Source organism: Artibeus jamaicensis, unplaced genomic scaffold (assembly GCF_021234435.1).
Source record: "Artibeus jamaicensis isolate MK-2021 breed Jamaican fruit bat unplaced genomic scaffold, CSHL_Jam_final contig_685, whole genome shotgun sequence".
Taxonomy (NCBI): domain Eukaryota; kingdom Metazoa; phylum Chordata; class Mammalia; order Chiroptera; family Phyllostomidae; genus Artibeus; species Artibeus jamaicensis.
Genome location: NW_026521924.1, coordinates 28991840 through 29046021, shown reverse-complemented (window position 1 = coordinate 29046021; position 54182 = coordinate 28991840). Strand labels below are relative to the sequence as shown.

Below are 54182 nucleotides of genomic sequence, written 5' to 3'. Positions count from 1 at the left end.
CACAACTGTGAAGCGCGGCAAGTCCTAACCTCGTTCCGCACCTGCTGGGACCTGAAAGGTGGCAGGTGCACCCCCTGGAAGGCGCGGGCCAGGAGCTGGATCAGGAGATTTGGGGGGCAGGTTTGCCCAGGTGGCGGAGCAGCCTCAGAGGAAACGCTCACGCAGGGTAAAAAGGGACGAGTCACCCCCCAAACCTGTCCCCACACCCAGACCACACATGAGCTCTTGACACCTTTATTAATGTGATTCACATACCAGTGGCCACTGAGGCTCATGACAAGGCAACCAACAGGGAGGGACCTGGTGCCACACAGCCAGGTGGCACCGAGTGAGGGGTGAGTCCCCCGTGGCTCCGCACAAAGCCCTTCAAATAGAAAGCCCCCACTGTCCCTCGGGCATGGGGGTTCCTCAGACCTGACCGCCAAACGCTGGCAGACAGTGAGGTGCTGCCTGCCGCACGCAGGTTCCAACACTTCTCCGAACCCCGCGGCCTTCCGTGAAGCAAGGGAGGAATCTCAGCAAAGAAATCGGTAACAATGGTAACAGAAGAAACCCAAGCTGCCCACACAGGGGCTCACTTCTCAACGTCCCCGAGGGCAGGACCGCGAGGCTCACAGCTGGTGACCGCAGCTGGCAGTCAGGGGCGCCGCCTCCCGGGCGTCCACTGGAAAGTAGTCCTCAGTCCTGTACAACGTGGGCAGCTGGAAGGTTGGGGGCGCCGGCGTAGACAGCTTCTGGAATGACAGAAGACGGGGCACCGAATCAGCCGGGGCTCAGCAGGAACAGGCAGCGCCGGCTCTCACAGGTCCCGCTGGGAAAGCTGGCACCACACCAGGGCTCGGACGGCTGGGCAGGGTCCCAGAAGCTTGGGCACAGGGCTTGCCTGCCGCTGGGGGACCAGGGGACGGGCTGGCTGTTCTCTCCCGAAGGAGCCATTTCTGCTGCCCGCAGTGTGCGCCATAGACAGGTCTTAGTTCTTTTGTTTTTGTTTCTTAATCGAACCATTTTAAGAAGTGCTTACTTATTTCTGCTGTGGCTTTTGTTGCCGGGAGCCTGTGAAGGGGGGATCCTCCATCAGGCACCCCACCTAGTGGGCGGGGGCCCTCCAGGCTGCGCACGCACCTCGAAGAAAAGCCAGTTTTACAGAGGACCACCTCAAACCTGGCTCCACCTGGGGGTCCCCTGGGAGAGTTCCAAACGACTACGCTCAGGCCCCACCCTGAGTCTGATGTCACTGGCCGGCAGTGTGGCCTGGGCACCTTCAAAGCTCCCAGGGAGTTTCCATAAAGAGCCAGGGCTGATCCCAGTGGCTGCAATAGTCCCAAGGACAGAGGGTCTGCCAGGCTGTGGAGATGCTGCTCCCACTAGGGAGATGGGCAGAGGGCAGACAGGCCTTAGGGTGGGAGTAGGCGGATTCTAATTACTGTCTGAGCCCCAGCGCCCTAAACTCTGCCCACACCGAGACCTCTCAATTGCAGAAGAAAAGCATCAGAGGACTTCAAATAAGGCAGGACACGGTCAGGTGTCTAAGGAGCACATGTGGTCGCCCCACATCTGGAAAACCAGGACCAGCTATTCAGCTCGGCCAAGGGCCAGCCTCATACAAGGACAAAGAGAATGCTACGTCCACTCAGGCCCGGTCAGCCCACCTTGGCCCAGCCCACTTGCAGGACACCTGGGACATAGGCCTTTGCCCCCTGTCCCCCGTCTCCTGGCACCTTTCTGGGCCACATCCCACTCCCACAGATTAGATGCAAGTCTTCCAAGAGCCCCGCAGCCAGAAGGCAACTGGGAAATAGCCATCTCGCCCCTGGGGACACAACGTTGGGGGTGAGTGACCCGGACCTTCAGAGTGTCTTCACTTGTTCCTCCCGAGACCTGGCCCATGGGCCAGTGTCATCTAGAAACACAACAGTCAAGTGAACAATGGCCATTCAAAGACAAGCTCCCTCCTCCCAACACATGGTTTGGGGGCTGAAGAGCATTTTGTGAAAAGACAGGCTTTGGGTCCAGGCATGGGGAGGGGCCCATGAGGGTCCCTAAAGGCCAGTGACCAGGCCACACAGACAGGGCTTCAGCCTCCTCCCTCAAGGGGACAGACTTCCAGAAAAGGAGGAAAATCAGTCTAATGATGAAGGAACCGAGAGGAAGGGGTCAGAAGAGACTTAGAGCAGCTTTAGGTGTAATGGAGTCTTCAGCTCCAGCGAGATCTGATGCAAGACATGGGGACCTCTTTGCTCATGCTGGGCGGAAACATTACTCCTGCATTCAGAAAGTAGGAGAAAGCAATGCAGGGAGGCAGACCCGGCCAGAGGGCCCCGGGGGCTTTTCAGGAGCTGCTGTATGTGCGCTCAGAAAAGGAAATTCTCACAAGGAATCCACAGGCTCTGAGAACGAGCCACTGCAAATAGGCTCGCCTCCCCCCTTCCCAAGGGCCCCCAGCCTGGATGGCGGGGAGAAAGGGGGCAGAGCCTGAGCACCATCTCGGCCCCGGAGCAAGCCCCTGACAACACCTTGGGGTGAGTGGAGAAACATGGGAAAGTGACCACAGCTGGTGGGAGGACTGGACTGCAGTCCACCAGGAACAGGTGGCCTGGGATGAGCCAGGGGGCTCAGAGTGTGGCCTCTTCAGCTCCCAATGCTGAGCAGGTGGGCGTGTGCCATTGTTGCCTGCTCAACCTTCACTTCCCACTCTGGGAAGGGCATCTTGACCTTCTGACAGAATCATTTGTGCCAGCCCCTCAACCCCCCGTACATTGGAAGGAGGCCTGACCTCCCACTAATGATTGATCCAGGGGTAAGCATGTGACCCAAGCTGGGCCAATGAGAAGCAGCCTTGGGACTTTTGCTATTGGGACAGGGATGTCCCTATTCCCACCCAGGCTCCCGTGAGAATGGGTCACAAGCCTGAGATCCACTTCTGCCACCACACTGGGGGGTCTGCCTGAGGATGCCAACACAGGGGAGCAGAGTTGGGAGACAGAGCAGGACAGGGACCTGACAATTTCCTTGGAGTACCTGGGCCCGATTTTGCCAGATGCTGGCGTTCCCCTGGCATTTTCCTGTTCTGGAGCTGCGGAACTCTCCTTGCTGAAGCTGAGCTGACCTGGGTGGCCGGCTCATGCAACCAAGTATCCTGCTTAAAACAAACACCAAAGCCACAGTGGTGTCAGCGAGCGCTTGGAAACCGGATCTTGAATCAGCAGGTGAAAGCCCATCTGTGAGGCAGGAAATAGCCTGGCACCCCAGATGCTGTCGAGAGAATGGGAGCACCCCCTCCCCCGAGGCCTGGCCCCAGCGCAGGTGCCCCATGTGCTGTGGAAAACAGCCCTGCCACACCCACTTTCTCTTGGCTTCTCAGGGCTACCTGCAATGAAGGGGGTTGGCCCCATCTCAGAGGTCACAGGAACCAGGGGCCAGCCAGGCCTGTCCAGCTCCAAGCCCAGGCCCCACTCATTACCCCAGAAGGCTTCTGCCACTGCCTCGACTTCTCAAGGACAGAGCAGCAAACCCAAACCCTTGGGAATCACTCAGGGGACTTCAGAGATCTCCGCCTCCCCTGCCCCCTCACCCCACAGCTGCTCCTGAAAGTCCCCTCTAGGGGCAGGCAGTGTGCAAGCCTAGGTGTCTGACTTGGGGCTCGGGCCCAAGCCTGTAGGCAGGAGCCTTCCATCAGCCCAGGACAGGATGGGAACCTGGAAACCTGACACCCCAGGTCCAGGGCTCTGCCTCACCCCCTACATCCCAGTTACTTAGTCGCCTCCCCCAGCTCAGAGCCCGCCTGCCATCCTCTGCAAGAGGGACCTCCTGGGCACGGGGCGTGGCATGCTCCCAGGTCTCCCCACGCTCCCTGTCTTCCTCACTTCCACCTCGGACACCCGAGTTCCCCAGCCTGCAGCCCACACCCCGCAGGCGCATGTGCCCAATGGAATCAACTGCAAAGGTTTCCCGTGGAAACCAGCCCCCTGACTTCTCTTGGAAAATGAGCCCCTTGTGGCCCCCGGCAGGCCAGCTGAGCAGTGCTGTCCCTGTGGGCCACAGGCCCCCCTTTTCCACAGCCTGCTGCTTCTGGCAGGTGCCTCAGAGTTGGCCCCCAGCACCCTGCACCCCCAAGCAGCTCCTTTTCTGACAAAGACCCTAAACGGCTATCGCAGAAGGCGTTTTCAGAAAACCCCCAAGTCCCGAGTAAGTCCCGGCCCACCTGTATCTCTCTCTTAGAGCCCCAACTGTACTGCCCTGATCCCGACCACCTTCTGTTCAAGCCAAGGTCAGAAACTAGTCCTGCGAAGAGCCACACGGTAAGTAGTTCAAGCTTTGCAAGCCCCCCGGTCTCTGATCCCACCGCTCAACCCTGCCCATTTGGCACAAAGCGGCCACAGACAACACGCACGAACGGCAGGGCCAAGTGCCAAGAAAACTTTACTTGCAAAGATGGTGGCTGCCGGCTTTGGCCTCAGGCCACAGTGTGCCCCGGAATTAATTCTGTCTTCCGAAACAGAACAAGAATAAACCTGTCCCTGTATCTCCCACACAAGCAGGCACTGAGTAACAGGTCAGTGACACAGGCTGCTGGATTCAGGGCCGGGCCTCCCTGGCCAACTGTCCCCAGGCCTGAGGGTTACTTGGCCATCACTGCAGCTCTGGCCTGTGCTTACAGCACCAGCCTCCTCCACCCCCAAAGAAGGCTGTTCCACTGGTGGGCCAGTTCTGAGGCCCCACAGGTTCAGCCCCAGGGGCTCTGAGTCCCTGGGCTGACCATGGCAGGAGCTCTAGTGCCCAGAGGCCTATCCTCATCACCCAGGCCACCAGGCCCCTCTCACTGAGAAAACAACAGCCACACCTACCGAGCCCCAGGTTCCCTACCAGTCTCAGCCCTCACAGCACTCACTCCCTTAAGAAAGGAGTTTCTCGGACTTCTGCCAAGATGGAGGCGTAGGTGGAAACATTGTGCCTTCTCGCACAACCAAGTTTAAAGACAACAAAGTTTTAGCAACAAAAACGCAGCCAAACCACAGAAAACTGAACTACACGGAAGTCTGACAACAACAAACTTTCAGCCAAACCAGTAACAGGGGCGAAGCCAGCAGCAGAACAGGGTCAGGCAGAAAAGATCCACTGGACTGACCCAGTTGGTGACCCAGGCGCACAACCTAGGTGCACAAGCAGCTGTGGGCAGATCCCAGGTGTGGAGTAGCAGAGGGTGGACCCACTGAGGGCACAAGGCAGCAGCAGATCCACTGAGGGCTGACCGTGGTCACACATTTGCGTGCGGATAAACCGGCAAAGGAGCAAGCAGTGAGATGGACCCCGCAGGCCCCAGCGGCGGGAAGCAACAGAGAGGACCACCATTGTCCCTCTCTGACCCCACACCCACATACAGCGTTACAACCCAGTGACTTGGGTGGCCCCGCCCTGGTGAACACCTAAGGCTCTGCTCCTCATACCTAACAGGCAAGAACAGAGCAAAACATTATGGCTCAAGAAGAACTCAAAGCACCAGAGCCCATAACTCTAAGAGACGAAGAAATGGCCAAACTTTAAGATGCACAGTTCAAAACACTGGTGATCAGGATGCTCACAGAACTGGTTGGTTTTAGTCACAAATTAGAGAAACATATGAAGGCTAAACTAATTGAAATGAAGGGAAATGCACAGGAAACCAATAGTAATGGAAAAGAAACTGGCACTCAAATCAAGGGAGTGGACCAGAAGGAAGAAAAAAATGACCAAACAGAAAAGGATGAAGAAACAAGAATTCAAAAAAATGAGGAGAGGCTTAGGAACCTCCAGGACATCTTTAAACGTTCCAACATCCGAATTATAGGGGTACCAGAAGGGGGAAAGGAACAGCCACCAGTGGAAAACTTATTTGAACAAATAATAAAGGACAACTTCCCCAATCTGGCAAAGGAAATAGACTTCCAGGAAATCCAGGAAGCTCAGAGAATCCCTAAGAAGTTGGACCCAAGAAGGAACAAACCAAAGCACATCATAATTATATTAGCCAAAATTAAAACAAAAGAGAGAATCCCAGAAGCAGCAAGAGATAAGGGGACAGTCACCTACAAAGGAGTTCCCATCAGACTGTCAGCAGATTTCTCAAAAGAGACCTTACAGGCAAGAAGGGGCTGGAAAGAGGTATTCCAAGTCATGAAATCCAAAGACCTACAACCAAGATTGCTCTGTCCAGCAAGGCTTTCATTTAGAATGGAAGGGCAGATAAAGTGCTTCTCAGATAAGATCAAATTCAAGGAGTTCATCATCACCAAGCCCTTATTATATGAAATGTTAAAGGGACTTATCTAAGAATAAGAAGATAAAAAAGATGAACAGTGAAAGGACAGCAAACTCACAGTTACTAACAACCACACCTAAAACAAAAGCAAACTAAGAGGACAGCTAGATCAGGAGGGGAACCATAGAAATGAAGATCACATGGAGGGTTAGCAACAGGGGAGTGGGAGGAGAAGGGGGGAGAAGGTACAGAAAATAAGTAGCATAGACAGTAGATAGAAAATAGGGGGGAGGGTAAGAATAGTATGGGAAATATAGAACCTAAAGAACTTGAGACACACGGTCATAAACTAAAGGGGGGAATGGTGGGGGAGGGAGTGTGCAGGGTAGAGGGGAATGAAGGGGGGAATAGAACTGTAATGGCATAATCAATAAAATATATTTTTTTTAAAAAAAGAGAAGAGTTTCCCATCCTCTTGAGCTTCACTGCCCTCTCTGTAAAATGGGATAATACCATCAGTTTCACGGAGTCCTGCCTGGAACGCAGCAGTGATGCTGTAGGTACTGCAGCCACTTTGGGACCATGAGAACAAGAGCCACATGCTGAGAAAGGCAGAGCAGCTGCCAAGAGAAGCCCGAGTCCCTGGCCACCTCCTGGAGAAGATCCACTGGCCACCTCAGGACTTCTTGTCACGTGAAAAAAAACACAAAGCCTATTTGGTTAAACCAGTTTAGTCTGTTTCTGTCACCCAAATAGACAGACTGACTGACACTTGCTGCTGGTGTCACCATCATCACTCCAGTCACACAGTGGTCTCCCTGCGTGACCACTGTGAGTTCCGTCACACAGACAGCAGACGGGCACAGCCAGGACTCAGACTCAGGTCGTTTGGGGAAGGAGAGGGAATGGTGCCAGATGAAAACTGCTGGATGTAAGAGCACGAGGACAGGAGGAAGATACAAATCTCAAAATAATTCCAAATGATGTGTGTGTGCACTACCCCGTCCAGGAGCTGAAGTTTAACTGCACCCCCAACCCTTGAATGGGGGGCTGCACTTGGCGACTTGCTTCCAAGTATAGAGAATAAAAGGGCGGTCAGGGGAGTCACTGGCTGGCACCCCCTCTGCCAGGTAGTCAGGGCTTCACCCATGCAATGTCCTGGTGACAGCATGTCCCCTGCATGTGATGTAGTGAGAGGGGCACTCCACCTCGGCAGTGTCCCCCCCCCCCCGGAAAACCTACAGCCCCAGGCTAACCATGAGAAAAACATCAGACCGGCCCTCACTGAGGGCTACTGCAGTGACCCATACCCCTGTTGAGAGCAACAAGGACAAGGGGGGTCGGAGAAGCTGCCACAGACCAGAGGTGCTAGGAGACCAAATACATAATGTGGTTGGTATCCCGGATGTGGTCCCAAAGCAGGAAAGGATACTAGGGAAGTGCTAGTGAAGTATGAATAAACTGTGGAGTTCATTCATAGCCGCGTACAGTATTTACAATGGATGACAGAAAAGCAGGGTGAGGGGTGTGTGGGAACCCTCTGCATTATCACAACTACCTGTCTCTAATTCTAAAATAAAACCCTGTGCTTGGCGGGGAGGGGAGCAAACAGAAGCAGCAGCTCTGGCTGTCTGCACAGTCCAAGCTGCAGGCCTCTCTCAGTTCAACCCCAGTGACGGTGAGTAGTGAGCGCCTCCTGAGCGCCCAGCCCACAGCGGACCCATCCTCACGGAGGATGTGAGTGGCCACAGTCTCATTTTGCAGAAGAGGAAGCTGAGGCTGAGAGAGGCACTTGCCTAAGATCGCCCAGCTGATAACTGGCAGAGCTGAATTCGAACCCAGGCCCACCCTGCTCCAGGCTCTGCCTCAGCACTGAGCTGGGACAAGGCAGCCCCAGGGCTGAGCTCTTTCTTGTCCAGGACCCGGGATGTCCCTTCAGTGTCTGCTTTCCAGCCGAGGACCCTCAGGGGTCCCGGCTTCCAACATCTTCAGAGAGCACAGACCGGGGGGCCTTTCATTAGCCTCTGGCCCACAGACTCGGGGCTTCAGCTCATGCAAATTTAAAAATGAGTTTGCTGCCAGCATGGAAGAGCCAGGATGTTTCAAATACATATCGAGTTCCTATTTCTCCTGAATAACCGCGTTGTCCGGCCACCCAGGGCCCATATTCCTGCGGGTGCAAGGTGCTGGCCCCTCCAGACAGGGCACGTGCTGTCCGGTTTGCCACCGTCCTGCCTGGCCTGACTCACTTGTCCACACGACCTGCAGACATCTGAGCTGGCAGCGGCTCCGAGCTCATGTCACATGGCTCAGAAACGTCCCTGTGGGCTGCTGAGGAGCTGGACGGAGAAGGTTTGCTCCCAGTCCCGTGCCCTGGGCCTCACGGGGTAGACACTGGGGTCACTGCCAGACCAGTGGCTGCTGCCTTTTACCCACAGATGGTCCCCTCTGGTGCTCACAAGAGCCTGAAAGGCAGGTTCTGTGACAGTGCCTATTTTATGGAGGAAAAAGCAGGCTCAGAGAGGCCAGGGTAGGCTGTGCCCAGGGCTACACAGCTGGTAAAAGCCAGGGCTCGGAGTCAAACCAGCTCCTCTGAGCCCCTGGTGTGACCTTTCCCCTTGCTCCCCACCTCCCTTCTCAGTCCTGCCCTGGGCTTTCAGCCTCTCAGGCCATGCAGGGCTGCCCTGCCTGTATCTGCCCAGGGTGGGGGTGGGGGTGGGGGTGGGGCTGGTCTTCCAGAATGCGGACAGCTGTGAGCAGAGCCCCTCCCATTTCTGTAAGCAGCCCCTGCAGGTCCTGTCCTGCCCGAAGGACCGGCTGGCCAGCCTTCTGGAGCCTGCACAAGTCACACAGATGAATCCCCTTTGTCTAGAGCCCTCCTGCCCAGCCTGGACAACCCCACCCCTACCCCCGCCCAGCCTCCCCTGGCCTGGTGACCACAGCAGCTGGGGACCGGGGAGCAGGGCTGCCCGGAGTGGGCCACCCAGCCAAGAGGACCCCAGCAGCAGGAACAAATAGGTGCAATCTCCTTATAGGCGATGCTGATCCTGGGAGCAGCCCTAGAAGGTTCCTGGGTCCTCATAGATTCTGCTTTTAGCCAGAAGCACGGCGTTAACATGGACGCAGGCAGAGGAGGAACCCTCAGAGGTTCTGCCAGGACACTGGCTACTGTGTCCAAACTGACACACCGTCAAGGGGGCAGAGACAGGACTGCCAGGTGGGGAGGGGTCCAGTCACCACCCCCCAGCTAGGCCTCCCTGGGGCCCTAGCCCCTGGCCCACAGCCTCCAGCGGCTGTCCTCCCAGCCCTGCCTTCTGGAGGGGATCTGACTCCCTGCCTCCTGCCTTCCGCCAGAGTTGGCACCAGAGCCCCCTGCTTGACCACCAAGGCCTTGGCTTTGCAACTCAGCACATGGACAGTGATTGCAACTGTCTGATTACAGACAAGACACAAACATACTCATACAATATTTTTATTGAGCACCTACTATATTCCTCACCCCTCCCAGCCTCTGCTCTCATCCTCAACTCAGGTACAGACGACACCCTGAGGGAGTGTCCTGAAAGCCAGATCAATGCTCTGCTAAGTGCCTCACTGCCATGAGATGCAAACCCGGGGCCTGGCCGTCAGGCCCTGTCCCCACAGCCACCGCTGGGCAGGCTGGAGCCACAAAGAACACAGGCGTGTCCCACGTGGCCTCCCCTGGCCTGAATTTCTTTGCTAGTTTTGTTGCTTTTGTTTTTTCGGTTGTTTATGTTCTCACATTTTTTTAATGAAAAATAGATTTCGAGCTTCTCTTTAAAAACCTGTGGTGGGGGAAATGAAGACAACTGTACCTGAACAACAATTTTTTTAAAAAAGTCGGGAGCCCTGGCACATTGGTGGAGATGACAGGCTGACGCTGAGATGCAGACGTCCCAATACAGGGGACACGTGCGCTGGCCCGCATGGTCCCTCAGCTGTGTGACTCATTTCTGCCCCCTGCCTGGCCCCTTACAGTTAAGGGTTTATGACTCCAGAAGCACGTGATCTGACCTGACCTCTACCCTCAGTCCCTCACCTCCGGTCACTCACAACCCTCCAGCAAGGGGCCTGGACCTCACGGGGTCTGTCATGACTCAGGACCTTGCACCTGCTGTCCCCACTCAAGGTATTTCTGCCAGGTCTTCTTGTGCTGGCTCCTTCCTTCCCTCACACCCTCCCAAGGGTCCCCCAATCACGTGTCCCCTTCCCTCCTTCGCTGCAGCTCTGTGGAATGTATCCTGTTAACCTTTTTCTTCACTGCCTAGCTGTCTCCCCACCAGGCTGAGCCCCATGGGGATGGGACAGGGGCCACATTGGTCTTCAGGGCCTAGGCTGCAGCCACAGCAGGAGCCCAAGCCTCATGCACAGGACACACTCAGGTCAAGAGAGTCAATGGATTGGAATCTGTCGACCCCTGAGGCAGACAGGAGAGGCCTGGGCACGGCCTCAGGCCAAGCAAGGCTCCAGAGGAGCCGGGACAAACCAAGATAATTGTGTCTCCAGACGCAGACACCTGCAGTGGCCCTGTTCTGGCGTCCCTGCCCTGGCCAGGTCTGTGACCCACTCCTGGAGACAGGAGGTCACATTGAGGAGGATAAAGCTCTCACTACAAGCAGTGCTCTGCCATGGACGCGGGCCTGGAACAGCGCGTGGGCTTCAAAGAGAACTCTGGTGAAGTCCGAACGGCGTCGGCAGCGAGTGACTCTGCCGGATCAATGCGGGCGACTGGGTTTCGGTGACCCAGCACGGTGACGCGAGAGGACAACCCTGAGGGAAACTGGGCGAGGGGCGCATGGCGGGGGTGTGCTCTGTATTGTCCTCACAAAGGTCCTGCAAATCTAAAATGATCCAAAACGAAGGGATCGTTTGAAAATGAGTATGACATACGCACACAGCACATGCAAAGCACCAAGGGAGCAACACAGCTACTAAGTAATAATGTTGACGTCACCGGTGACAATAACAGCAGTGACATGTCACATGCTGCCTGTCTCCACTCACAACAATCCTGCATGGAAGACAGGGCTGTAAGTCCCATCTTACAGATGTGGGCACGAAGGCGTGGGGACTCACTCAAAGCACAACCCTCGCAAGTGACAGACAGGGCTGGCCCCGGGGCATGCGACCTGCGTGTAGCACACAGGCCCCACGCCTGGTCTGACATCCTGCCGTCACTGTCTGGAAATTCTGTACAAGCTTTGGAGGGGGCCTCACGTTTTCACATTTTCATTTTATTCTTGGCCCCGCTGGTCTGATGACTCAGCCGCATCTCCACTTGGGCCCTGTCTGCTTCCAGGGTGGGCGCCCCATGTGGTGCTTCAGAAATGGCACTGGTGGGGACTTCCGCCAAGATGGAGGCATAGGTGGAAACACTGTACCTTCTCGCACAACCAAGTTTAAAAACAACAAAGTTTTAGCAACAAAAACGCAGCCAAACCACAGAAAATTAAACTATACGGAAGTCTGACAACAACGAACCTTTCAGCCAGATTGGTAAGAGGGGTGAAGCCAGCAGCAGAGCGGGGTCGGCAGGAAAGATCCACCAGACCAACCTGGGCATGCGACCCAGGCTCACATGCAGCCTTGGGTGGATCCCAGGTGTGGAGGAGCAGTGGGCGGACCCACTGAGGGCTGACCGCGGTCACGCATTCGCATGCAGATAAACCAGCGAAGGAGCAAGAGGTGAGACGGACCACGCAGGCCCCAGCAGCGGGAAGCAGCAGAGAGGACCGCTATTGCCGCCCTTTGACCCTGCCCCCACATACAGCGTCACAACCCAGTGACCTGGGTGGCCCCGCCCTGGTGAACACCTAAGGCTCTGCTCCTCATACCTAACAGGCACAAACAGAGCAAAACATGGCTCAAGAAGAACTCAAAGCCCCAGAGCCCATAACTCTAAGAGACGAAGAAATGGCCAAACTTTCACATGCACAGTTCAAAACACTGGTGATCAGGATGCTCACAGAACTGGTTGGTTTTAGTCACAAATTAGAGAAACATATGAAGGCTAAACTAATTGAAATGAAGGGAAATGCACAGGAAACCAATAGTAATGGAAAAGAAACTGGCACTCAAATCAAGGGAGTGGACCAGAAGGAAGAAAAAAATGACCAAACAGAAAAGGATGAAGAAACAAGAATTTAAAAAAATGAGGAGAGGCTTAGGAACCTCCAGGACATCTTTAAACGTTCCAACATCCGAATTATAGGGGTACCAGAAGGGGAAGAGGAACAGCCACGAGTGGAAAACTTATTTGAACAAATAATAAAGGAGAACTTCCCCAATCTGGCAAAGGAAATAGACTTCCAGGAAATCCAGGAAGCTCAGAGAATCCCTAAGAAGTTGGACCCAAGAAGGAACAAACCAAAGCACATCATAATTATATTAGCCAAAATTAAAACAAAAGAGAGAATCCTAGAAGCAGCAAGAGATAAGGAGACAGTCACCTACAAAGGAGTTCCCATCAGATTGTCAGCAGATTTCTCAAAAGAGACCTTACAGGCAAGAAGGGGCTGGAAAGAGGTATCCCAAGTCATGAAATCCAAAGATCTACAACCAAGATTGCTCTATCTAGCAAGGCTTTCATTTAGAAGGGAAGGGCAGATAAAGTGCTTCTCAGATAAGATCAAATTCAAGGAGTTCATCATCACCAAGCCCTTATTATATGAAATGTTAAAGGGACTTATCTAAGAATAAGAAGATAAAAAAGATGAACAGTGAAAGGACAGCAAACTCACAGTTACTAACAACCACACCTAAAACAAAAGCAAACTAAGAGGACAGCTAGATCAGGAGGGGAACCATAGAAATGAAGATCACATGGAGGGTTAGCAACAGGGGAGTGGGAGGAGGAGAAGGGGGGAGAAGGTACAGAAAATAAGTAGCATAGACCACAGATAGAAAATAGATAGGGGGAGGGCAAGAATAGTATGGGAAATATAGAATCTGAAGAATTTGAGACATGTGGTCATAAACTAAAGGGGGGGAATGGTGGGGGAGGGGGTATGCACGGTGGAGGGGAATGAAGGGGGGAAATAGAACAACTGTAATGGCATAATCAATAAAATAAATTTTTTAAAAAAGAAGAAAGGGCACTGGTGGAAGCTCTGGGGACAGAATGGGGTGGGGCTCCTGGCGGGGCAGGGGTAGAGTTTGGGGGCTGTGGCTGCAGCAGACACTCTGGGCACAGAGCAGGGAGGGGACGACCCCTCCTCAGAAGAGGCAGCAAATCAGCCCCCCCCCCACCCCTGCCCAGTGGCCTGCTCAGTTCAGTGACCTGGTCACACCGGGTTCTCCAGCTCCCCGGCCGCCAGCATCCACCTCCAGACGTGGGCACAGCCCGCCGGCAGCGGGCTGAGGCCCAGCAGCCGGCACAGAGCTGCACATTCCTTACCCTGAAGCCGAGTCTCCGTGGACTCCTCGGAGCTGTGGCCGGCTCCACAGCAGGATGTTGAAACCAGCTCCAATTAGCTCTGGGGAGCAGGAGGTACACACAGATGCAATAATCGGCCGTGTTGTCTGGGTCCCTAACCCGCGTGGCTGTTCTTCATTAAATACATAAGCCATTAGGGCAAAAACAGAGGCACGCACCAGAGCACACAGGTCAGAGGGAGCCGTCCACAGGCCCAGCCGGAGTCCCTACCCAGCCTCTGGGGGGACTCTTCCCCAGGGCCGAGCAGCAGAACCGCTTCCCTGCCACTGAAGGAACCTGCTCCGGAGGCAAGGCCCGGCTGTCTCCTGAGCCCCTCCTCCCCCGATCCAGGCACCCAGTCAGCCTTGGGAGCCTCTTCTGATGTCACCCTTTCCTCACACAGGTGAGCACAGGACTGCCGTCCAGGCCCAAGGATCTGCCAGGTCTGTGCTTTACCACGTGACCTGCACGTAGGCCCGTGAGCCTTGGAAGGTCACTGTCACTGCACTGATCCCACTCCGACAGCCTCATTCTTCGCCAGAGGCCGGGCCCTCGTCTGGGAAGCCCCGGCCCACGAGACTCCTGTGCTGCCCGGTGTGAATGGGACGGTTTATCCTCCAGCCCCGGGCGGGGAGCAGGGGTGGCTTTCAGGGCCTGGGAGGTACGGTGGAGGGAGAGAGAGGAAGAGAAGGAGAGGGGTGCAGAGCGCAGTGGGAAGAGAACGGGAGACGGAGAAGAGGCGAGGGGGCGAGAGGGAAAGCAAAACAGGGAAGAGCGAGAGGAAGGGAGAGACACGGAAAAAAGAAGAGGCGGATTTCGAAGGAGAGGAAACCAAGGGAAACAAGAAGAGGGGATGGGGAGAGAGAGGGAAGGTGGAAACAAAGCAGTAAAGAAGGAAAAGAAATGGGGAAGGAGTGAGAAAAGGGGAGGGGAGGGCTGGGGGGCCTGAGAGAAGAGCAAAGTGGGCCACACAGGGATGTCAGGGAATAACAGGAGTGGCAGCGCGGCACAGGCTGGGGACAAGGAGACGGAGGGGAGGAGACTGGTGGGCACAGGGTGAGTCAGCCCATGGGTTCGAGGCCGTCCAAACCCCAGCCGAGTCGCTGTGCCTGACAAGGACACGAGGAAAACACCAACCACACCCCTTGGTCAGGAAGTGATATTCCCCAGGGACCAAGGCCATCTGACAAGGCAGGTCAGTCTTGGTGGAATGGACGCCATCTGGCCTTGGGGGCAACCCTTTGCTCTGTCCTCACTGACTCAGGCCTCCTGGAAACGCCTGGCCTGACGCTGCCCTGAGGGCCTGGCTGCTGCCTCCACAGGCGCCAAGACCGTCTGGCTGCAGAGAGAGAAAAGCGGGGGAAGACAGGCGCCTTCTCTGGCCTCGGGTCCCACGGGGGCCCCGCCCCACCAGCAGGGGCCTCATCCATGTCACACGCACCTGCGCCCGCTAGGCCTATGACAGCAGCTGGTATACAGTGGGTGTTTAATCAATGCATGCCAGGTCATCAACCTGGGGCTCCTGTCCCCAGGGTGATCTCGTTCAGCCTCAGGGCCACAGCCACTGGCTCCGCCTGGACGCCTGCCCCCCCAAACCCCACCCCGAAACCTCCAAGTGGGGCTCCACCCGCAAATGCACACGCATGGACTCTCTCCATCCACAGAGCAGCTGGGGCGAATCTCCAGGGAATAACGCTGCTCAAGGAAAACCAGTCCCAAAAGGTTACACACTGTATGATTCCATTTATAGAGCGTTTGTGAAACAGCCCCACTTTAGAAGACAGAGGGCAGAGGCGAGGTTGCCAGAGGAGGAGACACCACCTAAGTGCTACCGAACAAGAGGTCCGAGGCGGGGCAATATTTGGCCCACCTAGGGACGCCAAAAACTGCTACAGAACAACAGGGGCCCCTCCCAAGGATGGAATACTAATATCTACTGGGCTCTTCTGTCCGCCGCCAATTGGAAGGACATCTCTCAATGCCAGAGATTTGTGAAAAGGAAACGAAATGTTTATTTAATAACTATTTAGGCCTAATGCCTCCACCAAAATATCAAAGTCCTTTATGTATACACCTACACCCACACAGCGCTCCCTTCTCCCACTGTCCCAACTCCGGGTACCGTAAATCAGGAAAAGAGCACACGTCTGTTTTTCAGGCCCCTGGCGCCATCAGCTGTGTCGCTGTGCAGGATCTCTCTCTAGTTAATCCAAAGTACTGTGGTACCCTCTCAGGGTCCACTGGCAAGAGTCCTTTGTACCCAGTTCCAGGCAAAGTCTCTCCTGCTTTCCAGGCCACACGGCCAAAGGGGCACCCCAAAGCCGCGTGGGCCTCTTCTACCAAAGCTGCAGGGATCAGGACTCTGACCAAAAGCATGTGGCTTTCTTCTTCACCTGGCTGCAGGGGTCTGCACTCTGGCAAAACTGTGTGGTTTTCCCTTTCACCTGGGAAAGAGGGGGTCTGCACTCTGCCAAAACTGCATGGTTCTCTTTCTCTCACCTCACCAAGAGGGGATCTTAACTCTGCTGAAACTGCATGGCTCTCTCTCCAATGGCTGCCGAATCTGGGTTTAAATCTCTGTGCCCATCCTCCTTTGCAGCCCCATTTCTGACTCCTTCTACAACCAGTTACACCTGCCAGGACTCTCATACTATTGCAAGTTTACTGGGCTGCCATCATTAGTCTGGGCAGGTATGGCGCCATGGCATGGAGCCAATCAACTCCAAGCTCTCACGCAGGCGCTGTAACTCAGGGGACCAGCCCCCCTCCCCCACTTACATCGTGGGCAGAAGCCACTCCCTTCTCCCTGGCTCAAAGCATGGCCACAGCTATTTAACATATCTATGAAACCAGTTAAAGGTTATAGATATGTTAAATAATCATTCTAGAGGTTAGCTGCAAAATTGTTGCTATGCAAAACAGCTCTCAATGGCTCTTGCTCTATTTGTCCCTTCCCCCTGGGGAGGGTGGGGGGTGGTGAGGACATCTTAATATTTCCTGGACACCCTGAACTCTGGACCCCACCCCAAATCCTTTTCTGGGGCCCCCCTATTGGCTGCGCCCTGTTACATAAGTACAGTGAAATTGTAGAGAACCGATACAGTTGTATAGAACTGAAGCCCCACACACAGGACAGCCAGTGAAAGCGGGGAGATCTGGAAGGAAAACAATGGATTGCATCCTTATCCACGTCCTGGCCATAAGATGGTCCCACAGCTTTGTAGAAAGTCACCACTGCAGTGACTGGGCGAAGTGCACAAGGAACCTCTTTGTGTTACCTCTTACAATTGTATGTGAATCTACAATTATCTTAGCAAAGAATCTCGAGTGAACACACACAGAACAGACCATGCTTCCCCTCCTCCACCCTGGTCACCCTGGTCCCGGCCACTCGAGTCTCTCCCTGGGCCACCCCAGCAGTTCTAATCTCTTTACCTCCACCCTTGCACACCCAGCACCTCCTTCCTCTCTCCAAACCCTCCAGGGCCAAATCCTTGCGCTGGGCCCACACCTGCTCCATTGACTCCTCCACCCTGACCTCTTCCTCCCTCAAACCACCTGCTCAGGGCCCCAGGCACCTGCATACCTTCCTCCCTCCCTGGCGCCAGCCACCACAATGCTGTACCTTCCAGCCTTCCCTAAATCGCTCTCCCCACCCAGTCCCTCCCTGCCTTTCTTCCACTCCCGGGGAAAGCCCCTGCCCCCGGGCCACACTGCATGTTACACCAGCCTGTGCCTGCTGCCAGAGGGCAGGGACATTCTCTATCCTCCCTAGGTTTCCAGATAAGCAGCTCTCGACTCACTCAGGCCAGTGGATTTGTGTTGAATGAACACATGCACAAATGAAAGAAGAAAGTGAGGTGGAGGCCGTGTGGCATCCAAGGAGTTAAACCTGGGCTGGTGGGAGGAAGAGGTGAAGGGCTAGGGTCACACAAGTGGCAGCTCCTGGAACAGCCAAGGAGAACTTGAAGGAGAATGTGGGGGCAGGGGGAGGTGGGAGCAGCGGTGTGCACAGAGGGGATGGCAGGGCTGTCTCCAGACTCAAGGCCCCAGGGTTTCCAGGAGCAAAAGCCCAAGGTACAAAGGGAAAGCAGAAGCTACAGGCCAAGCCATGCTTTCCACCAGCCCCTGCCCTGACCATGCTCCCAAAAGAATCGATCACTGGGTAGGATGGAGGCTGAGCTCATTTTCTGGGGTCTCCCCAGGGCCCAGGGGCCAAGCCTTAGGGGCTTCCCCCCATTTGCCCATCCACACGCCCCTACATGGGGCTCATGCAGCTCTGGGGAATGAGGGTAGGAGTCGCAGTGAGAGTCGCAGAGGCCCTCGGATTTGAACTTGGGACCTCCCCTCAAGGCCCCACATGGAGCTGCCAGCACAGACAGCAGGGTCCCTCATCCAGCACAGTGAATTGTGTCCCGTTTCCAAATCCCTCAGAGGGCAGCGGAACCCCTCTCTGACCGTGTGACTTTGGCCAGCTTCACCCCTCGGTGCCTTGGCTTTGTCACGTGGGAGCAGGCCAGGGTGTTAGGCGCACGGGGCAGCAGCCTGCATACAAGACGGTAAGCGCTCAGCGAGTGTTGGCTGATTTCATTATTATTACAGCCCCCTGAATTCATATTCTTTTTAAATGCCATCATTAGCTTGCAAACAGCCCAAGTGTACAATTTCATGACACTGTGTATTTAGTACTAAATGCATTCAGTTCCAAACCAGGAACATTTAAACTAAATCCCAATTGCGGGAGCCAATTCTAAGCACTGCTCTAATTTTTAATTACAAGAAGCCTCAAAAATTAAGTGCCAGGATGTTTCTCAGCCACCAAGAGGCGGAGCTCATCTACCAGTGAGGGTGCTTGGCTCACAGTAGGTGCTCAGTAAGTGCCTGCTCGCCAGAGAGCCAGAGAGTGACGGATTACTGGATCACTGGAGGCTGCCCTGGGCAGCCCGCCCCGAGCTTGGCCTGTGGCCTCCCATTTCCCTCCCAGCCAGGACTGGTGTCACCTGAGCTCCTCCGGGACACCCCCCTCACACACACACACACACACACACACACACACTCACACTCACACTCACACACACACTCACACAGGCCGGCCACTGCCCAAGGCCCCTGGAGCCAGGCCCAGACCAGGGAAGAGCTGCCAGACTCCAGAAAGGAAGAGGTGGGCCCAGGGCCACAGTGCTGAGACACCCCCGCCCAGGCCACCGTGGGCACCTGCCGAGGCACTCAGCAATGTCCACCCTGAAGCGGCCCGTCCCCGCCCCAGCTCCTCACTGCCCCAAAGTTCCCCTCTCCAGCCGCCTTCCCAGGTTAATTATTAGGACTCTCCAAGTAATGGGAACTTTGGCCCTGACTTTAGGTCTGGCTACGTGACAAGGGACCTGGACGAATTTACTGCTTAATGAGATGTGGTTTATTTTCCCGGCAGAAAGTTGACCATGATGGCACCAAGGGCTTTCCAGCTCCCTGGGCATCAAGAGGATCCCACTTGCTCCGGGCGCCCCCAGCCCAGCTGCAGGCCTCATGCAGGTCTCTGCAGTAACGAAGGGCCCACCTCCACGCATGGAGCCTGCGTGGGGGGGTGGAGACTGCCCGTCCTCTGCCGTGTGACCCCGTGTGGAGCAGGCGCTGCACATCCGGCCGTGCTGGGCGCCCCCACGGTCCTTCCCTCGCCTGTGTCAGCCACTTCCCCCGACCTCTCCCGTTCCGTCGCGTGCAGAAGTCAGCAGCCCGCACCTGCCGACTGCACCTGCCTGTTGAGTTGCCTCCTGCGAGCCGCAGGCAGGGGCCCGGTGTCATCGTTTCTTCGTCCTCTGGTGCGCATTCACGGCTCCACGTATCAACACTCACTGCACACTAGGCGTGTCACCGTGGGACCCCCCTCAGGACGAGCTATGTCCGTCAAGGACACCAGGCTCAGAGAAGGATGGGGGAGCCCACAGAGCCCCTGCCAGTGGACACAGACTGAGACCGGACCGTCCCTCCACGTCACATCGGTGGCCCATGCAGGCCCACGGCCTTTCTCTTTCCCCCTGGGGAGGGAAGGGACCCGGTGAGACCCCTGAGGGGAATGGAACAGATGCGGGGGGAGAGACAGGAGTGAGTGTGGGGGGTGGGGGGGGACCTTGAGGCTTTGCGACGATGTGTGACATGAGGAGAGACACAGGGAGGCAGAAAGAGACACACAGACTGAGACCCAGAGACACGGGGACGGAAACCCAGACAGGCAGATGAGTGATTCAGGATGGGAAACCCAGACAGACCACCGTGGCCGAGAGGCAGAGACGGGAAGGGGCCGCAGCCCTGAGCGGCCCCCAGTGTGTCACATGGTTCACATGATCGGGAGCACGTGGAAGAGGGACACTTGGAGAGGGACTTTGATGTCCCCAGGACCTGTCCCTGAAGATCCAGCACCGTGGAGGTGTCCTCGGGCAGGGCCTCTGCTCAGAGGGGCCCCTCTCTGAGCGACCACCTCCACCAGGCTGGCCGCAGTCCTGCGTGAGTGGTGGCGCAGGCTCAGGGAGGAGCAGGCTGTCTGCCCCACTTGGCTCCCACCGGCGGCATGGGTGGCGGTGCCGCACAAGCCCAGAGGGGCAGGGGTGAATCACCAGCTTCTCCAAAGGGAGCTTTCTAAGAAGCGATGCCAGCCGACCCTCGCTGAGCCCCTGCTGGGGGCATCGGGCTGCTTCTGTTCCCACTCCCCTGACTGCGGTCAAGTGACTCCCCCTCTGTCTGCCTCAAGTTGCCCTTGTATGAAATGGGACCAGTGACGGCAGAACCTCACTGCTCAGTAAACGAGGACAGAGGTCACACCCGTGGCCACCAGACCTGCACCGGGACCCATCTGGCCAGAGTGAGCTCATCGAGCTTCTTGGGGTCACAGGTCTCACTTCCCAATCTCCCCCGGTGGGCCCAGAGCAGCCGTGGAGATACTGGGGGGCCGGGGGTGCAGCCTGGGTGCGTACCCAGGCACACAGCCATGAACAGGACTGGGGCAGCCCAGGACCACAGTTCAGAGTCCAGCCCTGCCTGCTCAGCATGGCGCCCCACTCAAGTCATCGAGGCCGGTCCCCACTGCTACGCTTTCTACCCCCTCCCTCCCCTTCTCTCCCACACTCAGGAAATCGGCACTGGACCCACACCCAGGCCAGGTACCCCGCTAGGCACTAATTCATCACAGTTCTTTACCAAGGCAGCTGCGAGTTCTTCACTCATGGAAGCTGTGAGCCCAGAGGCCCCCTGAGATTTCTATGAGCCTCTCAGATTTGTCTTCAAAAATCAACTGATTTCACATAAAAATCTACACCCTCAACCTCTTTCTTATAAAGAAGGGCAAGCACAGGCCTTTCTGAGCCTTTTTTCCTGGCTGGAGTTGAGGGCACCTGCCTCTTACCTTGGCCACAGTCCCCACCCAGCCCCTCTGCCTCTCTCGGAGAGGTCAGCCCTTCATTACTCTCTCAGGCCTTGTGTGCCCCTGGTGAGCCCTTGGATTTCGACCCCAGGGATGTGATGCATGTGGGGCTGTGGAACCAAGTATGGCAATGCCCCGCTGGCTCAGTTAAAGTGTCTGACTTCTGCGCCCCTCGATTTCCCATCTGCAGAGGGGGGAGGGTGACTGTGAGCACCTATGTAACTGGTAGGCATGAAAACAAATGAACGCAGGGCAGGGAAAGCGCCAGAAAACCAGGCTGCCTGTGTCGTCGGAAACACGAGTCAAAGATGAGGAATCCCTGTACCTACTCCTGAGAAAGTCTCCTCTGGAGAAACACAGGTGCAGAGGCAGCAGCTCCCAGAGGTGCTGTGTCACAGGGGAATGAACGGCATTGGGGGGCCAGAGGGATGGGTGCCTGGCGAGTCCAGGTGCCTTCCCGGAGGTGGTAACATGCCTTGGCCTTGAACAATGAATAAATTCTACCAGGCAGGGAGCAGGAAGGGTATTCTAGGCAGGAGACCAGCCTATGCAAAGGCAGCAGGCTGTGTCCACCAGCCCCAGGGAGGGCAGAGCGTGGACTGAGGACGCTGGTGTCACAGTGACACCCCCAATGGTGATAGTGTTTGAAAAGGGTCCATTGACTGTGTCCCACCAACCAGGGAGAGGCTGGCAAGCTTCCGCGTGGGCCTTGACAAACAGCGCCCCCAAGTAAAAATGCTTCCTTGTCCAAAGGAACTTCCTCTCCACATACCCTCAAAACCTCAACAAGAATGCAACATTTAAAAAGAGACCTCTGGTTCCCAAACCAGCCCACCAGGGAGCCCTCTGTCCCTCCCAGCACGGGGGACATCAAACACCCAGCCAGACAGAACCGGTCAAGTGTGAGTGCTGAGCAACTCGCCGGGGCCAGCTTCGGGGCCGGGAGCTGCTGAGAGGGGCTGGGGACCAGCGCTGCCCCCGGCCCTCCACTGTCGCCTTAATATTTGCCATCTGCTTATGTTGCATTTTTGCCGCAAGGGATGATGGGGGAAGAAGGAGAAGGAAAGGCCGGTTCGGGGCTGGGAGAAGGTACCATGGAACCGCAGCGGCCTTCTGTGCCTCAGTGCCTTGCTGGTCTCCACCAGCAGATAAAGTCCCGGCCAAGCCTGCCTCCTTCCGGGACTCTCCCCCTGGGGGGGCTGGGCAGAGGGAGGGAGAGGCGCCCAGCGGGCTTGAGCCTGCCTCCTTCCCTCCCCTCCCGGTGGAGAGGGAGCTGGGGGGAGGCACTGAGGGGGAGGGGAGGAGACACCAAACCTGGCGCTGAGGACTCCTGCAGGCCGCCCCGGGCATGGCAGCTCCGCCCACAGCCTCCATTACCTCCGAGCCCTGAGAGGCAGCCCCAAGCCCCAGGGAGAGAGGAAGGTGTGGACACTGCACCCCAGCTCTCGCTGCCCGGAAGCAGCCTGGGCAGAAATCTGGGGAGGCCATCCAGGGCCAAGGAAGCTATAAGAGTATACACTGATTCCAACTTATTGCACACCTACTATGTGCTCGGCCTGGGCAGGAAACTGACTGAGAGTGGGCGGCTTGGGCCAGATGGCGGCTGGGAAGGGGTGCTGCTCGGGGCCCCAGGCCTCTGCTTCTTCAAGAGATGCCAGATGTCCAAATTCTTACATAAAACTTCTTTTAAATGCTGGGAGCGAATTCCAATTAGATGTATACATATTCCAAGCTGCCCCACAAACACATGTTAATAGGGCAGACAGGGCCCAGGGGTCTCCAGTTGGCGCTGCTCCTGCCTTTGAGAAGATCGCAGAGGGAGGGGGGAGCCGCTGAATGAAGCCACAGCTGGATCAAAGTTTGGACCTGCTGCTTTCCCTGTGTGACCCTGGGCATGTGACCAGCCCTCTCTGAGCCTCGGGTCGCTTCCTCAGGACCTGGAAGAACCGCATCTCTAGCTGGGGTTGCTAGGGGAAGCTAATCAGGCACTGGCAACAGTAGATGCTCAATAAAACTGTGAGCTGTCGGTCATGCTGCACAGAGAAAGGAAGGAGCTGTCTCTCCGCCCTCGCCTGGCCCCGGATGCCCCTGAAGGGGGTGGGGGGCCCAGGGGGTGCAGACCATCACCCTAAAATCCAGAGCTGGGGAGGGCGCTGGGAGTAACGCACAGGTGCAACAGGTGTCTCCAAGTGTTTGAGATTTGGGCAAAACGAAACAAATGTACAGCTTCTTCCCCAAAATAGGAAAATGTGGCTCCACCCCCATTTCTCTAAGGCTGCTGGGCTCTGCAGTTCACCCCTGTCCCCGCCACTCCTGACTGTGTCACACCTGACACACACACTCATTTTTGTTACCAGGTTTCCCTCTGCGGGCATCAGGGGGCCCTGGGCAGGCCCAGGTCCAGGCCGGACCACCGGCCCCCAGGCAGCCTGGCCCTGTGAGGGTGTCAGGACCTGGCCCTGAGCAGTTTTGCTATTACCCAAAGAACCTTCCTTGGAAAGCACCACACTCTCATCCATCGGAAAATTAATCAAAATGACACCTCTTGTGAACAAGATGTTTTGGCTCAGCAGAAAACAAACAGTGCTTTACAACAAATTATTGAAGCCGCACCGAGCCCCCAGGGCACCCGCACCCGGGGAAGGCCCGGAGCAGTTAGCGGTACACCTGTGGCAGCCACCCGGCCGGGACACCTGTGGCAGCCACCCGGCCGGGACGGGGCCTGGGTTCGGGGGACACAGTGACGCCTGACCTGGTCTCCCCTGCCCTTCTGGGGTTCAGGCTCCCAAGACTCTAGCTCCGTCTCAGACTTTCACTTCCGCAAACGACCTCCAGGTGCCCCCGGCCCTCTGTGTGCAGGGTCTTGGGACACAGTGCCCCACGCAGGAGACCTGGGGCCCTCGCCTGGAGCCTCTTTCCTCTCCCTCTCAGACAAGGCCCGAGAGCTCAGGGTGCAGGGTGTGTTTCCTGGCTGAGGAACTGAACTCTGGAACCTGCAGGGCCCCCCTGTGCCCTGTTTCAAACTCGTGTTCCAGTCTCAGCCAGACATCACTGGCCCTGAATACCAGAGCCCAGGACAGAGAATGAGGCCTGGAAACTTCTACAGGTGAGTCAAATTTGACCAAGTTATCCCCCCCGCCCCTATGAACCCATCCATGGCTTCCCATCGCCCTTAGAAGGCTCTTCAACTCCTCTGTGTGGCCCAAGGCCCCGCTCATTCCACCACCCACCCGGCTTCCCAACTCCTCCTCAAGCCGCATGCACTCGGGGGTCGCACTCCAGAGCCTTGTGCTGTGGCCCCCTCAGCTGGGAGCGCCCTCCATTCCAGCCTCAGACTGACTTCACTCATGATACTGGTCTCAGCTGACAGGGCCCTTCCCCCAAGGCCACCCCTGAACGCGCTCACCCAGAGCACGCCACAGCCATTTAGAAATGATGACCTTCTGAATTTGCTTAGGACTCAGTCCTCATCTGTATTCACCCACTAGACACAGGCTCTCTGAGGGCAGCGTTCACAGCTCGCTCCCCAGGAAGCCTGGGGTACAGTGAAGAATGTGGGTTCACATGCTCAGACCCAGCTGCGTGACCTCGGGTAGCCCCCCTGCACCTCTATCTCCTCAGCTGGAAAATGGGGAGAGCAGCGGCCCTGCCCGGTGGGGGCTGAGTTGAGAGCGGTGCCTGGTTCTGCAGGGCTGACTCTGTGTCCCCACACCATGACCCCTGCTCCCGCCAGGCGACGAGGGATCTGCCCGGCACCGGTACCTTATTTACCAGCAGAGATGGCTTCTGGGCCCCGCCAGCGCTCAGAGCCCTCCTTAGGAGACTCCTGGAGTCCTCTTCCCTTTTATTCCCGCTGCTTTGGTGGTGTCACTTAGTGCAAAAAGACCCCCACCCAGATCCAGGGTCCAGGCTGAGTGCCCTCCCTCTTGGGCCCCGAGGGAAATGCCATGGGAAACAGCAGTGAGTATCACCCCACGGGGACAGGACCGCTCGCCAGCATTCCCACGGCCCAGGCAAGGCTCCAGAGTCTCTGCCCCATGCCAGCCTGCTCCCCAGGACCTGTGGAGAACAGACGGGGGCGGGAGGGGGGCCAGGGGCTGTGAGGAGCAGCTCTCACCAGGGCAGGGCGAGGGGCCGGTGTGGGCTCTGGGGGGCTGATAGTGGTCAGAGAAGGGCAGCGCACGCCACGGGCACTCACTGAAGGGGCCTGACACCGGACAGCGTGGGGTCCTGGCCTCGGGGGAATCCCGGTGGGAGAAAGGGAGGTCATTAGGGGGCATCCTGTGAGGACCCTGCCCCCTGACAGTGGTTCTGGTGGTCGGCACTGGGTCCAGAAAGACCTGGCAGAGCCGAGCAGTACAGAGCCGAGGTTCCCAGCCCCACCACTTCCGGATGGGCAAGCCATTCGACCCTTCTCGCCTCAGTTTGCCCATCTGTAAACTAGGGACAATGACCAGACCTGCCTCCCAAGGTGGGATGTGAGGTCCCCGCAGAGTCAGGTGCCCAACACGTGTCCTGACGACCATTATTCTAGAAGGCCACTCAATCTGCACGCTAGAAACCCTTGCGCCTGTGTGTGTGTGCGTGCGTGCGTGCGTGCGTGCGTGTGTGTTGCTCACTGGCACTGCCTGCCCCAGACAGAGCCCTCCTGGGGCCGAGACCAACACGCTGGGGGTGCAGAATGACTCACCACCCCCGGGCTGCGACAAGTTTCCTGGAACAAGTCACCGCAGGTAGGCCTGGGGGGCCCCCCGCGTCTGGCAGAGATGAGGGGGTGCAGGTCGCAGCACGCCCGGCCACACCCTGGTGGGATCCTGCTGCAGGAGTGGGGGGGGACCCCCCCACTTCAGAGTCCCAGGGGCCTGAGTTCCAACCCCACCACTGACCACGTCCCTTTCCCTCTCCAGGCCTTGGTCTCTACCTCTAAATGGGGACACCGGTGCCAACCACATAGGGACAATTGTACAGATGACAGAAAAAGAATGTGAAGTGCAGAGACCAACGGCCCGGCAAGACATGGGCAGTCAAGGTCCTGAAGCCATCGAGGGACAGAGTTCTGTGAGACTGGGCACTCCTGGTCACCCAGGAAGTCACCATAACTCCAGGAGAGGAGGGAAAAGGGAACAGCTTATGAATTCATTGTCATTGGAAGACAAAAAAAGATGATGGCAGTTGTCCGTGAGGGGGAAATCCCCGAGGGCTTCTCAGAAGAGGTGGCATTAACTTGGGTTTTAAAGGATTAATAGGAGTTCCTAGACTATGAGATCTGTGAGGCCACCGTCTAGCTGTTACTGGCCTTGGGCAAGTCATTCACCAGGAGGTGGCAGGTGAACAGCCCAGGCCTTGGCAGGTGGAAGACAAGATGGCACAGTGGGGGGCCTGCCAGGGACTAGAAAGAGAATGCCTAATCAGGCGTCCCAAGTCACGTGGTTTAGGTAACCCTGCCTGGTCAGACAGAATGAGTCCACGTGGGCCAAATTCTGTCCACGGGCTGCAAGACTGCAACCCCTGAAATTTTCCACACTTCCATTGTCTCATCTGTCAAATGAGGGCAACGTTAACCAACGCCCAGCGTGCACCAGGATCGGGAAGGATAAGTGAGTCGACGCACATGAAGTGCCCAATGCAGTGCCCGGGATGCTGCAAACACTCAACACTCTGGCCTTCAAGGTAACACAGAGTGGAGACGTGGGGGCAGGGAGGAGGAATGGGGCAACCGAGGAGCGAAGGGGGACCCACAGCAGACCTCAAAGAGCAGTGAGAGACCCCACCGCGGGCAGGACAGGGTAGCTGGCTGGCTAGACACCTTGTCACACCAGGTTGTGTGGCCTCAGGGAAGTCCCTTCACTTCCCTGAGCTTCAGTCTCCTCTTCTAAAATCGGGGTGATGATAAAGGCACCTTCTTCCACTGGTGCGTGAATTGGATCCCATGTAACATAGCACGTGAAGCACTTAGAACAGACCCGACAGGAGCCGTTATTGTAATGATCAGAGCCAGCCAAGGGTGAGGCTCTTCATTCTCAGCACCGCGTGCACTGAGAGCTAGAAAATTCTCTGTTGTGGCGAGCGCTGCCTAGTGTTTAATAGCATCACTGGTTTCTACCCACTAGCACCCTGCCCACATGGACCACCGGTGCTCAGCAAATAGCAGGTGCTCAATTAATGGTGGATGAATAAGCAAGAGGTCACAGCAACGAAGCTCAAAGCTCAGAGCAAGAAGAGAGACCTCAGGGAGCAACTGAGACACCCAGCCACCTGGGCCGGCCTTCCCCGGGGCCAGCCAGACATGGTTTCCTGTCTGCAGAAATGAGATGTGCCCTCTGACCTTCCACTTCCTGAGCCCCTCTCCCACTCCAGGGTCTGGGAGGAGGAGGGCGGTAGGGAGATACTCACGTTCTTGAAGGAGGGGAGCCCCCTGGAGCCCAGCCACCTCCACCCCAGCAGGGCCTGAGGGAAGGTCCCGTGGTCCCGCTCGGCCTGGAGTACGTGGTCTTCCAGGAAGGAGACATGGTGTCCCACCATCTTGACAAAGGCCTGGGGGGAGGGGGGGAGAGTGGGGATACCACACCTGCCCGGCTCATTCCTGACTGCCCTCCCTCGGCCCCAGAGAGGCCGGACCCTCTTTCACGGCCACCAGCAGGCTCCTGGAGAGGTCAGGCCTGTGTGGCGGGGAGGCCACTGGTGGGAACGCAGACCAGAAAAGTAACAGCTCCCACTGCTAGCCAGGCGTGGCCAAGCCCTCCATGTGTCCTCCCACGTTCTCCCCATGGGGACCCTATTTTTAGCCTCTGTTTTACAGGGAAGGGAAACCAAGGCTCAGAGAGGTTGGGTCACCTGCCCAAAGTCACACAGCTGTCTCCAGGCCTCGCCCTCCCCAGGGCCTTTGCGCCGGCTCTCTCCATGCTGCAGGGCCCTTCCCTCTGTTCTGGATGGGATGCGTGCTGCTCCTCTGTCCAGCCCTGGACTGACTGTCCCCTCCCCAGAGAGGCCTTCCCTGACCACCTGCTGTAACCCAGACCCCGAGTCACTGTGGAGCTACTCATGTTCTGAGCCTGCCTCACCCCCTGAACTTCTTGTCCGCTCACAAACCAGCTCCCTCTAGAATGCGAGTCCTACAAGAGCAGGTGCTGAGTCAGTGCTGTTCACAGGCCAAGACAACGCCTGGTCAGCTGGAAGGGGCTCAGCTGGATGGCAAAGGCATGAAGGCATGTATGTGCGAATGACTGAATCTAATGCGTCCTCAGCAGAAAAACACTGGATGAGCCCAGGATGGTACTGCTGCCCGCCTGGGGTTCTGGCAGGGGCAGAGCCCAAAGGCTGAATAAGCCACATGAGGTATGTGTACATGCACATACGTGCACACATATGTGCATGTGCAGTGCAGGGGACAAGGGGCCACAGGCCAGAAGCTGCACGACCAGGGCTCCAGCCCTCGAACTCGGAGGCACATCTGGTCCTGAAACAGAAGAAAGTCCCGCAGGCCCTTCCTCCAGCCGATTCCAATTTCACGCTCCTTGCCCCAATACCAGGCCGGCGGCGAGTGAGGCCACGCTGAGGAATGTGGGCTCATGAGGTCGGACCCACCTCCCGAATGCCTGCCAGGGAGAGGCCAAACCTGGGCCACCCCAGCCTGCAGCCAACTAAGGGGGACACACACCCACCCACATGGTTGGGGGCTGGGGGACAGAAAGAGGGTGACAGCTGATCATAGCCACCCTGGCCGCTGGTTATGGAGTATGGGTGACTTTTCTGTATTTTTTTCTATACAGTGAAAACTTGCAACTTTCATTATCAAGAGGGAGGGAGGAAGGCAGGGAAGGAAAGAGAGAGGGAGGGAGGGAGGGAAGGAAGGAAGGAAAGAAGGGAGGGAGGAAGGGAAGGAGGAAGAGAAGGGAGGGGAGAGAAAGCCTCATTGTTTTAAACTATACTCGACTTCTAATGTTTTGGGCAAAGGCCCCAGCTTCAAGCAAGTCCACTCAGCACTGAGCAGCAGTCAGGAGCTCAGACCTTGGTGGTACCAGCTCCACCACTTCCTAGCTGTGTGACCTTGGCCAAAGCACTTCACTTCTCTGTTCTGCAGTTGCTTTTCTATAAAATGAGACTAATAACAGGACCTTCCTCCTGGGTCTGCCGAGCTCATACTAAGAAAGCACAATGAGTCCCTGGCTCAGACCAGGGACTCAATAAACAGTTTTTATGATTAAAACTGTTAAAGGGACAAGTTCTGGCCTGAGAGGTCACCTCATGCTTCCCAACCCCCCATCCCTGACCGCCCAGTGGGTCACACTGATCTGAGGACTGGGTGGTCTTGGGCTCCTGGGAAGCCCCGGGGGGCCTGTGGCTGGCTGGGCAGAGTGGAGAGCGTGCATCCCGCATGGATTCGGCCTCTCTCAGCCTGTGGGTGATGACCATGGTGACAGTTTGTCTTCACTGAACACCTAGGCATGTCAGGTACTGGCCTAAGAAGGACCCTGTGCGGGACAAACGGCACAGTCCTGATTTACAGAGGAGGAAACTGACCCTAGGAGGAGAGAGAGCTGAGGCCCAGGCGGTGCCTCTGAGTCACCCTTGGTAATTGTGGTCAGCAGAATCGTGGCCACCAAAACATGTCCATGGCCTGGTTCCCAGACATGGAAACATGTTACCTTACATGACAAAAGGGACTTTGCAGATGTAACTAGGGCTTCTGCAGGGGGGCGATGATCTGGCTTACCCAGGTGGGTTGGGGTTATCTCAGGGGCCTGCGGAGAGGGAAGAGGGAATGGGGGGACCGAGTAGGACAGAGACTGGAGATGCTAGGCTGTGGGTTCTGCACACCAAGGGAGGGGCCGTGAGCTGAGACATGTAGGTAGCTTCTAGATGCTGGACATGGCAAAGGCATGGATTCGCCCCCGGGGCCTCCAAGGGAAGCCAGACACCCCCACTGTGGCCTGTGAGACGCATTTTGGACTCCTGGACCTGTAAGATAATGAGCTCACATTTTAAGCCACCAATTTGTGGTGGTGGCAATGGGAAACTGCTAAGGTAATGCTTTGTCGTCCTGTCTCTCCTGCTAGAATATGGCCAGGACTGTGTCTGTCTTTCTCACTACAAGTGGTGCATAGTAGGGCCACGATAAACATCAGTGAACCAGATGCTAAGGAAAGAATCAGGCTTGACAGCTGGGCCGACCCAGGCAAGGCAAGAAGCAGGGCTGCAAATCTTCGTTTTCTCCCCTTTCTTCAACGCGTAGAATAAAATTCAAATGAATCAGCTATTCCAAGGGCAAAGTTTTAATTATATTCGTGCCTTCTCTGCTGACGAGAATGTTAATTCTCCACCAGCTCCAGTGCTGACTGCCATGCTCCCTGCCTCTGCAGCTCGGAGGGGCCCGTATCCCCTCTGTCCAGGTAACTACTCCTTACCTGCACACTCCTTCCCAGCCTCCGGGTCCTTCTCTGTGCAAGGAGCCAAGAGCCCAAGCTGAGGGCCACAGTTCAGTGAAAAGCTTATGCTTCAGCAAATGGAAGTTGAGTGCCAGCTTCACGGAATTAGCTGTGTGACTCGGGGTAAGTGGCTTACCTCTCAGAGCTTATACCCTCCTTCGGGAGGTGCATCAGGGAGGTTACTGGCTTGCCAGGGCAGTGAGGAGGAAATGAGATGCTGTGCGGCTCAGCCCACACAAGCAGCAGACGGGGGAGAGAGGCAGCAGTGAGACAACAGGGCATGGTGGGGACTGTGGTAAACTAGAAAGCACATGCGTCATCTGAGGGGCAGCTGCCACCAGCTCTGCAAGATAGCCGGGGCGTTGGAAATGTTCCATTTCTCAATTTGGATCTTCACAGCCTAATGTTCAGATTTTTATATAAAGTACCCACATTTTTTTAACTAGGATACTGTCTGTAAATTTGCATATGTCGTGTTTCTTAAACGCCAAGTGAGTGCAGGCCCCCATGCCCTGCACTGGGTCTAATGCCTGACCCTTGCAGCCAGGTCGGTATCTTGGAAGACAGGATGGAAGAGCCAGAACAAGACCCCGGATCCCACCGAGCAGCTCATTTTCCTGGACACACCTCCAGCTGGTCCACTTTGGTGTAGATGCCACGAACTTCCATCACCTTGGCCTTAAGGAGAGGGATGTCTTCCTCCAAGATCTGCGACGTGTCACTCCTGATCTGCAAGGAACAAAACAGCTCCTCAGGCCCCTGCCCTGTCACTTTGTCCTCCCGCCAGCCTCTGGGAGCTGATGGCTGAGACACTGAGTGGCACCTGCCCAGAGTCCCAAGTGGGGACCGACCCCACCGCCCCTTGGGACCCAGACCCAGCCAGGGATTATTCACTGAACCGCAGATTAATCATCCCCCCCCCCTCCAACAACCACCACCCCCAGCCGCAAACAAAATTTCTTCATTTCCTACACATCAGATCACTGAAGTTGAGGTGAGTTGAGCTTTCACTGCCCTGGAATTAATAATGCTAATGAGTTAATCATTAACATTAATTACGTTCATGGAAAATACAACTTGGGCTGGGTGCCTTGTACCTGCAGACACGGTGCTGAGTGTTTCCCGTGCACCATGCCCCTCATTTAATGTTCAATTGCTTCACTTACAAGGACCCCGGAAGTGACTGTGAACTTCACTTGCCAGCACCTTCCCTTGCTCCCTGAAATTGGACACTTAAGCCTTTGTTGTCCTTAGGAGGCGAGGACCAAGCCCAACCCTTTGGTGTGTGAGACAGAAATTCCACATCCACATCATCATGTTGTCCCCATGTGGACAGGCAGGATGCACCCAGCTCGCAGGTTTATAGAACGTTTGAATCCCTGGAGGGGAGCTAGTCAAATGCTGATTCCCAGGCCCCCTCCAAGTCTGTCCTGGTTTCTCTGTTTTCAGCCAGGCTCCAAGGCTATGCTGGAGCGGGGGTCTGGGGACAGTCAGAGAAACACCAGCGGGCACTCTGGGAGCTGGACTTGGGACTCAGATTGGAGTGTGAATTTAGCTCTACCCAGCATGAGCTGTGTGACCCTGGGGAAGTCGCTGCACCTCTCTGAGCCCTCCTTTGCTTCTCTGCAATGATGACGGCCCTTGCTTTTGGAATGTGGTGAAGACATTTAACAGAGTGTTTGGTGTGGAGTGGACAGGCAGCTTCCAACATGGTCCTCAAGGGTCCCCACCTCCTGGTGTTCACCCGCTTGCGTGGTCCCCTCCCCTGGTTGGTAGGCTGCACCTAGAGCCTCACTTCTAACGAAGAGGAGTTGATGGAAGCGATTCTCACCGCACTGACACTAGTGTACCAAAGACTGTCGCTCCGCCTTGCCGGCGGCCTCTCCCTGTTGCAGGCTTGCTCGTGCACGGTCTCTCTCTCTCCCCCTCCTTTCTCGCTTGCTCTCTCGGTTTGTTCGCTTTGATGAAGAGGCTAGCAACTGGGGGCTCTAGTCGACCTCCAGGGAGGGAATGAATCCACAACCAATGACTTTGCCTGGACGCAGTCCTGCCCCTTGGGACCCCTGAGTGGACCGCAGCCTGGGAGACTCTGAACCACAGCACCCAGCGAGGTTGCACCCAGGCTCCTGACCCTCAGACACTGTCAAACCGAAAAGAGCTGCTGAAGTCACTAAGGGTGAGAGAATTTGGTATGCGGCAACAGGTAAGTAACAAAAGGGGACAACTCAGGACAAAATTTTAATTTTAAAAATGTGTTTAGAAACTGTACCTGTGTTTCCTCCTCTTTCTGCCTAAGTGCAAGAGACTTCTGGGGTTCTCCTGAAACTCTGTCCCTGCCACCATCAGGACACCATCTTCGTGCCCAGCGTTTCTTGGAAGCCAGCCCATGGTGCCGCGGGTCTGGAGGGCTCCCCTCCTCTGCTCACAGCACAGCCACCTCCCCAGGCACCTGGCTCCAAGCCCACTGTCCTGCGGTACACTCCCTCCCCAGGCCCTGACCCCATGAGGCTGAAGATCATCCTGAGAGGGTGGCATCTGGCTCAGGCTGCCCGGTCCCAGTCTCTGCCCTGACCCCAAGCCTCAGTTTCCACATCTGTAAAGTGGAGATCACATTGGTGCTTCTCTCAGAAGAATGCTTTGAAGATTAAAGAAGATCTCCTATGTCTGAACGTGGCTGGCAGATGTACCTGATTGGGCTCACAAAGTGTTTCAGTTTTTAACTTTGATTTAATGTCCAACTTAAAAATTCAAACGAGGGTCCTAGGAGAAATAGCCGATTCTAGGGTTGGGGCAGGGAAAAGTGAAGCATTTGGAGCATCCTGCAGTGCCAGAAAATAAGAGTGTTTTCTAAAAAAGGAAGGACGGGAGCGTGACCACGGGAGCTGGGAGGCGAGCGGAGGGAGCCCAGGGGCGGGGCGGGAAGAGCGCGAACAATGAAACAAGTGACGTCAACACTGGACGAGACCCCAGAGTGTGAAACGAAGACGACGCAGGAGTCTCCGGAGCACAGGATGCGGAGGGGAGGTGGGGAATGTTTCTGGGGGAACGCTGACCAAGACTAACGTCCCAGTGATGTCTTGTGGGGGTCACTTGCCCCCAGACGATGTGACGAGAAGGCACCGCACCTCTGCAGCATTCTCTCCTGAACCCCATGCGCCCCGTGTGACCACAGAACAACAGGAGACAAACCCAACCGGAAGGCCTTCTCCGAAACACCGGACAAGTACTCCTTCAAACCGCCGAAGTCCAGACAGGCGGGGAGCGCGGGACACCGGCAGAGACGGCCAGCCCGGGACCAAGGAGACTCGACAACCCAGGTGATGCGGTCTCCAGGGGGCAGGGTCAGCCTGGCACAGGAGCCGGACATGGGGGAGGGGGGGAGGAACTGGTGAAGCTGAAATCAAGTGTGGAGTTTTATAGGTAGCAACAGACCACTAAATGGTTTGGGTTTTTTTTTTTTTAGGATTTTATTTATTTATTTTTAGAGAGGGGGGAAGGGAGAGAGGGAGAGAAACATTGATGTGAGAGAGAAACGTCAATCGGTTGCCTCTCGTACACACCCTGACCAGGGACAGAACCGACAACCCAGGCATGTGCCCTGACCAGGAATCGAACCAGTGACCTTTCACTTTGCAGGATGACGCACAAGCCACTCAGCCACACTGGTCAGGGAAGGGCACGTGCTGGTTTTTTAGTTTCAACAAAGGTACATGGTGATGTGAGATGTTAACAAAGGGGAGAAACTCTGTACTATTACCTCTGCAACTTCTCTGTAAATCTGAAACTATTCCACAATAAAGCACATAAATATGACTTAAAACTACTGAAGTGGTTAAGTTTGGATGTACAACCTCTCTTAAGAATCAGCAGCTTTAGCCACACAGGGCCTACATCCCCCCAGGTATGGAAGGCTGCTCCCCCCAGGTGGGACATCAGCTCTGGCCTCCACAGTCGCCGCCCCTCCCTGATGCCTCGTTTAGTCCCCTGCGCTCAGGTCCACGGGCGGCCTGGCTCCCGCAGGCAGTGGTAGGGAAAAGTCCTAGATTTGCCCTTGTTTCCTCAAGGCTGTATCTGCAGACAGAAGCCCAGAGCAGATAGCTCAGGGCAAGGTCAGAACACAGTGGAGCAAATGCAATCTGTTCTTTTCGTTAATTTGTAAAGAAACATATTGGGGGCACATGTGAGAATCAGGAGGAATTGGTCATGGCAACCCACAGGACAGAGGGGACCACTGTGGAGCGGTGGTGGGGGGAGTCACGGAGCACCCCCTGCCTCCTCTGAACGCCAGGGAACCAGAGAACAGAGGGTCTGTGGCCACGCCCAAGGCCCCTCCCTGATGACACTTCTCCCAGAAACGGCAGGTATTAGGGAACTACCCACACCTGTGGGGGGTGGGGGGCAGGCTGTGTCCTTCAGGGGAAAGGAGAGGGGAATCTTCAAGGGAAACAGACCTTGTGAAGAGGAACTGTTTGATCTTCAACATTATTTTACAGGGGATGAAACTGAGAAAAGGGAAAGCTCGAGGAACTGGCCCAAGGCCACAGCACTATAAAGTGGGCCATGGGAGACTCCCGTCCGGGTTGGTCGGCAGCCGCCCCCAACACAAGACATCCACCAACGTGCTCCACCCATGTACAGCCAGCCTGCATCGTGTCTCAAAAAAGCAAATAACAAAAAGAAAAGCACAACCAAGTTATGTGCCAAGAGGTAAAATTAAGACTTTTCCCTTAGAAACCCAGACTTCTGGCTGCCGAAGACCAGGACACACCGAGGCCAAGTTCCACATGGGAACAAGCAGCTACAGCTGGGTGACAGCTGCCCCCTTTGGTTAACCACAGTCCCCACCACTCCCTAGTGTCTCCCCAACATGGTGTCCATGGGCGCACTGTGCACTTTTCTTCTTATAGGGGAGTCAAAAGAAGAGATCCATTTATTTTTGCACGCCCAGCCCACTACACATGATCACATCACAGGCGTCTGAGTTTGCGTGTTTTGCACGTTGCTGAGAACAATGAAGAGGTATGAGTGAGAACTCAAAGCTTTTCAAGCCCCTGCCAGAACAACCCCCAGCCAGGTTTATTGGGCTGGGGGCCTGGCAGGTCCTTGCCGTCCCTCCCCCAGCCTGTTCTCCCCCTCCCCCACAGCTGGCCCCCAGAGCCCCGACGTCTGGGCAGCGGAGGTGGGGTTATCACAGAGCAGAGACAGCTGTCCAGGATGATTCAGGGCCCCCAGGAAGGAAAGCCAAATGCACTTGACCCAGGAACACACACCAACGCCAAATGCAACTGCTGGGCTGAGGCCAACAGGAAATCTTCTCCATTTATGTGAGCAAAGGAAGAGTCTGCTGCCTGCCAGGAGGTGGGCCCAGGGCTGCCGTGGTTTCAGGGGGCCTGGATGTGCTGCCCACACCCCCCGAGGGTGCTGAGCCGGAAGGCTGTACCAACCCCAGTCCATATATATATATATATAACCTCGGCGGTGTCACCGCCCTCTGGGGCTCTGATGGGGGTGATGATAACCTCGGTAGCTGCTGTGTGGGGTCACGTACTACATGGCAGGCAGTGTGCTAAGTAATTATTTTTAACCGAGTGCAAATCACAGTACAGTGCCCAGGCCTGATTAGCCAGCTCGATCGATCTGCATGTGTGTGTACGTCTGTGTGACCTCCACCTGTGGCAGCGCACACGCCACACCGTCACCCCCAAAGGCTCCGTCCGGCCACTCCCCAGGCACGGCACCCTCCCAGCGCTCACCACTTTCTGACTCCTGTCACTGTTAGTTAGCTTTGCCTTTTATTTTTTAAATCCCCACCCAAGGATATGTTTATTGATTTTAGAGGGAGAGGAAGGAAGAGAGAGAGAGGAACATTGATCAGTTGCCTCTCCTACGCGCCCTGACCGGGGATTGAAGCTGCAACTTTATGGTGAATGCAGCCTTGGAAATGATGCTCCAATCAACTGAGCCACCCCAGTCAGGGCAGTTTTGCCTATTTTTGAATTTCACATTAAAGGAACCTCGCAGAATGGATTCTCGTGTGTGGCTTCACTCGCTCAGCATCACGTCTGAGAGTCATGACACTGTTGTACACAGCAGTTCACTGCTTCCTGTGCCTGTGTGTGAACAAACGACCATTTATTCTCCCATTCCTATGCCGGGGACATTTGAGCTGTTTCCGGTGCAGGGTGCCATGGACCAAGCTGCTAGGGACCCTTGTGTTAGAGTCTTTGTGGACACTTGTCCTCGTTTCTGTCGGGTGATTGATTATCTAGGATGAGAATTGCTGGGATATAGGGTGAGTGTACGTCTGACTGTAAAGAATCCCCGGAACTATTTCCCAGAGGGGCTGAGCTTGTTTGCGTTTCCACCAGCAAACGAACGACCTGCTAGTCCACATCCTCAGCCACACTAGCTGCTGTCTGTCCCTTTCACTCCGGCCATTCTGGTGGACAGAAAGCGTGCATCCCGCCTCGGGTATTCCTCATGGTGACCCTTTGGACACGACACCAGACAGAAGGTTAAAGGTACCCACGAGTTCCTGACATTCCTTCCAGGAAGGGGGCAGGCTGGGCGGGCCTGTGTCCTCTCCCCTCAGATAGGGGTGAGGTATGTGACTGCTTTGACAAAACCAAACCAAACCAGAAGTGACCCTGCGTCCATTTCCATAGACAAGCCTCCAGAGACTGGCATCTTCTGCTTCCTGTCAGTTGGGACGCCCGCTCTGGGGGCCAGGCCACCGTGCTGTGAGGCTGTCCAAGTGAGACACGTGGAGAGCTGAGGAAGAACAGGTGGGCCAACCAGCCCCCCAGCTACGCCATCCTCCCAGCCCCGACATCTGGCAAGTGGGGAAGGCGCCACCTTGGGCATCCCCAGCCCAGCAGGTGCCACGGGGCTCAGACCCACACCCTGAACAGGTTGTTGCTTTCCACCACTAAGTTCTGGGGTAGTTCAGTGTAGCAATGGATGGTCAGAACCATTATGTCTGCTTCACAGAGGAGGAAATAAAGGCACAGAGCGGTGACGCGCTGTGTCCGGGCCTCACCGTGAGAAGACTCAGAGCTTGAAGTGGCAGCAACTGGCACTATATCCAAGGTCAAAACAAGTCACAGGCACAGAGTGGCAAATTCCAGTCTGAGCGAGTGATCGAGGACAGGCCGACAGAGGAGTCAGTGCATCAGACAGGAAGCCGGCCTCTCACTTTGAACGGCCTGATTTTTATCAGAAATGTCGCAGCTGCTCTCTGGACCAGGTACCACGGAGCCTGGCATCTCTCAGGCCTCTAACTTGATCAGTGTTTCCAACTGCCAAAGCGGGGATCCAGGCAGTGGTCCACAGGGTGATGTCACCTGCCCCCAGAAGTCCCCACTCACCCCTAGCTCAGATCAGGAGAGAAACAGGGTCCGAGCCGGGGCTGAGAGCTGGACACCTCTCCCAGGGCCGCGGAGCCCCCCACACCCGGATACAGACACACCAGGCATCAGCTGCTGGGGCCCAGAGGACCCCGAATCCAAACCACATCAGCACAGAGCGTCAATGTGGGGGTACAAACTCCAAACGCCTCAGGGGCCACCGAAGTGCACACTAGGTACATCCTCTCGATGCAGACACGCTTGTTTGCACATAAACACACTGAAATCACTTTCATGTCCACGGGAAGCCCACTCTCTTCCATTTCTTGAAACACGGGACCATTGCCCATTCAGGTTTTATTGGCTTGCTTTCAGCAGGGCCCAAGCAGAGAAACGTCCTCGACCTTAAAACACACCAGCAACTGATGGATGTACCTAGCAGGGGACTGTGGAGTCAGGGAGGCTCCCATGGGGACAGTGGGGACAGCAGGAAGCCGCCACAGGGACAGCCACTGTGCAGCTCTAGCTGATGCTGGCCGGGTGGGAAGGGCAGCCAGACCTTTGTTTTCGTAAGAAAAGCCAGAAATCCAGATTTTTTGTATGACATTCTATAAATGTCAGCAGCACGTTCCTTTTTTTCCCCCCAGAAACATCCGCTATCTCTGCAGGCAGGGAGGGGCCTGTGGGTCACCTGTGTGACCTCCTGTGAGAGTCTTTGCCTGCGTGAGTCTCCAGGCTCCCGGTTTGAGGAGGAGCTCCCCCAGGTGGCCTGTGGTCTGGGGCCGCCCAGTGGCCCAAACACTGACCTGCCAGCCCAAGGAGCCTGGGCAACTTCCAAGGCAAGTGTGGCCTGGGTCCCTGTCCACCTGTCCAAGCTGACTCCCACCTACAACTGTCCTCCAGAATGGTCAGCGGGCCTCCTCTCATAGGACGGGGATGGGCAAGGCCTTGTCAACAAAAATGTCTCTGGGTCACCAGTCCACACCCATGCCGTCTTCCAAATTCGCCCCCTCCCTGACCACGCACACCGTACCCACAGGCCAGTCCTTCTGCCGACGCCCGCTCTCCCCAGTGGCTGAATTCTTTCTGTTGCTCCTTCAACACCCCCCCCCCCCAAATTAATCCCTGCCTGTTCTGCAAAGCCTTTCCAATTTCCCAGGCAGAATTAACGCCTCTGCTTTTTTTTTTTTTTTTTAAAGCAAACTAAATCTTAGGATTACACGCCTGGGTCTAGTTTCTCCTAGACCCTCTTTCTCTTTTCAAAACCTCTGCAGCCTGCCTCTGCCCCTGATCACGCCATTGTGACAGTATTTCTGACCTCGGGGGCAGTGACCGCAGAGAAACTGGGCTCCCCCGACAGACTGGGGGCTCACGGGGGACGGAACCAGACTGGACTCTTTGCATCCTCAGACTGACACGGGACCCAGGCAGAGAAGGTGTGATGACGTAGCTGGTGATGAAGAAGGGACTCTCCAGGTCGTTCAAAGACCGTCTTGTTGCCAAGCCCCCAGCTGAACCCCTGCCTGAGCTGAGACATTGGCTCTCAGGAGAGAAACACACAGGCCCTTATGGGAACAGGGCTGTCTGTTCACCTCTGTGTCCCTGGCCTGGCACCAGGTGGGCCTGTTGAATGAAGGGGGACAGCACGGTGCCCATCATGCTGGGCTGCTTCTAGGGGACATGAGGTAACACGGGTGCCAGGCACAACGTAAATGCTGAGTCATCGTCAGGGCTGCTGTCGCTGTCACTGCCTTGGCCCCCGAGAAGACACGACTTCTCGGGGGCCCAGTGGCCTTCCCCAGCTCCAGAGACAGGCAGGGACACAGAGCTGCAGCCTCTGAGCTTCCTGGCAGAAGCCTCCATCTCTGGGTGCTGGTTTGCCTTTAATAAGCTTGGGAACTTCCAGAAGATTCTATCATTGCTGCTTGGGGCCTCCCACCTGCTGGCAGCAGTCCTGGGGACACGAGGTTCTAGAGGAGATTTCTACAAGATGTGGAGGGGAGAGCTTGTCTTCTGGGCCTGAGTTACCACGTCTGTGTTCTGCCCCACCCAGCCAAGGGGATCCAAAAAAGATGCAAATAACCAAAAATCAAAAAAAAGAACAGGGTAGGAGGCCAAAGTGGGGAGAGCAAAAGGATTCAGGGAAGAACCCGAGGCCCACCCAGCCACAGGCTGCGGCCTGGGCAGCCGGCTGCTCCTGGGCCTCACAGGCCTGGAGCCATTTCCTGGCCGGCTCCATGTTTGCCTGGCCGACTGCGCAGAGCGGAGGAAAGTTAAATATAGTCTTAGCATCCCCGCTGAGCGGCTCCCCGCATCGGTGTCCGAGAGTGCCACCTGGTGGCCCGAGTCTGGCTCCTCCGTGGAATGAAAACCATCTGGGGGGAAGGAGGTGGCCAAGATGGCCGCCTGGGGACGCCTTGGGGTTGGGAGTGGGAGAGAGTGGGAGACACAGTGTGCGAGTGGCTTTCCTCTCGCCGCTGTCCCTCCCTTCCGGACGCTAAATCCCCACCCGAGAGGCTTCCCCAGAGGACCCCCAGGAAGGGTAGGCCTTGGGCCTGGGCCTCCACCCACGCCTCCGGGCAGATGCTCACCACGTCAGTCAAAGCGCAGAATGCCTCCAGCCTCACCAGCAGCCCCTCGATGGTCTCCTCCACCTCCTTCGCCTGAAAGGAGACCATATCCTGGAGATTAGCAAGTGGTTTCCAGGGAGACAAACGCCCTTCAATTAAGAAAAAATAAAAAAGCAACTAAATCTTAGCATATCTGCCCAGTTCCCTCCAGACCTCCCCTCCCTTTTCAAAGCCTCTCGTAGCCTCACTCTGAAACGGTGATAAGTGGACAGTGACCTTGACACCTGAGGACGGGTTAAAGCCCGTGACCAGCCCCCTCTATGCGGCTTTCCAAAGACACGACAGAAACACCAAAAGGTGACCACAAATTCTATCCCCTAAGTTACTGCTGCTTGTTTTTGAACTCCGTATTATATAAAATCGCAGTTACACCTCATGTATTTGCTTAGAATTTTATTCCTGAGATTCACCCACCGTGTTGTATGCAGTTGCTTATTCATTGTCACTGTCATATAGTCACATGTGTCATGAATATCCCACATTTTTTTTATCTGTTCTACTTCTGATACATCTGGATTTTTTCCACTTTGGGGTCAGTATGAATAGTATTACTATAAATATTCTCAAGTATGTCTTTTGGTGAATACACACACATTTTGATATATATACCTGGAGTCTGAATTGCTGGATCATAGTAGTACAATCAGTTTTCCAAAGAGGATGTACCAATTTAGACTCTTGTGAGTGACCTATGAGACTTTCCACACTTGGTATTTTCTTTCTTTTTCATTATAGACATTTTAATGATGGGGTGTAGTGGCAAAAAAAATGAAGGAAGAAAGAAAACAAAGAGCAACAGGAAATAACAACGCTACCCTTATCATCCCCATTGCTCAGATGGTCAGACCAAGGCTCAGAGAGGTGAGGCAGCCTGCTGAAGGTTGCCCAGCTAGCCCGTGGTGGGGCCAGGACTCCCACAGAGGTTTGAGTCCACAGCCTCAAAGCCTGTTCTTATAAATCCCGAGAAAGGCCTTCTGAGAAACGCCCTGGAGTGCCCCGGCCAGGTAGCTCAGTTGGTTACACTACAGCATCATTCTGATTCACCAATGTTGGGGGTTCAATCCCCAGTCAGGGTGCATACAAGAAGCAACCAATGACTACATAAATAAGTGAAACAAATCGATATTTCTCTGTCATTCTTTCCTACTTCTCTCTCTCTCTCTCAAATCGATAAGTAAAATTTTAGCCCTGGCTGGTGTGGCTCAGTGGATTGAGTGCTGGCCTGGGAACCAAAGGGTTGCCAGTTTGATTCCCAGTCAGGGCACATGCTTGTGTTCCGAGCAAGGTCCTTGGTGGGGGGTGCATGAGAGGCAACCGCACATTGATGTTTCTCTCCCTCTCTTTCTCCCTCCCTTCCACTCTCTAAAATAAATAAATAAAATCTTCAAAAATAAATAAAATCTTTTAAAAATAAATAAATAAATAAAACACCCCAAAGGGGAAACATGAATCGCAGAATATTTGGGATGCAAGCCTAACCTTGTAACGGCACCGAGACACGCATGAGGTCAGCAGGGGAAGGCCTGCAATGTGTACTGACCTAGGAATAGTTCGGGGATATTCTTACACTAAAGTGTTATTTGTTGTTTATCAGAAAACCAAGTTTTCACTGGGAAATCCTGTCGTTTCTTCGGAAACCGTATTCACAGTGTTTCCTTTTCCCTGGAGAGTGGGGGCTGCAGGGTCTGACAGGGAGACTTGAAGGCTTTCTATGTTTTTTGGAGGGTCCCAATCTCAAGCTGTCATCAGAATGTGAGAGCAAGGCACAGCCTCTGGGTCCCATGGTGACTCCCAGGTGCCCAAGCAGCCGGCCACCAGCCGCCATCAGGAAATAGGCCCCGGAGGTGCCAGAGCTTCCCATTTTCTAAGAGACCAGAAATTCTCATCTTATGGTACATGTCCCAATTTTTGAACGATGGCACAAATTCAAAATAAATAATTCTTTTAACGCTCCGTGTGCCAACCCAAACATGAGTGGGAAAGGGCCTGCTCGTTTGTAACCCCCGTTTTCATCACCTCGGTAAAAACTGGTTTGAACCTTTTCTCCCTCAGTATGGACAACTTCCATGACTTATAAAATAGCTGGGATTTTTATTCTCTGTTTGTTGTTCTAATGACCAAGCATCTAGAAAGAGCCTTCACCTAGACCATGAACCTCTTTCTCTGGCTTCTCAGGTCATATCGTTCTGCTCCACAGAGGTGACACCAGACATTTCTGAGCAGGCCTGGCCCCGCCCCCCACACCTGAAGGCTCTCTCCCCGCCCACTTGTCCCGGAGAAATGTCTGCACAGTGCCAGAGCCGGCGGCGCGGGCTGTCACCACAACAAAGTGAAACGGCTGCGCAAAGAGGCATCTTTCCGGCTGCAGTATAAATAGCCCCCAGTTGCAATTTTAAGCTCTGGAACCTTCATCTCACAGCTGGGACTATTTCTGCGCCTGAACGGGGGAGGCTCGACACGGGGAGGCAACCTCGGTGGAGGGGGGAAACACACAGGAAGTTCTCCCCCCAAATTGTGGTTAAAAAATAAAGCTTTAAGGCACTGAGGGAGAAAGCAGATGGGAGAGGGTTTGGCTGTTCCTTCTGATGGGAAGGGAGACCAGGGAGATGGGAGGAGGTAGGGGCGGGGCGGGAGACCCCTGCGGAGCACGGTGTGGACCCGCCCCAGCTGGACCAGCGGCCGAAGCTCTTTGCTCAAAGCAAGCACACGGCCACCTGTCCTGGCACGTGCAGAAAGGAAGTTAGTCGGCCGTGGGTTCAAATCCTGTCTCCTCTCTTGCCAGACATGGGACCCGACCCCAAGGGCATAAGGGCTGCATTTTGGTGGCTCCCCAGGGACAGGAACTGCCACCAGGCGGGGCTCTTGGGAGGTCAACCTGAAAGAAGAAAGGCGCCTAAATCCTTTAACGGGACTGCTGCCACGCAGCTGGTGCTTTCTGTCGGTCTCTCAGGAAAACAAGGGCGAGGCGCCATACGGATGGCCTCACTGGAGCCGCAGGAGAACTCCATACAGCAGGTGCTGGAATCGCCCCCTTTTACAGCCCGGGAAACCAAGGACCAGAAAGCTCAAGGTCACACAGCCTGTCAATACGGAAGCCAGATTTGACCCTGAGCACTCGGACTGCAGAGCTGAAGTCTGTAACCACCGAGGCCCTCTCGGGGCAGGGAAAGTGTGCCCCTCTGTTGCTCCCTGTTGGCTATAGTCTTAGGGCCACGCCTGGGGCGGGAGGGAGCCCAGAGGCACGTGCCCCCCGGGTGGGTTCCAAGGGGGGAACGAGCCCCAAGACGTTCCCAGACCACAGGAAGGAGCCCAGGATTGGTCACCCCACCGTGCCCACAAATCGTTCACAGGACAATTTTCTCTCCAGATAATCCCCTCGGTCGCCTCAGACACCAGAACCCTGCAGGCCGCAGCCCACACACCCTTTCAACCAGCCTGTAATCGACACAAATGCCCCCGCTGTCCTTTGAAAGTCCCCGGGCACGGACTGTCCCGCTCTGAGGGGAAGGACGCAAAGGGCTCGCTTCCAGGAACATTCAGGGCACGGCCAGGGACATTTTTTTAAACACACGTGAATTGCAGCATTTGCTGTCTTCTTCCACATCCCTCCTCTCTACCAAAGTGCCCATCAAAACTTCCCAGCTGGTAAAAAAAGAAAGAAAAAAGTGGGGGCTTGGCCCTGCCCACCAAGTGACTGGCAGGAGAGAGCAGAAAGACCCTCAACGCGCTGCCTTCTCCCACTCAACAAATGGCCACGCCATGGTCCAGCCAGACACCTGGGGGCGTCTGCGACTCACCTTTCCTTCTCAGCCCTCAGCCCATCCAATCCATATATAAATCCTCTCAGTTCTGCACCCCAAATCCGTCCACCTCTCCCCACTCCCTCACCACTGTCCTGGCACCTGGTACCGCCCTTCTCTCTGAAGCCTGCTCCCCGGCCCCCCACTTGCTCTATTGCTCCCTTTCAATCCACTCCCCCGAGAGATCCTGTCCACACCGACGCCCTCTGAGGCTCCAAATCTTCCACTGTAGTGCTTTGCGGCCACCAGCACGGCCACACTGACAAAAATGGAAAGTGACAAGTGCTGGGGACAAGGGGACACTGAAACCCTCATCCACGGCTGGTGGGGACGTGAAATCGTGCAGCGGCTTTGGAAACTGGCCTGGCAGCTCTTCCAGCGGTTACACAGAGTGGCCTGCGACCCAGCAAGACATACGGAAGGATATCCACGCACACCCAAAACATACATCGTTACAAAGACTGGTACGCAGGTCACCGTGGCCAAGAAACAGAAGTTACTCCCGTCCCTGTTGGAATGGACACACAAAATGTGGTCCGTCTGCATGCACAGTGGGACACTCTTCAGCCACAGAGAGGAGTGATGTTCCGACACACGCCACATCGGGGGTGACCCCTGGAGACACGCTGAGGGGGAGAAGCCAGACCCAGAAGTCACGTGTTGCGTGCCCCCTTCCATGTGAGTGTCCAGCAGAGGCAGACCCACAGAGAAGGTAAGGACAGCAGTGGTGGCCTCCTCCAGGGAAACGATAGGACAGGGGTACAGGGATGGGTTTCTTTTTCGGGTGACGGAAATGTTCTGGAATTAGGTCACAGCAGTGTTTGTACCATATAGTGAAAATACTAAAAAACACTGAATTATATACTTTAAAATGGTCAATTTTATGTCATATGAATTATAACTTTTAAAAATTCTCTCCTGTCCACCTCACTTAGTCATGCCAAGTAAAGCACCCCCCTTTCCCTGTATCACCTGAACCCTCTGCCCCCTCTCCAACCCCATCTCCTGCTTCTCGCTCCTCACCCACCACACCGGCCACGTTCTACCCCAGGGCCTCTGCCCTGCTGTCCCCTTTACCGGCAAAGCTCGTTCCGCGCTTCCTTGGCTCAAACGTCCCCCCTCAGCGAGGCCTCTTCTGACCTTGCTGCCCCCCACCACTTCCTGCCTTGCCCCAACTGATTCCTCATTAGTTTTACCACCGTCCTGTGTATTTCACTTGTTTCTTGTCATTTCCCCTCACTGGAGTAAAAGGTTCTGGTGGGTGGTGGTACTGGTCTCTTTTATTCCCCTTTGTATGCCCGGAGCTTAGATCAATGCCTGGCACATAGTAGGTGCTTCTGTTTCTAAAGCTGGCCCTCCATCTGCCCCCTTCCCTACGCGCCTTTGTGCAGTGTGATTTTGCCCATGAAGAAGTGGGATCCATTCCCGCCCAGCCTGGAAGACGGCCTGGCCTGTGGCTTGCTTCGACTGGTGGCATGTGGAAGAAGCGATGCTCTGTGACCTCTGGATCCAGGCCTCAAGGGACTTCGCAGCATCTGAGTCACCCTCTTGGAAGACAACGGCCCTGTGAGGAAGCCCAGGCACTCCACTGGGGAGGCCACACGGCAGGGTGGGAACTGGGATGTCCCCGCTGATACCACCCCGCTGGCCACCTGTAAGTGAAGCCCTGCTGGCCCTCCGGGTGTGTGGCCGAGCCGCCAGCTGGATGCGGCCCCGTGAGCAGGCTCGGCCAACACTGCGGGGGCAGAACTGCTCAGGGCGACCCCGCCAGCCTGCACAATCATGTGCCATAAAGTGGTAGTCGCTCTCAGCCACTAAGGTTTCAGGTAGCGTGGTACCTGACACTTGGTCACCCAGACAGGGCTCCATGAACGGGCATCACAAGAAAGAAAGGGGGGGGGGAGGAAAAATGAGCAAGGGGAGGGGGAAGGAGAAGCTCATTCCGCTGGCGGGGCCCCTGCCTGAGGACAGCAGCTGAGACTGCTGTGTGGTCTTAATGACATCTCTGACCCTCTCCGTGCCTCAGTTTCCCCATTTGGAAACGGCAGGAACACAACCCTCAGACTCTCGTCTGGAAGCTGAAAAACGTCAGCGCAGAACTTTCTCTGGGTCACTCTCAGCACCGATGCTCTTCCCACAGAAGAGGTGACTGGTACCTGGAGGTGACAAGGGTGCCCCAACTCAGAGGGCCCCGGAAACCAGGCAGGAAGGAATGCAAGGGGAGCGGGCTGTGCTCAAGAATCGCTTTCGGCACATTGCTTGACTTCAGTTTCCTGCTTTTTTACAGGGACGTTTTACTTTTCTCTAAGAAACACCACAACACAAGTGGGACAAGTGGCAGATGACAGCCGGGGGCAGGGAGACACCAGGGAGGGGTGGGGACGGTGGCAAACGAAGACCCGTTGCCCAATCTAAAGGGGGCGGCTGCTCCTTGGCTCCTGGTGGGAAGGTGCCACACCTGTTTTGTCCAAGACAAACGGTGGCCCAGACATTCATACAAACTCTCCTGACTCAGAAATGTTCAAAACTAACCTAAAATATTTGAAAACACTGACGGCCAAACCAACCCATCTACAGGCTAACTGGGGCCTTCAAACCTCTGGTCTACTAGTGTCCTTAAAAAACAAACATCTAAGAAATTTCCAGAAAAGGTGAATCTGCAGAGGCAGAAAGTGGATTACTTGGGGTGGGGGGAGGGAGAACAAGGGGAAAGAGGGTTTCTTCCGGGGGTAATGAAAACATTCTAGCCCTGGCTGGTGCAGCTCAGTGGATTGAGCACGGGCCTGTGAAGCAAAGGGTTGCGGGTTCAATTCCCAGTCAGGGCACATGCCTGGGTTTCAGGCCAGGTCCCCAGTAGAGGACCCATGAGAGGCAACCACACATTGATGTTTCTCTCCCACTCTTTCTCCTTCCCTTCCCCTCTCTTAAAAATAAATAAATAAAATATTAAAAAAAGAAAAGAAAATGTTCTAAAATCAATTGTGGCTGATGGTTGTGCAACTCTGTGAATACACGAAAAGCCACTGAATTGTACACCTCAGGTGTGTGGACTGTATGGTATGTGAATTATATGATAGGGATGCTGCAAACACACACACACACACACACACACACACACACACACACACACACTTGAGACCCCCCCCCTCCAGAAACCACAAGGTCCACTCAGCCCAGCCAGGAACAGGGCCATGCAACTAGAATCCCACACCTTTGACTGTGACGGTTTTGGAGAGGCCAGACACGGATTTTTTTGTGAAACTCCCAGTTTTTGGAAATTGGCACCTATTTAGAATTCTTAACATCTCATCACTGTGCCAGCCCCAACGGGCTCCCATTTGCAGCCACGTGGATTTCCAGGTGGGTTTTTGGCTTTTGCTCGGCACCAAGCTCTGTGGCTACCCCAGCTTCCCCCAACCAGGCCGGGCCAGGAGCTCATGACAGGGGTGAAAATGAACCAAGCCCAGTGGCCAGGCACCTGCCCACACCCGGGGCACGTAATTAGGAATGTCACCCCTACTCCCCCCAAAGCCTGCGTGGTGGCCCCTTCCACCGAGAGCAAAAGTAAAGCTCTTTCAGAGCCCGCCTTGCACCGGCCTGACGGGCGGCAGGAAAAGCAGCCTCTTCTCTGCACACAGGATGGAAGGGCTGACGTGGTGGCAGAAAGATCCCAGGGGCTGGGGAGGGCCAAAACGAAGGGATTCTCTGCAGGGCCCTGGGTTAGAACCAGGGGACATGGAACTCCCTCCTCCCTGGCCCCCAAGGCAGGGCAACCTAGAGTTCCCTCCCTGGCCCCAGAAGAGCCCTTGACCTTGAGGGTTGAGAGTCCAGACAGGGCTGACTGCTCTACTAGATACCTGCCCTGACTGACTTCTTAAGGAGGTTACTTAGCAATAGTGGACAAAATGTAAAATGCACGTGTCCCAGGACCCAGTCATGCCCCCACTCGGTGTTCGTCCTACAGACGTACTTGAGGAAATGCAAGATGATGTATGTGGAGAGATACTCACTGCAACAGACTTCGTGACAGCAGAGGACTCCACGTCACCTAAAACGCCTGTCAATAGAGGGACGGTTACCAAAATCATAATTCGGACAGGCCACGACATCCTGTGTAGCAGCCGAAATGATCGGCTGCTCTCCGTGGGCTCATCTGGGAAGATCTCCATGACATATTGAGTGAGAAAGCACCATGCAGTGTGGGGGGGAGGGGGTGGGGAAGTGAGGAGGGAAAAAGCCCGTCGTGTCCCGTGGAAGGGCACCCAGACCCGAACAGTGTGGCCCCTGCAGAGAGGGCCAGGGGGCTGCGGACCCCGGCCAGCAGGGTTCACTCATCACCGTCTGGCTGCTGAGGCCTTGGGATTTTGTGACATCTGCATACATTTTTTCCATACATCTGCATACAGCTTTGTAAAACAAAACTAATTTCAAAAGCAAAACAACTCCCATCTACTTGTTTAAAAACCCTCAGGCCAAAGTTCTGCCGCTGGCAGATCCTGGGGCAGCTTAAGACACCCAGTGCCTCCATGTGGACAGCGTGTCCGGCAGCCTCGAACCAAACGCGGGAATCTGCGGCTGGCCCCGGATGTGTGAATCAGAAAGTCACGGCTGGACGTCCAGGCCTGCAGGGGGCGTGCTGGTGAGTGAAAATGTGTGACACTGAGCACCTGGGAAGGACTGACATCACCCGCTGCCAAACGCTGCACAGAACCCTCAGCACGGGCCAGGCACCTGCACCCTCCCACCCGCTCCGGCTGAGAGCCCTAAGGACAAAAGTGCCCCTCACACGCCGGGCACCGTGTCTGCACCTGCTCAACACACATCTGTAGGATGAACATGTGAACAATAATAGCCCATGCTCCCAGACTGCTTACTGAGGGCCAGACCACGTGGCAAGAGTTTCCTGAGGGTCTGCACCCAGGCCATGCGGCTCCGGAGCTCCCGTCCCTCACCACCCTGCCCCGCCTGACCAGGGCCTCTACCCTCGACTCCAGAATGGGATCCAGTCTCCACGCTCACAGCCCCTGGCTCGGCCCTGCCCGCTCTTCCCCTGGATCACGGAGGTCCCCCCACTTGGCATCTCCTCATTTCTCCCCACTGCGGACCACGCACATGTTGCCAGACCTTTGCCCTGAAGTTCCTTCTGGTCCTCCCTGCATCTCCGTCCCAGCCCTTGCCTGTCTCCCTCATGGCATTTATCATTTAGTTGCTCTGATCATCATTGAGTCTGCCCATCTGAGAGCAGGTGCCGCACCTGGCTCACTGGCCTCTCCCCGATGCCCAGAGTGTGCCCGGCACAAGCACCTCTGCCATTAAAACCAAGGAACAAATTAGTACAGAACCACAGCCTGAGACGGAGTTGACCATGTTTGGCTCTACCCGCAGGCTTCTCATCTGAACATCTACAGCGTGAATGCCCAGAGAGGACCCGCAAGTCACAAGGACAGGACACACGTGGGGAGAGGCGGGGTTCCATGGCATTTGCAGGTTGGACTCAGTAGAATATTCTGTGCTTCCACAAAGAAACAGCCTCTTCTATACTTTTCTTAAAGCTCAAGGGCCTCTTTGGCTAATTTATGTCTTCCTACTTTAGTCCTGACATTTGTAAAATATGTTTGGTAAAATAGTTCCTTTTCCTCTTAATGAATGGAAAAAAAAATCAAAAGTTCAAGCATAAGGGCAAATGGTGCCCGACACCAGTTTCGGGTATGGGGGAGACAATAGGGAAGAGCGGGGACTGTCACATGTAGAGGTTTCTACTGTCCCACAAGAGCAGGGCCCTCGTGTGTTTCACTGCTGTGCTATCCCCAGTGCCTGCCACACAGGAGGGTATGGGGTGTTCACTGAAGCAAGTCCACTTCGCCAGGAACCGCAGGACACCCCAAGGCCTGGAGCGGGCTGGTCCGAGACTCCCACAGCTCCACGTAAAAGCCGAGAGCAATCCTAGGAGAAGGGCCCGTGGGGAGGCGGCGGGGAGGACCTGCGCCCAGGCCTGTTCCCAAACCAGACCTCCCTCGCCCCACTCATCTGCCCATCTGCAAACAGCCTCAGCTCCGCGCCCTGCCAATGAATTCAGCTTTAAGTAGAGCCTGCAGATGATGCCGCTGATAGTTTCTGCTGCTTTGGGTAAATAAACTTCAGCAGGCTCTCGAAGTGGGTTTATTGCTGCACGGAGCTACAGGGAGCTGGGCTCTTCATTACGGCCCTTACAAATGAGCGTGAGCCAGCCCGCGTCGGCATTAAAGAGAGCCCTGCATGAGAAAATGAAGTTAATACTTACAGTTCCTCTGGAAGGCTGCCCCTAATAGAAACTAAATGGAGCTCAGGTTTAGCCACTGGGCACAGGGACCTCTTGCTACTGAGAGCAAGGGAGAAAAGGGACAGAAAAGACACTCAGGTTACTTAAACCAGTAAAAATCTGTAGACAACCTAAATGCCCATCCCTGGGGGCATGGGTCATCAGTCACAGTACACCAGTAGGACGTCCCTTATTCCATGATCAACATAACCACCTCCTAGCCACGGGGCCCCTGCCAGCAAGCAGCGCATGGGTCACGAACAGAGTTCAGCGCACCACTACGTACCGTGTGCCCGTGGAATAGGAGTGACTATTATTTAACCACAGGATCCTAGGAAGCCAAAGAGCGATGCAGACCTGCGTGCTCCTGGGGACGCCACCAGCGGCAGATGACTATGAACCACTTACAGTGTGGCCAATCCCAACTGAGATGTGTCGTAAGTTCTATATTAAAGCCTGATTTCGAAAACTTAGTGCAATGAAAAGAATGTAACAATCTCATTCCGTGTTTTTTACATCAATGGCATGCTGAAATGATATATACTGGATGCGCAATACTATTATTTACAGGATTAAAAGTAATTGCACCTGTTTCTTTTTCCTTTACTATGTGTGGTTCTTAGAGAACACTTAAAATTATGTGGATGGTTCACGTTTGTGGCTCAGACTCGATTTCCATTGGACATGCTATTCTAAAAGATTGAGACCTCATTCACATACCATAAAATTCGCCCTTTTAAGAATGTGCAATTCAGTGGTTTTCCGTACATTCACAAAGTTGTGTAACCATTACTGCTAATTCCAGGATATTTTCATCTCCCTGCAAAGACGCTCTCCGAACCTTATCATTAGCGGTCACCCCCCCATTTGTTTATGCTGTTTGAGTAAAGAAAAGCAAATTGTAGAGCGGTATTACAGTATCAACTGGAGTTTTATAGAAATGATTATTTACTATTATTAGTACGCACGCCCACATTTGTACATTAAAAAAAATGTTTGCAAACTCTTACTGATGGTTATCTCAGGGACCTAAGGTCCAGGCGGGAGTCAAAGGGGAGTGGGCACTCATCCTTTATTTTCTATATTTCTGCACTGCTTTTGAGATTTAAAAAGAGAATGAATTTCTAGTTCTACCTAAATAACTCCTTGTGGCCTTGGGTAACTTCCACGGCACTGTCAACAGATTGGCTTCCGCTGGAAGAAGGGTCTAGTTTTAGATCTCCTTTTTATTCTGTGCGTTTAAAATAGTAAGTACAGGCAGAGACGAGGTATTTTCCCTCCTAGCAACAGACGGGACCAAGGCCCGGTGGGTCCCCGCACAGACTCAGCCCCACCGCCTCCTCGCCAGCGCCCGACAAACAGCTCCGAGCCCAGCGGCTCAGTGCCCCGGACAGGAGCCTGGCCTCCCCTAGGGCCCAGCCAGGCAAAGGGCAGCAGCTCCTGCCGAAGCTGGTGGGTCTTGGGTGGGGATGGGAGCCCAGTCTGGGACCCCGGGGACGGTGTCAGCTGGAAGGGGAGTTGGCACGACCTGACGCGCATATTTGGGTAGAGCCAAGGAGTCACTGCTCCGCGAAAAAGGGGACCCTCGCGCCCCTACTCCCGGCCCGGCACGCTTCCGGCGGGGTGCGAGAGGATGCTACCGGGAAGCTGAGGGTTTGGGTCGGGGTACCAGCGTACTGGGGGCCCACACCCATCCACTTCTCCCCCGGGACGCGCGGGCCCCGAAGCTTTCAACCCCGAGACACGCCTCCCGCCCTTCCAGGACCCTGTCCTCTACCTCGGCCCCAGGCTCGGGGGTCAGGAAGAGCGCGAGCTCGTGCGCCCCGGAGCGCACGGGCTCCGGCCCGTCGCGGTCCAAAAGGAGCATCAGGAGCGCGGTGGGGTCCAGCTGGTGAAGGCTGTCGGGGAGCCTGTCAGTGTACCCCGACCTCGGAGCCCCACCCCCGCGGCCCGCCCGGCGGAGGCAGGTCAGGTGCGCCTGCGGAGGTTGCGGCCCACGCCTTCCGAAGCGCCGGCCGAGTGGGCAGCGCCACCCAGTGGCGCGCGTTGCTCACTGCACCCGGCCCTCGCACTACCTGGTAAACAAGAGAGTCTCAACCTCGCCCGCGGATTGCAACCTCCTGGGGCTCTTATAAAACTTCCAAAAATTCGGGCCACGCACAGTCCCGGGTGGAAACCTGGGCGTAGGTATTTTTGAAGTTCGTCAGGTGATTTCAACATACAGGGTCTGGCACAAATAACGCCTCTTTTTAATTCCAAAATCATAAGCATGCAATGCAATCTGTAACATAACATCACACTCAAGCACGCCCTCTGACATTTTAGGCGAAATGTTCAAATTAAAACTATACATTATTACACCCGTATTATTACCCTACCAACCACACTCAAGCAGGCCTTCCGTCTGCCAGACCCTGTACATCTGACTTTGATGGGTGTAAACAGCCCCTTTTTATTGGAATCCAGCGGAGCGATGGTTTCCAGCCCCCGAAACACTCTGTAAGGTCCTGGGGAGCTTTTAGAAGTCAGGAGGCCAGGCCTCCTCCCAGACCGCCACAGCCAGAATCCCTGCGGGTGGGGCTTGGGCACGGGTTGTTTCAAAGCTCCGCGGGTGATCCAGGATAGAGAGCCGCTCTCCTAAAGGATCCTTTCGTTTAAAGACCGAAGTCCCCGCCCCCAAGGCCCTCCTCCCTTCAGCCTCCGGTTGGCGCCAGGCGGGGAGTCCTGGAAATTGGGGAATGCGGGTGTGGCGGTCCTCTTCCTCGCTGGGGCAGCTTTCAAAATAAGCTCCGCAGAGAATTCTTAAGCGCACCAAATTTGACCCCTTGACCTCCCATAGGAGGCTCGTCCAAACTCTTTAGAGGCTGCAGAGTGGGGTGCACCCCCGAGAGCAACGCTAATGACGAATACTGAATAAAGTAAAGGAGTGGGGGGGGGGGTCTAGGTTTCTCGTTTTTCCTACGACGGCTTTTCTTTTACAATATTAAAGTCGTTTTTAAAAATTGGGCTCGGCTTAGCGTTGCAACTAATTTTTAAAAATATACTGGACGTCGCTTATCCCCCTCAAGTTAAATCTGAATTTATATTTTCTCTCATGACCCCAGGGAGGGGGCGTCAGCACAAGCTTGGTCTGCCTTCTGGGTAACCCCTCACTGCACAATTTCCACTTCCGCAGCGGCCCACCGCTAATGTCTCCACTTCTCCGCCCGAACATTCAGGCCTTCGGGCCAGAGTCATTTTCCAGAAAATTCTTGGCAAAGCCTTGGGCCTCAGGTGCTTGGGGAAGGGATTTGATAGGAACTCACTGAACCTGCACTTGGCCGCTCATTTCTGTGCTGACCTTCCTGATGCGGAGCCCTCCCACGCAGCATCACGCACAGCCGGGAGTGGCGCTCGGACTCTGCCCCGCAGGCTGGCGGGGGCCCTCCCTCGGAAAAGCCCAGCGGTGGCCTCAGATCAGCCTGGAGCTCGGCAAACTTCCCCCATGGATGGATCTCAAAAACTACGCTGAGTTACAGAAGGCTCCGTAGGGCGCGCTGCCATTAACATAAAGTTTGAAAAACATGCGCAGGCACACTGTATATTGTTTATGGGAACAGACA

At 55.4% G+C, this 54182-nt stretch overlaps 1 protein-coding gene across 2 annotated transcripts; it reads right to left on the bottom strand.

Moving 5' to 3' along the window:
* Positions 1-218: 218 nt before the first annotated feature.
* BCAS4 (breast carcinoma amplified sequence 4) lies at positions 219-52567 on the bottom strand. Of its 2 annotated transcripts, XM_037167356.2 has the most exons (5): positions 52358-52567; positions 40444-40515; positions 31134-31235; positions 27475-27615; positions 219-734 (listed from the first exon to the last, which is right to left on the bottom strand). In XM_037167356.2, exons 1-5 carry the CDS (start codon positions 52445-52447, stop codon positions 612-614), a joined length of 528 nt encoding a protein of 175 aa, XP_037023251.2. In that variant the 5' UTR covers positions 52448-52567; the 3' UTR covers positions 219-611. The 2 variants fall into 2 exon arrangements, with proteins under 2 accessions (XP_037023251.2, XP_037023257.2); XM_037167362.2 differs by lacking the exon at positions 27475-27615.
* Positions 52568-54182: the final 1615 nt, after the last annotated feature.

Coding starts and splice junctions, on each gene's coding strand:
- BCAS4 (XM_037167356.2), bottom strand. CDS start 52,447: ATGCTCCTTTTGGACCGCGACGGGCCGGAGCCCGTGCGCTCCGGGGCG. Junction 40,516..52,357: donor CCCCCGAGCCTGGGGCCGAG/GTAGAGGACAGG, acceptor GTCTCCTTTCAG/GCGAAGGAGGTGGAGGAGAC. Junction 735..27,474: donor GGCTCCCCTCCTTCAAGAAC/GTGAGTATCTCC, acceptor CTGTCATTCCAG/AAGCTGTCTACGCCGGCGCC.